The 72,089-nt window shown below is 34.1% G+C and overlaps 3 protein-coding genes and 2 long non-coding RNA genes across 5 annotated transcripts in view; 2 read left to right on the forward strand and 3 right to left on the reverse strand.

The window, feature by feature from the left end:
- Positions 1–1,410: 1,410 nt before the first annotated feature.
- On the reverse strand, positions 1,411–14,095 carry LOC145798941 (uncharacterized). Its single transcript, XR_014340854.1, has 3 exons — positions 13,931–14,095; positions 13,660–13,850; positions 1,411–1,558 (listed from the first exon to the last, which is right to left on the reverse strand). It is a non-coding gene; the product is annotated as an uncharacterized LOC145798941 (long non-coding RNA).
- Positions 14,096–18,532: 4,437 nt separating this feature from the next.
- LOC114308728 (ER membrane protein complex subunit-like protein (Protein of unknown function DUF106, transmembrane)) lies at positions 18,533–24,402 on the forward strand. The gene is made up of 8 exons (XM_028254392.2): positions 18,533–18,817; positions 18,911–19,004; positions 21,398–21,517; positions 21,635–21,683; positions 21,782–21,881; positions 22,014–22,075; positions 22,231–22,289; positions 23,952–24,402. Exons 1-8 carry the CDS (start codon positions 18,666–18,668, stop codon positions 24,054–24,056), a joined length of 741 nt encoding a protein of 246 aa, XP_028110193.1. The 5' UTR covers positions 18,533–18,665; the 3' UTR covers positions 24,057–24,402.
- On the reverse strand, positions 23,950–28,426 carry LOC145798942 (uncharacterized). The gene is made up of 2 exons (XR_014340855.1): positions 27,773–28,426; positions 23,950–24,477 (listed from the first exon to the last, which is right to left on the reverse strand). It is a non-coding gene; the product is annotated as an uncharacterized LOC145798942 (long non-coding RNA).
- Positions 28,427–60,477: 32,051 nt separating this feature from the next.
- Positions 60,478–62,707, forward strand: LOC114308726 (uncharacterized). The gene is made up of 2 exons (XM_028254391.2): positions 60,478–60,610; positions 61,877–62,707. Exons 1-2 carry the CDS (start codon positions 60,596–60,598, stop codon positions 62,402–62,404), a joined length of 543 nt encoding a protein of 180 aa, XP_028110192.1. The 5' UTR covers positions 60,478–60,595; the 3' UTR covers positions 62,405–62,707.
- Positions 62,708–63,736: 1,029 nt separating this feature from the next.
- The window catches only part of UPL5 (ubiquitin protein ligase 5), a 12,506-nt gene continuing 4,153 nt past the window's right edge, over positions 63,737–72,089 (reverse strand). Inside the window, exons 2-3 of the mRNA XM_028254390.2 lie at positions 71,098–71,687; positions 63,737–64,318 (exon numbers count right to left, since the gene is read on the reverse strand). Coding sequence (XP_028110191.2) covers positions 64,055–64,318; positions 71,098–71,687 — 854 coding nt within the window. The 3' untranslated portion in view covers positions 63,737–64,054. The remainder of the gene's footprint in view (positions 64,319–71,097; positions 71,688–72,089) is intronic.

The following is a 72,089-nucleotide window of genomic DNA, read 5'->3' on the forward strand; positions in this document are numbered from 1 at the left end:
TACACTAAACCAACCATGAATAATGACTAAAAGATTAGCAATTGATAGATGGTCAACACTGGTACATTCACATAAATCACATATTTATGTCATACGACTTATAAGTCCAAGTTACTTCTCATCTTCCCTTTTTCAACAGATAAGCATGTTAGCTCTATCATCATTTCAACAGATATGTATAAAAACTATATCCCACATTCACAGATAAGCATATAAGCTATATCCACATTCTCAACAGATATGTATAACAACAACATCCCACATTCACAGATAAGCATATAAGCTGTATCCACATTCTTAACAGATATGTATAACAACAACATTCCACATTCACAGATAAGCATATAAGCTATATCCACACTTCACAAAGATAAGCATATGAGCTCTATCTTCGCTTCTCTAGACAAGCATATGAGCTGTATCTACGGAGTTCATCCCCTATCTTCTCCCAACACTATCCGGTTTAGAGGTACATCCCCTATCTTCCCCTAAACCGCGGAGTACATCCCCCATCTCCTCCTCTACACATAACGTATACAAACACATTGGTTCTATATACCATCATTCAATACATACAGTTAATGTATCCAATCATCCGTCAAATTCCATGACACATTCCATTGATTAGTTTTTGTTTGCCTAATCATCATGCATTGTCTACAACAATCACGGCTATCCTCCACCGATAGCCCAAAGCAGATATTTCTAAACAGAAAATAAATGCACAAATGGATAATTATCAACATTTCAATTCGGTGAGTGGTGAATAATTCAACTACACCCTTTAACCCTATACATTCCCAATCTCAACATTTCCATTTCATAACTCCCTTTCTCACGATTAATTAACTCAATTAATCGAACAATGTAATTAGGTTGTTTACCATAATTAACATTTCAACCCTTAAGGTCCCGTTTTCATCAATGATTCAATGTTTATACCATTCCTCTATACCAAACATGCATCTAGGTTTATTATGAATAAAACCCCAACTTTTGTAAAATTACACAAAAGCCCCAAATTCTCACAAAATTACCGAACCAACCCCAACATCTCAAAATACCAAAATTTAAAGACAAAATCCATAGAGAGGAGTAGGATATCCCTACCTCAAATTCCACCATATCAGGCTACTAATTATTGTTACCAGCAATATAGATAGAGATATAACATGTAGTCCAAAAATGTGAAAACATGATTGATTTAAAACAAAATATCTACACTATTAACATAAAACCCTTGCTATACGTGAACATGTGCACTATATATCTCATTAAAAGATCGAATCATTGCCGGCCCTAGGCTGAAACCACTAACGCCCGTGCCTAGGGCCTTCAAATTTTGGGTCAAAATAAGGCTCCAAATTTATTAGTTTTATATTATATTAAAAGTTCAAAACCCAATTTTTTTTTTATTGTTTGTAGGCACCAACAATCCTAGACTCCAAGAAAAAAAAGCTTATAAATCCATCAGTAAACATAGTCCGGTCCTTTTCACCCAAATATTGCTGCATTAAACCTTCCCTAAACATATTGCTCTCATGACATCTTCCATAACCTGCAAATAAGCACAAGAGAGTGTCAATTACATGCACAGACTGAATTCTACTATAATTACATCTCATTCATAAAAGCTGCTACAGTCATAAGATTTTCCAGCCTTTCAATTTCATATATTATCCATCTTTTATGCAATTCCAATTTTATTTAAGCTCTCTAATATTTAACTAAATGCAGTCATTGATTTACATATCGTTGCATATTATCCAATCTAAATTTATTCCCATCATGTGCTCAAATCAATAAAGGACACATCTTATTTGACATTTGTTAAGCAAATCACATCAAAACCATTTCTATCAGTAACTTATCATCAAACACAAGAACCCAACTACAAGAATGAAGATGCTTGTTTCTTAATCCCTTTCAATATAGCTTAATTTGATTGCTAATTTTTATTATCAAGAACTGGTAGAAACCATATAAACAACAGAATAATTGAATTCTCTTTTGTATCCATATAGCACATTTCATGGAGACAAAGGACAGGAAAACACAATTATAATCTCCAAGTGTGTCTAACCTTTGAATTCATGTAATCTCCAAATTCTAGGACAAGAAAACACAGTTATATATTCAAAACTTCACAAATATTCCTCAATTATTTCCTACTGCAAAATGGTGTTCCAAACTTAAAAAGCACAGACACTTCTAAGAAGGTGGGGCATGTCATGTCATGTCAGACGCCGAACCTACACAACTCGACAATCATCAAGAATATTTTAGGCAACAAATTTAAATTTCTGGATATGCTTGGTGAGGTGTATCTAATTGGACATGTCCAACGCGTACAATTACACAGATATGGAGTGTTTGCCATGGTTACATAATAGATACATAATACAATATGTAATTTGATTTTTGCATGCATCAATCCAAAAATCTGATTTTTGCATAAACAAGGGTTAAATTATACTAACCACCCTTAAAGTTTAGAGAAAATACATTAGGGTAATTCTATTTACACCACAAAACTAATTGCTTGCACCCTCGAAAAATTTCTTTTTATTTTTTTACAATTTCTATAATTCCATTCTTACCCTCATCCCTACCATCCACTCTTCCCAAACCTTTCAAACCCTAGTTTCTTCACCTCCAACTGACACGATTGTTGCCACCGTCTACAACCGCCGCCGCAACAAACACCCTAAAAGCTCTCACTGTCGCCGCAATCATCACCGGCAACAACCTCCACAGCCTCACTACGGCCATGACCACCTCTTCTGCAGCCCCCCAACCAACAACCCAACCTAACCGCCATTGTAACCCCGTCTCCCATCTCTATCGTCGCAACCCGATTTCGTCCCTCGTTGATCAGAATTTTGGCCATCAAATGACTATTTGATCTTTAAGACCTACTGTACTATTCTGCTATTGGATGTACCACGTATGACTGCTATGATTTCCAATGACTATAATATTATGAGATACCGATTGAGAAAGTGAACTACTGAATTGACTGTTTCAATTATTGTGTAAGGACATCGTTCATAACCCCTATACACATTTGTTATTCACTAGGCTCCAGTTCGCTATTTATTATATATATGTAGGTGAACAAGCACCGGATCGAGCTTAGCGGCGTCGACCCGAACCTTGTTTTGTCAAACCAACTACTGTGCCTCACTGCGGGGTTCCGAACCGTCATGTGTCACAACTTTTTGGGTGCTTCAAATTCACCCATTTGAAATTGTGATTATGATACTAAGAATGTTTTGTGACTTTTGTTAATACAGTTTCTTTTGGTATTGGGATTTAATTCCCTAACTTATGCTTTTGTTTTGTATAAAAGTGTGTTATGGACTTATATATATGAAAGTTTATTGTTCATCTAAGTCCTCATAGGTCGTTGGACATAATTGTTTATAAATTATTAGCTTCCGCCAGCTCCTTTTTACTGTCTTACTATATTACTGTTAAGCAGGCCTATGGTAATCTCAAATTATTGGCCGGTTACGACGCTAAATCTATAGGGGCGGGTTTGGGTCGTGACAGAGTGATATTAGAGCACGAGTTATACCACACACACGCGTCCAAATGAGGTATAGGATGTCCTAGAAAGGAAATAGGGACATTACATCAGCATGTGTGAATGTGTGTGGATTTGATATGTAATAACATGAATGAAGAACCATCTTTCCTATGTTAATTATTACAATGTTTTATATAGACCAATGGAGACTACAAGAAATGTAGACGAAACTGAATCATCAGAAGCAAGAATTGCATGGTTGGAAAGGATGGTTAAACTATTGACTGAATCTTAAAGACAACAACAACAGAATCAACAGCTATCACCTCCTCCTCCTCCGCCACCAGTGCAAGTTGAACCAAACAACAATGATGACATCATAGCCCTAATACAAAAGTTCAACAAAATAAAGCCACCAATGTTTCAAGGAGGTCTTGAGCCAATAAAAGCCGAAGCATGGATCTTACAGAGTGAAGAGTTGTTTGAAATTTTCCCGTGCTCAAAGGCACAAAAAGTGTTGTTAGCAACTTTCACTTTACAAGAAGAAGCAAGGCGATGGTGGATGCTTATTCACGATAACAATGGCACTAACTTGAGCTCAATTCAAAGAAGCATTCTATGAAAAGTATTTCCCTCAGTGTGTCCGTGACCGCAAAGCATTCGAGTTTGAACAGTTAGCAGGGTACTATGTCTGTGGCTGAATACGAGGCTAAATTCATGGAGTTCGCCCAATATGCACCACATGGTGGATACTGATTATAAGAAAGCCAGAAAATTTGAGGGTGGACTAAATGTTGAAGTGCTTGACCGGGTGAATGTTCTTAAATTGACAAAGTATGTTGATGTTCTTGATCGAGCTATCATGTCTAAGGCAAATATTGCATCCTTAAAGCAAGCCAAGACACCAATGACTGATTGGAGGGGTAAACGACAAGGATTTAATTTCAAGAAGGGCCGAAACAACTCACTAAATAAGAAACAGAATACGAGGTCGATGAGTAGTTCCAGTCAAGGGAATAATTCTACACCGCCTTGTCCAGAATGTGGCAGAAGACATCAAGGGGTTTGTTACAAAATTTCCGGGGGCATGTTATAGGAGTGACAAGGTGGGCCATATGGTCAAAGATTGTCCTCTCGCACCTTAAAGTACTAATAGACCCATAGCAAGTGCAGCTGCCCCAGCTTCCACACCAAAACCCAATTCTAAAGCTATAGGGAGAGAAACTTTGAGGCAAGGCCGAGTTTTCGCACTTGTACCAAGAGATGTGCAAAATACTGAGATAGTAGTGTCAGGTATAATCCCTATTTGTGCTCAAAATGCTTATATCTTGATTGACTCCGGGTCTACGCATTCATTTGAATCACATGTTTTTTCAACAAAATTAACTAGACCATTAGAACCCATGAATTATCTATTAGCTGTGTCTTCACCTACTGGGGGCTCCATGACTTGTGCATATATGTATCCTGCATGTGAAATTGTTGTTGGAGACATGATTTTATATGTTGATTTGTTACCTCTGCATATTGACCATTTTGACATAATTTTGGGAATGGATTGGTTATCGAAATATCATGCTACAATTGACTGTGTAACTAAACAAGTTGTTTTCCGTCCACCTGGATTGCCTAAATTTACATTTAACGGAGTTGGTGTTGTACCTCCCCCACATTTGATTTCATCCATGAAGTATGCAAATTGATTAGAAAGGGTTGTAGGAGATATTTGTGTTGTATACTGAATGTGCCTACTGATGATAAAGGTAATGTGGACAGTGTCCTTATAGTCAAAGAGTTCCCAGATGTTTTTCCAAATGATTTGCAAGGGGATTTGCTTGACAGGGAGATTGAGTTCACTATTGAGGTGATGCTGGGTACATAGCCGATTTCCAAAACTCCGTACTGAATGTCAACTACAGAATTGAAGGAACTGAAAATCCAATTACAAGAACAAGACCTGTTAGACAAAAAATTTATCAGACCTAGTACGTCACCGAGGGGGTGCTCTAGTCTTATTTGTGAAAAAGAAGGATGGTTCATTGAGGCTTTGTATTGACTACTGTGAATTGAACAAGGTGACAGTGAAGAACAAGCATCCGCTACCTCATATTGATGATCTATTTGACCAATTGCAAGGGGCGCAAGTCTTCTCCAAAATCAATCTTAGATCTGGATACCACCAATTGAAGGTCAAAGCTAAAGACATAGAAAAGACTGATTTCAAAACAAGGTATGGACATTACGAATTTTTTGATATATCTTTTGAGGTTACTAATGCACCTGCTGTGGTTATAGATCTAATAAACAAAATTTTCAAGCCATTCCTCGATGACTTTGTTGTTGTTTTTATAGATGATATTTTGATATATTCTAAAAGTAAAGAGGAACACGAACATCACTTGATAATTGTTTTGCAAACCTTGAGAGAGAAGAAGTTATATGCTAAATTGACTAAATGTGAGTTCTGACTTGATAGTGTTATGTTTTTTAGACATGTGATAAATAAAGATGGCATTTCAGTTGATCCACAGAAAATAGAGGCAATTGTGACTTGGCCTAGACCAACCAGTGTTACAGAAGTTCGAAGTTTCTTGGGTTTGGCCCGGTATTACCGTAGATTTGTGAAAGACTTCTCCAAAATTGTTTTGCCTTTAAGTTAATTGACTAAGAAAAGGGTACCATTCGAGTGGACTGATCAAAGAGAGTTAACTTTTCAAGAATTAAAGACTACACTTGTAATTGCACCGATTCTCACCTTACCCTCAGGTACGGATGGATTTACTATTTTTAGTGATGCTTCTTATAAGGGATTGGGGTGTGTATTGATGCAGAATGGCAAAGTGATAGCATATGCCTCCCGACAAATGAGACCACATGAAAAGAACTATCCAACACATGATTTGGAACTCGCAACAATGGTATTTGCATTAAAGAGTTGCCGTCATTACTTGTATGGGGCAACATGTGACGTCTACACCGACTATAAAAGCTTGAAATATTTGTTCACCCAGAAAGAGTTGAATATGAGGCAAAGAAGATGGTTGGAACTTATAAAAGATTATGACCTGCAGATCTTGTACAATCCAGGGAAAGCCAATACTATTGCTGATGCACTTAGCCGGAAATTGATTGGGAACTTGACATGTCCACTCACCGGGCAAAGAGAATTATTACAAGACTTGGAAAGGTTTGGAGTTGAAATTGTTTTGCGAGAGCAAGGTTTGGCTGCTATTTCTGCTCAACCAGCGATTCTTGAGGAGATCACAGAAAAACAAGAAGATGAATTTTTGAAAAAGATTATTGATGAACGGGAATCCAAACCGAGGCCGGACTTTGAATTTGACAATGGTGTGTTAAAATTCCATAGAAGAGTGTGTGTACCGAATAATGTTAAGTTGAAAAGGCAAGTTTTGCAAGAAGCCCATGGTTCAAAATTCTCTATCCACCAAGGGAATACAAAAATGTATCAAGACTTGAAGCTGAATTTTTGGTGGCCGAGAATGAAAAAGGAAATTGTTAAATTTGTGTCTAAGTGCTTACAATGCCAACAAGTCAAAGCCGAGCATCAACGACCCGCAGGATTGCTCTAACAACTGCCAATACCAGAGTGGAAATTGGAGGATATTACTATGGATTTCATTGTTGGACTACCTCGCTCCAATTGAGGTATGGGTTCAATTTAGGTTATTATTGACCGTTTGACTAAATCTGCTCATTTCCTACCTGTGAAAACATTCTATAATGTTGATAAGTTGGCTACAATTTATATTAATGAGATTGTGAGATTGCATGGAATTCCTGTGTCAATTGTTTCTAATAGGGATTCAAAATTCACATCGAGATTTTGGCAAAGTTTACAAAAGGCATTGGGAACTGAATTGAGATTGAGCAGTGCATATCATCCACAGACTGCTGGGCAGTTAGAAAGAACAATACAGACTCTGGTGGATATGTTACGTATGTGTGTTCTAGATTTTTAAAGAAATTGGGAAACCCATTTACCTCTAGCCGAATTTGCTTACAATAACAATTTTCATTCCACCATTAGCATGGCACCTTTCGAGGCTTTATATGGCCAAAAATGTCGACCACCGATTTGTTGGGCTGAAGTCGGAAATAGACCTTTACTTGGACCTGAAATTGTGCAAGAAACGACAGAAAAAGTGAAATTGATCCAGCAACGATTGAAAATCACACAAAGCCAACAGAAAAGTTATGCGGATGTTTAAAGGCGAGATAGAGAAGATGAAGTGGGCGACCATGTTTTTATTAAAGTAACACTAATGAAAAGGGTAGACTCGTTTTGGAACCAAGGACAAGTTGGCACTGAGGTACATGAGGCCGTATGAAATTATTGAGAGGATTAATCCAGTGGCATATGCAGTAGCTCACCCTCCCGATATGGAGCATAAGCACAATGTGTTTCATATTTCTATGTTGCGGGATTATCTCCGGGATCCTTTCCATGTCATTGAACCTACCCACGTGCTTTTGTAGGATGATTATACGAATGAAGAACGGCCTATTCAGATTGTTAATCGTCGAATCAAGAGGTTGCGCAACAAAGAAATACCATTAGTGAAAGTGAACTGGCAAAATCACGGTGGCATTTATGCGACTTGGGAAAGGGACGATGATATGAAGAAACGATATCCGAACCTCTTTCCACTAGATCCTATTTTCATCTCGGAGGAAAGTAATTAAGTTTGGAGGACCAAACGTCCTAAGGGGGAGAGAATGTGGCAACCACCTCCTTGATTAACTAAATTAATTATGTGATTTGCACAAATTATGTGATTATGTGTTATTAAGTGCCATGTGATTATTTGAATTGAGTTATTGTGCCATGTGTGATATGCATAGTATTGTTATCGTGAACAGATAAGAACAAGAGATAATTGAACCTGTCAGAATCAGTAATTTAAACAAGTTAGAATCAAATAATTAGATAGGTAATTAGAACCTAACCCACATTGGTATAATTAAGTGTAGTCTAGTGTAGATTTGGATAAATTTGTCTTAATTTAGTTTGACCTCATACTAATTAATTAAGGCAAGATTAGAGCTTAATTACACTTCCTAAGCTAGTCATCAACATAAAAAGAGGAGAGAGAAAGAGAGATAATGGAGGATGTAGAGAAAACATTTGAGAGAGTCTAGAGACAAAAGAGTTTGAGCTCAAAGAAGAAGAGAAGGGCTTAGGAGGAAGATAGAAGATTTGTCTTGAATTCTCTCAAATCATCAAGCAAGGTAGGCATTTCTCTCTACATTCTTGAAATTGAGACTCATACATTCATCATCTTCAAAGATTAAAGCTTAAATTAGGATGAATTGATGCTTAATTAGAAGTTTTGCTCATGTTCTTAGGAGCTTAGGACATGCATGTCTTAGTATGGAAGAATTGTCTAAGTTAGCTCCTAAATTCACCATGCATGGCATAATTTCTTGAACTTCATGATCATACATTCATTTTCTTGCATGGACTTTCAAAATTGAAGGGAAATTTCATGGGATTTGAAGCTCGAGATTTCAAGTGTTATGAATTGACATATTAATTCAATAATTGAAACTCTTGCATGGAAATTAAAGTTTAATTCAAAGTTGTGGGTTACATTTGATATTGTAAATTCAAGTTTTGGTTGCTTTTCAAGCTAATTTTGGGAGTGAAATGCATGAAATTGAAGTTGGAATTTGCAAAATTGGAGCTTCAAACTTAGACTGATTTTTGGACTGGATGAACCCCAGTTCCGCACACGCGGCTTGGGGTCCCTCACGTGCGGAAAACAGGACAAACTTGAGTGTGTATATTGTTGGTGACCTTTCCGCACGTGCGGCCGATGACCCCGCCGCACATGCAGAAATCAGGTTGGTCCCAGCTCTGTTTTCACTCCACTTTTCTACCTTTCGGGCCTCCGTTTACATGATTTTCACATTTATTTGCATTCATATGCATATTATAGGCATGAAAGAAGTAAAGAATGAAAATTAGAACCGAACGAGCAGACAACGAATAGAACCGAATAAGTAAATAACGAACCGACTGACTGAATGAACTGTGTATTGAGTTGTTGTGTTTGAATTTGTTTGTTTAGGTCAAACGCCACATCTTTAACGTGTATTTCACGGAGCCCACTGTGAGTAACAATGTTGTAAAGATATGTTCAATTATAATTATTTTCTGATCGATAAACTGTACTGTTTTCTGAAATGATACTTTTTACTGAATTAATGACTGTTCTATTTTATGAAATGTATTTATGGCATCCATAGCATACTGTTACCACCTACTACTACTGTCTACTGCTACTATTACTGAGATCTTTGTCAGTTTCAATTGTAAGAATTACTGTTTATTGTATTGATGGCCATCCAAATGACTGTTTGGTCATTTTACAATTTTACTGTTCTACTATTGGATGTACCATGTATGACTGCTATGATTTCCAATGACTATAATATTATGAGATATTGATTGAGAAAGTGAACTATTGAATTGACTATTTCAATTACTGTGTAAGGACATCATTCATAACCTCTATACACATTTGTTATTCACTAGGCTCCAGCTCGCTGTTTATTATATATATGTAGGTGAACAAGCATCGGATCAGACTTGGCGGCGTCGATCCGAACCCTGTTTTATCAAGCCAACTACTGTACCTCACTGCGGGGTTTCGAACTGTCATGTGTCAAGGCTTTTTGGGTGCTTCAAATTCACCGGTTTGAAATTGTGATTATGATACTAAGAATGTTTTGTGACTTTTGTTAATACAGTTTCTTTTGGTATTGAGATTTAATTCCCTAACTTATGTTTTTGTTTTGTATAAAAGTGTGTTATGGACTTATATATTTATTGTTCATCTAAGTCCTCATAGCTCATTGGGCGTAATTGTTTATAAATTATTGGCTTCCACCAGCCCCCTTTTACTGTCTTACTATATTACAGTTAAACATGCCTTTGGTAATCTCAAATTATCGGCCGGTTACGACGCTAAACCTATAGGGGCGGGTTTAGGTCGTAATAGATAGTCAGGCCTCGTTTGGCAAGTGGCTTTTCTAGCCAAAAAGTTACTAAAAAAGCCAAAAAGCCAATAACCTATACCAAAAAGTCAAAGATTCTCTTTTCTCTCTACTTTTTGCACATCTTTTCGTAAAAAGCCAAAAAGTCATCCCAAACATACTAGTTTTTTTTACATCATATTTTAGCCAAAAAACCAAAAAGTTACTAAAAAAGCAAGGAACCCTATATGAATCCAAAAAAACAACTATATGGATCCAAAAGAATAACTATATGGAACCCTATTGAATGACCTACAATATAGTTTACCACACTGCCCAAGAAGTGTAGTAGACTAAATTGCTCGCGAAGGTGAGTACACGAAGAATCCAAAAATAAAAAGTCATTGTGCAAAATAGTTGCCATTCAAAAATTCAATCGACAACCTATTACTCTTGGGACTATTTTTACTTATGGACAAATACAAGATAACTGATATTCGGAGGATTGCTGAGCGCCTCCTAATCAAAATTTACCCCTCTTCAATAGAAAGCTGATTGAATCATTTTTCACTTTCATCCATGCTCCTTATGTGGTTCATCCTAAGCGATAACATCTAATCGGTCCCCTTACCTAACATGAAAACCCTAAGGGTATATTTTCCAAAAACAAAAAATTGAACAATTTCTGGAAGGCTACTTTTGAGGAATTTTTCTGATAGGTCTTCTACTTTATGTAACGTGTTCATATCTAGAAGTTGTTAACCACATGAAGCAATCACTCACCTTTCTTTTGATATATCATGTCAATTCCTTTCAAACTAAAAAAACTTGTCCCCGGGTCACATTTACAATATCATTTTACTAAAATATTGTGCAGGCAGCAGGGCTAAATGAAAGAACTGCAGAATCACAATGTTCTGCCCCATTCATCCTCCTAAGCAAAACAAAAAAAGGTACAAATCTAGTTTCATTCTATGGACCACCACTAAAATATCTAAAACACCCGTACAAATGGAAAAGCGATCACATGACATGAAATAATCATCAGTGGACAGATGTATTGGAGACCTACATTCGACAAGACGTGGTATTACTTCTTCCAAATGGTGGCCATAGCCTCAAGCAGGTACACTCGAGAACCCTCACATGTAATAGTATTGAGTGATAAGAAAAGACTGACTTCAGCATTGGGTACATTCCAATGAGATTTAAATGGGCTCATGATCCAATGGGCTATAAGCGCGTTGAATAAAATCCAAACTACTGTCCTTCCAAGGTAGCTTAACCTACTCAAAATATATAGAGCTACATGGATTGGTGGCTAGAACTAGAGACTTCGCTAAATGCTCTACTAGTATGCTCACACTAATGTAATTATGATCACCTTTATTCCACTAGAGAAAAAGATAGCGCGTACAATTTGGGCATCTTCTGATATAGCCAAGTCAATGATGTGTTCAACAATGATGTGTGGGAATTCTAGACTTCTACGCTAAGGGGAAAATAGTGTTGAGCAACTGTCTCGTGCACAGGCAAATGCCCCAGACTGCAAAGTCACCTTGCATATAAACAGTGGTAGAACCCAAACAGCAAAATTCTCATACACAAAGCTACTATTTTACTTCTTTGAAACTCTTACTGCTACTAAATTGTCCCTATATCACTCACTTGCTCTAAGTTCTCACCAATCCACCCTTTCTTCCAACCCCTTGGCGTTACTATGGTGTTAGTTTCTCCTAAAGTCCTTTAGTTTGTTAGCTACCCATTTGATGTCAAATTTTAATGCATAAAAAAATCCCGAAAGCATAGTGTTATCTACTGTATAATATGAAGTCGATCTATGTTACTTACAAGGACTCTGTAATGCATAATGTATTCGTACCAGACACTCGACACTTCGGTGGGTAAGAATATGGGATATGAGTCAGACATGTTTAGTCGGACATTCACCTAGAAAACTATTTAGTAATTTGAGTTTACCATAGAAATATGCATAATCTCATATTATTATACATAAAATCCTCAATGGCACCTTGTCCAGACCATTACCATAACAATTAAAAAAACAAACATATTAAATATATCCTATCAAGTGTCAGTCAACCAAAACACCCATTAAAACCCCAAACAATGCCCATCTCAATGGTTGCATACCAGCAGCTTCAAACACCAACATCAAATATAAAAATTAAGCAACTCGTTTCCAATCACCTTCCCAATATCATCTCCAGCTTCATCTTTGCAATAAGTAGGGGTGTAAAAACGGCTCAGGACAGCCCACTCGTGCAAAATCTCCTTGAGCGGGCCGGTCTTCCGGGCCGGGTCAAAAAAACACACAGGCCAGCCATATGCCCGGGGTTCGGGTTGGGTTCGGCCTCGGACAGGCTTCAGGCCAGCAGGCCATTTTACACCCCTAGCATTAGGCCTATTTTTTTTTATTAACTTCAAAACCATCAACATTGATAATTACTATCATTGCAGAACTTATTGTCATCTTGGCCACAACCCTAACTTAACACATCTGCCCCACCCAGTTCTCTTTATTCTCTAAAACTCAACATCCAATGAACCTTCAAATTCAACTAAGCTAACACATTCATGTCCCAAAAAAAGATTCATCCGCACAGAATTAGAGGTAGCTCAAACATTGGAATTTTCATTACTATTGCGCTACATATATATAGCAAAAGAACTTAAACAAATCAAAACTTACATGACGAACAAAGAAAGCTCAACTACTCAACCAAACAAACAACCACCATAGTGTTGCATGCAAGTACCATCAAACACAACAAATATATATAAGAAAAAAAATCTTCCTAGATGACCAATGATATAAAGTTCTTATGATTTCTTCGAGAGTTGAAATATCTTACAAGCACAATATTATCAAAAAAAGAAGATAAACAACAAATCTTATCCCATACAGCTCCTAAAGTTCATATTTATCATCGAAAATTCTTGAATCTCTATCCAACCAAATAAACCACATCATGCAATTCCAAAGATCAAAGACATTCTTAGAACAAAAATAAATAGTAGTGCAAAACAACAATACAGAACTATCCGATAACAATCTATAACTAAGCGTTAAAACTACAAGGCAATGAAGAAACAAATTATCAAACCTCTAAGCCTTTGGTTTAATCTGACAAAGGTGGATCTTTATGTCTGCACCTATAGGAGCATGCAAAGAAACTTGGAAGATCTCAAATTCAGTAGCAGCAAGATCCTTAGCAGCAAACGTAATATAATACACCAGGCCATTGACCACCCGTGCATTTGCCTTGTGGACCTTCACAAACTGGAAATTTGTACTCTGCATTTTAAGAAGAAAAGTTCAATAGGAGTAAATAAGAGTGATAACAATTAAAAAAACACAAACACAACTCCACATACATTTTTCAAGTTGAATTCGGCAATTGCCCTCTTTGAATAGCGTTCAAGCTTCTTACGAAGTCTCTTGTTTAATTTCTTCAAAGGTCGTATAATACAATAGGAACAAGGGTGGAAAGCTTCAAGATCAAACCCCTGTACAAATATACAAGATATAGCAGAAAATTGAAATATGATACAGGAGATGAGAGAGACAGTAAATTAAGACAAAATAAAATAAAATAAAATGATAATTATATATATAACATATAATATAATGTATATACAGAATACTATCATATATGAAAACCTGATGACTCATGCCAAGATGACTTATTCTTACATTTGTTTTCTTTACCATAAAGGGATAAAAATGTAATATCAAATCAAAACCCACTTTTAAAGAAAACTGTCTTGCCTCAGATTTTAAGAAGTTATTTAGGCGGAAACTAATACCTTAGTGTAATTGTTTTATCAAAAAAAAGGTCCAATGTCCATCATTAGTGCCAAAATGTATTCATTTCCTAACTTAGACAAAAAAAATTCCAATTTGTCTCACAAAACGACCCATTTAAATAACTCGATTGAAAGAACTAAAATCATGAATTAAGGAACCACATTCAAGGAACCACATTCACAAATAACAAAATCAAATTTAGCAGCAAAATATCAAATGATCAAAATCAAGGAACCACATTCACAAATAACAAAATACTATTTGACAAATCAAATCCTATCATATTATAGAAAGTTTGTTTTGAGAGTAAATTAGAACAAAAATCAAAAGTTAAAGTTCAAAGTTCAAAATAAATAAATAAATAAATAAATAAATTAACAATCAAAGCAAAAGAATCATAAAATTTAAAGAGAAGTGTAATCTAACAAAATAAAAAAGAACAATTTATTAACACCTTTAATAAGCTTCCTCAAAATTTGATTTTCATTACGGAAAATGTGTGGTAGCTCGAAAATACAGTGGCTCGAACGGCTCAACAGCCCAAAACGACGTCGTTTTGGGCTGTTTTTTTTTTTTTTTCTTCTTCTTCTTCTTCTTCGTCGTGCTGGTCTGAAACCAGAGGGAGAGGGAGAGAGAGAAAGAGAGAGAGAGAGAGAGAGGAGGAGGCAGGTCGTCCGTCACAGCCCTCCGCCGTCGCAGCCCCGCATCGGCCGATCGTCGTCGCAGCCTCCGCACCTCCGCCCCTCCTCCGCCTTCGGCCCCCGCCTCCGCCTCCACCCCGATATGTTGGCCCCCTCTAGTCCCTCCTCCTCCTCTTCCTCCACCATCCTCCAGCCTCTCCCTCTCCCTCCTCCTCCTTCTCTCACTTTTTCGAGCCAATTTCGAGCCGAAACTCTCGAGCTACCAATCGCTACCGTTTCATCACCAAGTGATATGATTTGTTTGGGTCTAGTCCAAGTCAGATTTATTAAAATTGGGTTGGCCCAAATGTTGACCCATTAGAATAGACGACATCATTATTAAGATTATACAAAATATTGTATAATCTACTAAAATCGCATCGATCAGTATCAATTTGTATCTTTCAATCCGCTAACTGCGGATTAAACTTTAAATTTTATAATCCGTCTTCAAAACTACTCCGCTCCGCTGTAGTTAATATATACATATTTTAATGTCTAATGAAATACCAAAACAAAAATAAGTATGAAAGAGATTTAAGATGTGAAATTTGCTAGCAATTAGTAGTTATATATATATAGGGAAAATATTATGTAAAATTAGTTTGCGTTATATTTATGAAAAATATTACGCAAATTAGTATTATTTATTATGTAAATACTTGATAATTGGTTAAAATATTTTTCAATTTGTCAATCTGCCCAAACCCGCCCAAACCGCAAATTTTCAATCCGCCAATCTCCCATTTAATTTATAATTTTACTCTCAAATCACTTGAATTGCACCGCGCACACCCCTAATCATTATACAACCCTCCCCCGTTGGAATTAAGGCCCGTTTGGCAAGTTGAATTGGAATTAAAATAGTCAATAAATCAAAAGATCTAATCATATCACTTTTTTTTACTTTTTCATACCTCTTTTAATAAAAAAATAAAAAAATAAACTAAAATAACTTATTCCTAAACACTGCCTAAATTTTCAAGGGTAAATTACAATTCATAATCCTATTGAAGCTTACATCAAACATAGATTTTCTCCGCAAATTATAAATAATTTTTATTAAATAAAATTCATAACTACTAACTTATGCAATAATAAAATTATTTGAATTATTAATTAAAATTATCATTAAAAATTATTAGTTGACTTGATAATTTATTAATAAAATGTGTTACTTAATATAAAATTAACAATTTTAAAAAGTGAAATAATTTGTATTTTAAACAAAAATATTTGTAATATATCCAATTCATAAAGACCTTAATAGGTATAGTTTTTCTAGTCTATTTTTGGATTGGGGCCTTGGTGGGCCTTCAAACCCATCTCGATGATTTAAACTATTTAATATGTAGAGTCCGTTGAATGTATTATGTTTGTAAAAAATCATGTTTAATTGAATAACTATAATCACTTAATCAAATTATTTTTGAATTTGTGATTTATTTTTAAAATCATAACTACTATTGAAATAAATGCATACTAATCAAATGACTGTCAATATGCCATCAATATAAATTTTTTCAATAATAATATACTCAACAATATATACATATTTAACAATTTTAATCATCAAAATAAATTCGTCTGCAATCAAGGCATACGATTTCAGACTAGAGAAAACCGTAGCCAACATTAATACTAGGGGTGTTCGCGGTTTGGATTTGGACGGTTTGCGGATTGGTTTGGACCCGCCCGCATCTATGCGGTTTGGGGAAAAGACAATTTGCAAGCGCCCGCAGTGCGGTTTGCGGTTTGTGCGGATAGGGTTTGCGAATGTGTAGCAGGTTTGTGGATTAGACTTTTTTCTTCAATTTTTTTTTTCTTATTTTCTTCCTATTTTGTAAATATTTATTTTGGGCTATTTTTCCCCATTTTCTAAAATGCTCCAACATTAATAATTAATGAATTAAAACTTATAAAATTAAAAATACAACAAAATCAATTTGTAACACAAACAAATCATTCAAAATCTTAAATCAAATCATAAACTAACATAAGCACATATTTTAAAATCCTAAACTAGAACTCCATATTGATTAAGGAATTTAAAATTCCAAATCACACTTCATCCGGGATAAGTTCAATTATGTAACAATAATAATATGATCAGTATTTATTCAATTTCAGTTGATATAATACTATTAGTAAATGTAATGCTAGAGTAAGTTCAAAGAATAAATAATGTTTTGTTTTGAGCAAAAATATCTAGGTGGAATATAAGAATGAAATCGACAGTTAAGATAAACAAAAATTTTAATTTCTTCTTTTTAAAAAAAGAAGTACGGGCGGGTTTTTTGCGGGTGCGGGTTAAACCTGCAACCCGCAAACATGTTATATTTCAAACCGCATCTGCCTGTATTGTGTTTGCAAAACCGCCTATTTGTATGCGGGTTGGGCGGTTTTTATGGATCGAATAAACCGTTGCCCACCCCTAATTAATACACCTCTCACTCAGAGTTTGAGGACACGTAAGCCCCGTTTGTTTGAAGACTTAGAGGGGGGATTGAGATTGGTAGTGGGGTGAGACCTATTAACATTATTTTTGTTTTGAGAGATAGGGAGAGGATTGATAGTGAGTTCCACATTATGAATCCCCTTAGGGAGGGAATTCGGATGGGTCTTCAAGACTTTGTATTAGAAAAATAGTCTGTCGGACTGAAAATCTTTTATTTTTATTTTTTTATGTTGGGTATTTTTTTTGAACATTAATATATAATTTTTTTACATTTTTTGTTAAGTAAAAATCTTTATTTTATTTTATTTTATTTTTTCTAGGAATTTTTTATTTATTTTAATTTTTTTACATATAAGACAATTTTTTTTTAAAACATTAATGTTTAATATTTTTATTTTATTATGGAAAATTTACCCATAAGTCCTAGCTTCTGAAAAGTTGAACCATTTAGTCCTAAAAGTTTTCTTATGCTCCATTTAGTTCCATTTGCACATCAATCTAATGTTTGAAACATTAATCTGATGTTCAAAATCTAATGTTCGAAACATTAATTTGATGTTCGAAATCTAATGTTCGAAACATTAATCTGATGTTTGAAACATTGTAATGGGACCTTTCAGTCTATAAGAAAACTTTTAGGACTAAACAGTATATAAATTATTAATTTGGGATTTATTGGTGCATTGTTTTATATAAAAATAATTTAACAATCCTTACATTAACCAGCACTATTATAAAAAACAAATATAATTTCACAAGTCATCTCACTATTAGGTTAAGTTTGTCAAGTTGAAAAAAAGTTAAAAAGTTATTCAAAAAGTTAAAAAATTATCACTATTTACCAAAAGTCAAAAATTACGGCTGCACAATTTCCAATCCTAATTTTCTCCTACACACTAATTTATATAATTTTTTAATACACATTTTTTTTATTAAAAGTCAAAAATTTAACCCAAACAATCATATTTTTTTCCTCGACTTTTTAATCCAAAAAATCAAAAAATACAATTATTTAATACATTCCAAACAACCCCTTTTCTTTTCTTTCATTCTATCTCTTAAACAAACGGCGCCATAGGTCATTCTCTTTCGTTCAACCCAACAACAAGTGAGAGAGAGAGAGAGAGAGAGAGAGAGAGAGGGGGGTTTTGGAGGTGTGATTCAATGGCGGCAGATTTGGTATTGGATACAGCGATCAGAGATTGGGTGCTGATCCCATTATCGGTGGTGATGGTTCTCATCGGAGTCCTTCGTTACTTCGTCTCCAAGCTCATGCGTTCTTCTCAGTTGCCCGATGCCAAAATCGTCAAAGAAGGGTCTTTCTCTCTCTCTCTATTAATATTCATGTATAGCTTTATATGTTCAAGTTGTTGAATTTGATCTGTAATTTATGTTGATGAATTGTTCAGGCAGGTTATTATTAGGGCTAGAAATCTACGGGCCAGCGCGAATTTCATTCCATCTAAGTCGTTTCGAGCTCGAAAGGCTTACTTCGGCAATGAGGTTTTTTTTTATCTATTTTGTGTTCTTTAATTTTGTTGAGGAATTTGAATTCATCACTGAACAAGGATTGATTTTGATTTTGCCTGAAGTGAAAATTAATTGAATTTGTGTTTATAACATGTGCTTTGATGGAAATTTTTCGATTTTAGTTGTGGGTAGATCACGATTGCATAAATTTTGTATATGGGTAGCTGAAACAAAAATTGATCACTTTCTTACTGATTGTGGTGTCAGATAGGCTAGTATTGGGTTTTTATTTCAAATTGGATGTATTTATGTTGAAACTGGGCTCGGTTTTGTTGTTAGAGAAAGTATTGCAAGGGATATAAAATGATATATGAAACTAACCACTGAATCTAAATTGCGTTAAAAGTGATGTTACTGCATCAATGGCTAGTTTTTGAAATCATCATGTGTGATCTGTAAAACTCAAGTTTGAGGTTGTAAGTTATGAAACTGAGAAAGAGAGAGGAGGGGCTGGCTTTTATTTATGTATATATATACATATGTATATCTGCTTGTGGTAATTATGTGCTCTTTTAGTATTAATCGGAATTCACAATGAGTCTCTCAATCAAGTCTTTGAGAATAAGAGGTGTTATGATGCCCAAAGTTTCATTTACGTAACCCATTAAAACTATTACTCTACTTTTTGGGCGAAGGCTATGTAGTCTATAGAATCCTCTGTGGAGTACTGGACACTGCATATAGGTTGTATGCACGTGTTTCGTGATGTCTACTTAATCATTATTTATGAAGCTAATTCAACGGGGTTGTAGATTGATCGACTGATTGCAAATAGTGTAGAAGGCTAAATTTGATGCATGGTGGGATGCATCAAATATTTTTTTTATATGTATATTTTTATTTTCTGTTTATATAAATATTACATTCATAAACAATCAAAATTAATGAAAACTAACTCTAATTTACTTTTTAAAAAAAAGTAAATTTAAGTCATCCAGAGATTATGTTTGTGTTGTGTTAGGGTCCAAGGATCATTAAAAGTCAATCTATCAACTTTACATTTGTGGTTAGATATCGATGGTTTGATATGAGTTCTATACTTCTTTTTCTTTTAAATTCAACCCCTATGTTTTCAAATATTATAATATGACCCTCAAAATCAGCTTTAAAAAATTAAAATAAGACACTGCCATGTCCGTGTGTTCCCTGAAAAAAAATGATACCCAAAAAAATAATCACGCCACATAGCATGTCACATACATGTCCCCCATTGTTTGTGTCCTATACACGTGTCTGACATGGCTACAACACCTAGTTTGATGTGTCGGTGCTTCTTAGTAAAAAATGAACCAAATGTTACCCTGTTGCTTTATTTACTAGCCTTAGCAATAGGGAATTATCTTATCTACTTTTTCTGCACTGAAAATTTTGCTGTGTGGGGAGATAAAGAGGTGAAGGGAACTATGCTGTGGCATCCAGCAACATTCTGATTCTGTCAAATTGTGCTTGACCTCATTTTCTCCCTCACAATGTTTTTCATGTCAGTCTACATGTGTCACTATTCCCTGTAGGAAGGTATATGAGTTATGGAACTTTTTATTCTTAGTTATTAGTATTAGTTTGATAGTGCATGTTACAAGGGATGCATCTGGATGTCCCTAGAAATTTAATTGCCACAGTTTTTGTGAAGAATATCAGCTACTGATGCAAAGATTAGTGAGAAAGTGAGCACTGCAACTTTGTGAATTCGTAAAATCAATTTTTCGCCATCCATTCTTGCTGACTTCATTCTAGTTGATGGATTTGTAACACCAAAGGCCATTTAAAATTCAGCTGATGAAAAAAAAAAGGCCATGTAAAATTCAGTTGAGCCACTCAATCCTGGGATGACAAAACATGCCATAAGTTTAGAGTTTGAAAATCCTAGCAAAGTCGAAATGCTTAATGTTTGAAGTGGTATATGTAAGTAGGGTCAGGGAGTTCATTTAGTGACTAGCTTGTAGCCTAAAAAGCACAGACATGTGACACGATAAAAACACAACACAGACATGCAAAACACGCAAATTTTTAGAAAATGTGGGACACAACGCATGGGGGGCACTGCAAAACATATGATTTTATATATTTATTATGTCATATTTTTTAATAGCATATGTTTATTCTAGGTCAAATAATTATTCTCATCAAATTTATCAACCTGGGGTATGCTACTCCGTTGAAAAAAAATAAAATAAAATAAAGGATATAATGTGTCCCTGGTGTGTCCCAACATGTTCTCGATTCCTCTAGCGTGACCCACACATGTCACACACCGGTACATGATCTCCAAAGTGGTGTCTGTGCTTCATAGCTTGTAGTACAAAACATTTGTAGCTTACTGCTGTTATTCTAATATCATCGAAATATGTATTGATGTTACATTGCAGGAAAATGGGTTACTTTTTGTCCCCAAGGGCCAGGCTCAGAATGCACAGGCACAAATGTTTTCTGATCCAAACATGGCCATGGATATGATGAAGAAAAATCTTTCAATGATCATACCCCAGGTATTGCATTTTTTGTGTAGTTTATCACCCTTTTTTCAATTTTTGTTGTTTTCTGATTCAATTTTTGGCATTGGGATCTGACCGTTTTATTTATTTTTTATTGCTTTTGTTTGTCAGACTCTTACTTTTGCCTGGGTTAACTTTTTCTTTTCCGGATTTGTAGCAGGTCAGTTTTTTATTTCTGCCATTGAACTTTGATCTCAGACATGTTAGGAAGAAACATAAATTTTAACAATATGGATGACTCACTTTTTTTCTCTCCAGCCAAGATACCTTTTCCACTGACTCAGAGGTTTAGGTCAATGTTGCAAAATGGTATTGACTATAGCACCATCGATGTTAGCTATGTCAGTAGTCGCTCATGGTACTTGTCCAGCCTTGTCAATAAGCAGCTTTCTTCTTCCAGCTATTCAACTGCTAAATATTTTGCATCTAATATAAAATATCAATTGTATTGGCTGAATGTCACTGATGATTGACTGTGACTTTTTATCAGGTATTTTCTCAATATGTTTGGACTAAGGGGTTTATTTAGTCTCATTTTGGGGGAAGAAAATGGTTAGTATCCTTGTGACTTCTTTTTTTTTTTTTAAATATATATTGCGAACAATTCATGTTTGCATGTCAATCATCTTCTCAGAAGAAGGGTGTGTGATTGATAGTTGCTATTTCTGTGGATATTATAAAGAAACTGACATGATGTTCTGATGTAGCCACGGATGATACACAGCGTATGATGCAAATGAGTGGATTTGGCTTCGATCCTTCCAAGGTTTGTTTTTCTCCAAGGTTTTTTTTATTATTATTATTTAAAATTGATTTCAAAGGCTTAAGCAGTAACTTATATTCTAAGTGTCAAACATTCTAATTTTTCACTTTTCCTTCCAAACTTCTTTCTTTACTTTACATTTAGTCTATCTTAAAAAAACCTCGCAATTATGTGCTGTTGTATCTGTCTAAATTCTAGTTTCTTTGAACATCCTCTAATAGGGGATGTTTCCAAAGGTCATGGATTTGTAGGGTGAGCCACATGAGTGGGTGTGGTGGAAGTTGCCTAGCCTGTGGGCATGTTATACATTCTGGGAAGAGAAATAGAGGGAGGCTTATATGGTCAATTTGGCTTGGACAGGAACTTGTAGGTCATTTGGGTTCTACTTTAAACAATCTGTTGATATATGCGATGAGGGTTGCATGATATAGGTGCCCGCTATGTATGGCTGATTTGTGGTGTGCTGCCAAACTGAGACCCTTAAGTCATTCTATGAGTTAGTCATGTCTGCTGAGACCCACCATCGATAAGCGTGGACAAGCGTGAGCTTTATAGAGCTCACTTAATTTTGCTTCCTACTATAGGTATCATTTAATGCTTGCTAATGCGTATATCCTGTTGTGCAATTTTGATCAAGAATCTCAAAGGCATGCGAGCTGCCTCTTGTGGATCAAGAGAAGCATACGATGCTTGTCTTGTGTCAGATTCTGGTGGTGCAATGTGCTCTACTAGGCTTCAGTATCTTTGCTTTGTTGCAAATTAATGGATGTAGTTTTGAATAGATATGTGGATGAGGGCCCTGTTGGTTAAGGGTAGTTTCATATCCTTCAGCATAAAGGTGGTTATGATGTCACTGTTGTGCTTGGCACAGCTGGCCAGAGTAGCAAGAAAAATCATTTTACCATAGTCTATATGATATGTAAAAATATCTTTTCTTATCTTAGTTCTTAATGAAGGGATCGATGGGGTCTAGAATAAATTTGTAGAAGAGCCCTTGTTGATCAAGGATGGCTTTCATATCCTTTATAATAAGGTAGGTAGCTATGGGTTCATGCTCTATTTGGTTTTAACAGGCAGCAATGGTGTCATGTTGAGTTCAAATTAAAAAATAAAAGTAATCATTTTTACTCGTCTATCCTCTATGTGAAGAGTAACATAATTTTAATTATGTAAACAAGCTCGCTGTTAAAAAAAAAAAAAAGAAAAGAAAAGAAAAGAAAATATTATCAGTTGATAAATTTGCATGAGGTAAGGGTCCGGGATGGGAGCTAAAGTAGCTTGTGTTGTTAACTTGCTACGAATGGATTTTTTGTCCAGATCTGTTAGGTTAGCATGGGCTAGGCAGAATAGTTATATGGATTCTGGGCATCTGAAAAACACTTGGATGATTGGGGTGGAAATGCAACAGAGAGAGTAGCCATAGCCTGATCGACTAATTGATGGGGCGCAGGCAAATTAACAATTGATATTTTTCTATGGAATGTGGGGAGAGTAGTTTATTTTGTGTACAATTTATTATCTAGACACAGAATATGGTTCAATAGTATTTTGTTAACCTCAGCTTTGTGTCACCTTTTGGATAATTAAATGGGATATAGGTTGGTTCGTTACAAGACTTTGAATCATGAATGGATCCTTACTTACCTTTTGTGTTATTCATTTCAGAGTTTGGGTGCTGAGAAAGACGGTCTTGACATAATTCAGCATGAATGGGCCCTACCAAAATTTGAGCAGCGAGCTGAAGCAACGTTGAGAAAACTCATAAGCTGATTACTGATATGCAGCACGTAATTTCCTACCCGAAATGATTTTGCACCAGTTTTCATGCTTTCTTCCATCTTGGTGAAACTGTTAGACCAGCAATGAAGGTACTGACAACTTGGACTCTACCATGTATTGTATACTACCAGCATTGTGGAACTCGGCTTTGATTAGTAGCATTCCATCTTGAATTTATTCTGATCAGAAATACTTTTTTTCTAGCATTCTGATTGTAGTAACTTTATTCAATGGCGCCCTAATTTTCAGACTTTAAAAGGGGATGTTTGATTTACAGTTCCCCATGTTAAACTGCAATGGTATGCCATCTGAATTCTCTAGCAAATTTGAAACTAGAGTGCCATATTGGATTGATGTTAGTTGACTAGCATGACATTTTCTTTTTTGAGGATTCCAAATGCAGTTTATATATCTAGTCTGTTAGAATTGATGTATTATTGGTTGATTTATGTTATATATTACAAATGGTGAGGGGTTCCTTATATAGGAGATGTAGTGGAGTAGGTGGAGTAGGTGGTAGTGGTAGGTGTGTGGTAGGTGTGTAGTAGGTGGTAGTAGGTGGTGGTAGGTGGAGTAGGTGATGGTAGATTTTAACAGCTCCCCGCAAACTCAAGGGGAATAGGAACTAACCAACTTGAGTTTGGAGAGAGTAACAAAACAAGAAAATAATCTGAAAAAAATAAAAAATGGATAGGAGACACTGTATGGTTGTGTCAGACCGTTGTAGAAGACTGTATGGTTATGGTAGACCGATGTAGAAGACACTGGCTCGTGTCGGACCGATGTAGAAGACAGTTTATGGGGTCATGTCGGACCGTTGTAGCAGACAATGTTGTGACAGTTTACGGAGTCTTGCTGGACCCTTGTAGAAACTAACCGGAATCAATGTCGGGACAGTTTACAGAGTCTTGTCGGACCCATGAAGGAGCTAACCGGAATCAATGTCGGGACAGTTTACAGAGTCTTGTCGGACCCATAAAAAGTCGCACCCTCAAAAGGTGTGCCCAATCTGTCAAAAGGCGTGCCATCAAAAGGAGTGCCCAATCCATAAAAAGGTGTGCCGGACATGATGGCGAGGCGCGTGACTACCTTGGCTTGCGCGCCCGTTTTGTCGTCTGGCGTCAAGTGGCGCGCGATGCGCGTGTCTGCCTCGGCTATTTAACCAAGACGGAGGCTGAGGCTGAGGCAGAGACAAAAACCTGCTAAAAAACCTCTGAAAAATTCTTTGTGTTCTGAGAGAGATACTCTGTAACACTCTGTTGCCCAGAAAATGGCTTCTTCTTCCCGCCCTCTGCTCACTATCTTTCCTGACCTCAACGAGTCAACAAGAGAGATAACGGGTGCGGTGGCCAGTGAACCTCAACCAAACACCTCCGGTTTTGCTCCGTTGAACTTTCCGATGCGGTCGGTGGAGCAAAAAATGGCGGTGCAAACTGATATTGAGGCCAATCAGTATACTTTGAAGTCATGTGTGGAGACCATGACGGCGGTCACAAACTTGTCGCACCGGCTTCAGAGTATGACAAATGAGGTGCAACAGTTAAACGCCCAACTGGCTCTGCTCCAACGCATGTATAAGGATGCGCGAGCAGAGATAAGTGTGCTAAAGGTGGAAAATAAGGAGCTGAAGCGGAAGGCCACCGTTATGTTCCAATTTGGAGGTCCGCCATATGCTGCAGTGGAGGAGCAGGGAGTAGTGATCGTTCCCAGTGGAGTGGGAAACACAGAGGTTGCACTGTCAAGGGCCGCTCAGGACGGAGGCAAAAAGAAGAGACCTGCAGTAGAGTAGAGAAGGGAAAAGAAAAATCCCGCCGGTGGATGTGGGTGTTTTGTTTGTTGTGTGGTTTGTTTGTTTGTTTGTTTGTTTGTTTTTTTTTTTTTTTTGGTGTAAAATTGTGATCAAGGCGAAGTCCCGATAGAAATAAAATGAGTGTATTGTGAAAATCCGAATGGCTTGAAGGTACAAGACTGAGCAGAAAAATTAGATGGAATGAATTTTTTTTTTTTTTTTTTAAAACGAAAAGATAAAAAATTGAGGTTCAAGAAAAAGTTGGGCGGTGGAAAATGTGAGCAGGGTTGATCCCTGATATAAATAAAAATTGTGTATTAATTAATTTGAATGATGAAAGTTGATGGTGATGCATGCCTCTAATGCACTCTCTGTCATGATGTGAATAGTGAGGGCTCCATGTTTGGATAGGCAGAGATCTGACTGTCTGGCTTGGTTAATGATGAAAGTTGGGATAATATATATTATTTGGAGTCGGTTGTCCATGTGGTGGATATAAAAAGATGGGTCAGAAAGAGAACAAAATAAAGGTGATGAAAAGTTTGAAAGAAATGATGGTGAAAATAAAGGAGGGACAAGGAAAGTGGCCGTAGTGGTGGTACTGGGAGAGTGGGTGCAAAGTGAGAGAGGGAGAGATAATTGGTAGCCAGAAATAATTGAAAGAGGACCAGCTAGACAATAATCTGTCGAACAACCACTAGGCGACTTAAATGCGGCTTCAAAACCCAGATTTTGCTGCAGAGAAAAAGGCAGTGCCGAAACCCCCAAAGGCGGCGAGAGAGACCTCAAAAGCAGAGAAAACCCAGAACTGGTTTTCTACAGAGAGTATAGCAAAGCAAAGAAAGCACCACTTTTTGATCCCATTCAAGTACACACGCAGTATATATATTATAATATTTTGCTTTTTTTTGGTTTGAGATTCCTCACGCTCTCTCTCTCTAAATAAGAGGGAACTCCAGTCCCAGTATGTATTCCACTTCTGATTCGATTCTTTGGTGTTTGTTTGAGAGGGAGAGAATCGAGTGGTTTATGCGACAAAGACTTGGTTTAGATGGTTTTACCAGTCAAGGTCTTGACGAAGATCTGCATACCACCCCTCAGACGGAGCACCAAGTGGAGGGTCGACTCCTTCTGGATGTTGTAATCGGCGAGGGTACGGCCGTCCTCGAGTTGCTTTCCGACAAAGATGAGCCTTTGCTGGTCCGGTGGGATGCCCTCCTTATCTTGAATCTTCGCCTTCACTGTGATGGAAGTCATGCAGAAATAGTTGGAAGATGAGAGGTCCGGCGGCTCGATTATTCAACTTTCTGATAACTTCGGTGAAGCCCTACAGTTGAAGTTGGAAGATGGTAAACAAGTGCCGCCAAGAACTGAATAGAGAGAGAGAGTAGTGGGGGCTTTTTCAACAGATGACAAGAACTGTTAGCATTGACCACCCAAGTGTAGGAAGGTGGTTCGGGTCCAGTTCTGGAGGTTGTTGTTTGGAAGGGCAAGACTGCAGAGGAGCTGACGGACTCCGTCGACTTTTTCAGGGATATTGTCTCCGGTCCCTTGGAGAAGTTCACACAGGTGACTAAGATGGAATTTGTTAGAAACTACGCTGGCTCACGGCAAAGCACCACTGATGGGAAGGTATGTGTAGAAAATAAACGGAATAGGTTGAGGTCCGGCGGACGGCTAAGGTGAGGTTGTCGCCCGCCGGTGAAGTGAAAAATACTAGGTTCTAAACCTGCTCTGATATCATGTTAGAATTGATGTATTATTGGTTGATTTATGTTATATATTACAAATGGTGAGGGGTTCCTTATATAGGAGATGTAGTGGAGTAGGTGGAGTAGGTGGTAGTGGTAGGTGTGTAGTAGGTGGTAGTAGGTGGTGGTAGGTGTAGTAGGTGGAGTAGGTGATGATAGATTTTAACATAGTCCACTCAGCAGCTAATGGGTGGTAGGTTGTACAAATATAAGCTAAATGAGCACTGTCAGTGCCACCAAATCTCGTCTCTAATGCGTCGAATCCTCGACCTCCCTTGCATAAGAGGTGGGGGGATGCCACTGGCCTAGAAGCCCATTGACATGACATTTTCTATATGTTGGATTAAGATGGCATTAAAACACAATGAACATTCATTGGATCTATGCACTAGGGGTAGGCCTCCAAGGCAAGATTGTGGTTAGGGTTAACAAATGTAATAATTAGGCCTCAATTTGTGTTCTCATGATTCGAAGCTGAAAATTTTGTTTAGGGCATGAGGTAGGTGTAATAATTATAAATATATGTACAATCTTTTGAAAAATATTAATTAATTACATAAGAATTATGAAAAAATTAATAAATCTATACCAATCATTTTTAAATATTTATATCAATTTTTCTGGTTATAAAAGTAGACTTTGATTTTGAGTCAGTGTATATTGGTTAATATTTTCTATAAATAAAAATTCTACCTCTACGATTTTGTTAAAAACCATACTAAGGGTATTTGAAATTTCTCAAACGTAACTTGTATTTTTTATAAATTGTATGGGCTTGTATGTAATTTTCTCGTTTACATTTTTTATTTTTATTTTTATTTTTATTTTTATGTTTTTGATTAGGGACAATGGTATGACAAATCAAATCAGGTTAAAGCCTTGAGTGCTGCTATTTGTTCCATCATAATACTACTTTAGATCCTTCACTTTTTTAGACTCGCACTCATCAAAATTGATCTCTTCCTTTAAATATCCATCATAATCCCAATCATACACATTCTTCTTTGATCTCCACACCAGCCTCCCTCTTTCTTTGGTAGCATTGCCTCTCTCGTGTAGCTTCCTTTCTTAGTCACCCTCCACCTCCGATGACCCTCCTCTTGCGTCCTCAAAGAGAGAGAGAGAGAGAGAGATTGACAAAGGAAGGGGCAAAGGGTGGCAAGAGTAGCTAGAAAGGGGTGAACGAGCGTAAAGAAAGGCTAAGGATAAGTGATGAGGGTGGTCGAAGATGATAATGGATAAGGGAGGGATCGAAAATAGGGGCAGAGGTAGATGCGGGGATGAGTTAAGGTTAAAATTAAGGTTTTTGGAGGTTAGAAATAAAGATAAAAAATAATATTTTATAAGTAAAATTATAAACAAAAAATATGAAAAGATAGAAGTGAAAAAAAATTTTAAAAAAAATAAAAAAAGAGTTGCTATTAGTACCTACCTTAATTTTTTAGACCTCCTATTTCTTTGAACACTCACTCTAAACCTTAAATTTCAATAAGATTTTTTTACACATCTCATTTAAAATCAAATTTATCCTTATTCATAATATCATCACACTCAAGTGCACATATACCTAATTTTGCACACCCCTCTCTATCGTGGTTGAAGACGGTCCCTCTCCTTCCCTCTCCTGTTGAAGAATAATGATGACGATAGTCCCTCTATTTGATTTATTCGAAATCAGTGAACAGCGGTGCAGGGTCGGCTCTGAGTTCGTCGGGGCCTAAGGCGAATTTCAGAAATGGGAGCCTTTTTATATTGAAAAAAAATTCATGAATAAAACAATAAGTTACAATTTTTTTATTTGTTTGTAACCATAAAAAAATTTACTTACAAATATAATCATTAAAATTATAAATAAAACAATTTAATAAAACAAAATTAGAACAAAAAAATTAGGAAAAAATTATTCAATTAAAATTGATAAAGACCTAGGTAAAAAAATTTGAGCAAAATTATTTATTCCACTAAAATCTAATAGATAAAGAAGGTAAAAATAAAAAATAAAAAAAATAGGGCCCATATATTGTATGTATTATTTTTCTTGAGCCCAAACACTTTTTTTTTAATATATATTTTCATTTTAATAAATATGGACCAAATTACACTTATAAATAAATATGGAATAAATCATACATGGACCCAAAAAATATTTTGGGGCCCTTTAAATTGATCCTAAAACTAAAAAAAAAAAACATTGAGCCTATAATATTTTACCAAATTTAGGGGCCCTATTTTTGGGCCAAATTTAGGAGCCCTATGTTATATATGTTTATATGTTTTACCAAATTTAGGGGCCCTATTGTTTTTTATTTATTTATTTATATATTTTCATTTTAATAAATATGGGCCAAATACATTTATAAATAAATATGGGCTAAATAATACATGGGCCCAATAAAACATTTGGGACCCTTTAAATTGATCTTAAAACCCAAAAAAAAAAAAAAAAAAAAAAAGTTGAACCTATAACAATTTTTTAAATTTGGGGCCCTATTTTTTGGCCAAAATATGGGGCCTAAGGCACAAGCCTTACCTGCCTTAGGGCAGGGCCAGCCCTGCAGCGGTGTCCTTTTATCAACACCATTGCATCATTGTTGTAAAATTGAGCCAAAATCAAATCACCGGTCGACCATCCGGTCGTCCAATTGGTCGACAGCCCAAAGGTTGGTTCAACATTGTGTTGCCAAACGTAAACAATTTTGTTAGCATTGTGTTGCCGAACAGAAATTATTTGTTCAGCACTATGTTACCGAAAAACATTTATTCAACACTATGTTGCCAAACATAAATAATTTTTTTAGCACTGTGTTGTTGATCAGCATTTGTTCAGCATTGTGTAACTTAACCCTCAATTCACTCTTTTCTATTCCGATTCAATATAACAAACAAAATAACAGACATCCTTTCTAATTTAACCATTGATTTATAGTTTAGGGTTTAGGATTGCAATAAAAAGGAATATATGTAGGGTTTAGGATAGTAATGAAGAGGAATGTTGATGCAGAGAAACACGTTGGGTTTAGGTGGGTGAGGAATATGTTTAGGTGGGGAGGTGGGTATATAATATTGTAGAGTTATCTTTATTTCGTGGGTGTATGTTCCATTAAAAATTGTCATTTAATGTAATTTTACTTCAGCGTATAATTGTAATAAAAAAAGTGAGAATTGGGGGTCTAAAGAAATTAGGTATGTACTAATAGTAGCCCTCTAAAAAAAATCTAGTAGAAATTATAAAAACAAAAAAAAAAAATCCCAGAGTTTGACCCGTATAACAAAATAACCTTGAGTTTTTAATTTTGTCAATTTAAATTCTAAAGTTTTGATTTATTTTCAATCCAAACCATTTGCAATTTTTCGTTAAGTAAAATCAATAAAAAAAAACAAATGAGTACTTTAATCATTAACTTAATGAAAAATAGTATTTTAAATATTTTATTTTATTTTATCAGTTTTACTTGACAAAAATAGTTTAATGGCTTAAATTGAAAATAAATCAAAAGATTAAGATTTAAAATGACAAAATTAAAATTCAGAATTTATTTTATTTGAAGATTCAAAATCCAGTGTTTGTTTTGTAATTGTTCCAAAAATCTATTAAGAATTTTACATTCCCAATCCCATGCTCATAAATATTATGTAAATTTTTTTTTATAATTTTCTTTGATGATGCTCAACATTGGTCCAAACTAAAAGCCTTTACGTAGCCTTTGTTAACCTAAATTGCAAGTCACCGCCATAAGTCCAGTGTGCTACTAGCGTAGGGCATCGTACCCTACTCGAAAATCACCGTTGGCGTTTGGGTCCCACAAACCCGCTCACACTAGGGGTGAGCATGGTCCGGATTGGACCGGATTGGGGTAAAATCAGGACCAATCCGTTATCTACGGTTCCTGAAAAATTGGAACCAATCCAATCCATTTAAATCATGGAACCAATCCGAACCAATCCATTTAAATACGGATTGGATCGGTTTAGGACCACGGATTCACATAATTAAATAACAAATATATATATATATATATATATAACACTTTAATTTCATAAAAATACAAACATAGCGCTATATCAGTTCCATAATAGCAACATGTTTTTCTATAATAGTGACATGCTATTCTTGAATTTAAACAACCATAAGAAAATACAAACAAAAGTAATAAAATAAGATATTATACGGTTTTAGGTTTGAGTTTAGATTTTATATAGAATAAGAGAAGATACTATGGGGGAGGATGTATAATAAAAGTATAGACTATTTGTATACGGTCCGGATCGGTTCCAATCCGGAACCGTGGGGTTCAATCCGGAACCAATCCGTAGACTACGGATTTTTAATTCTTCAATCCGGAACCAAACCGCTGATTCAAAAAACCAATCCAAACCTATCGGATTGGACTGGACTGGATCGGATTACGGATTTCACGAATTCCTTGCTCAGCCCTAGCTCACACCAACTGGGCCACCTACTTGGACCTAATAGAGCAAACATCATAATGGGCCCAAGTGGAAGGCCGAAAAAAAAAAAAAATACAAATCCATGAAAAAATATATAAATTTAATTATTAATATTTATATAATTTTTTAACTGATTTGTAATTACTTTTTCAAATACTTGCGATATTTTCCCTACATTTTATAATGTTATAAATTTATTCAAATTATTAATTGATTTATGTAGATTTCATAACTTAAATAAATTAATTTTGTCACATTATTATATTACTAATATGAAGTTGAATAATTATTCAAAAATATTAAATATTTTAAAAAAAATTATTACCCAATCTTTAATGGGTGTGTGGTTCCATATTAATAAATAAGTATTATATAAAGTTTTTAAGATTAATTACATTTTTCACCTTTATATTATGAATCAAATTTTACTTTAATTCTTATAGTTTTAAATAGAACAATTTAGTCGTTATACTTTAAGTGTAATTTTAATTTGGTCATTCCGTCCGAATTAGATGTTAAAATTAATATTTTCTGAACACTTGTCAATTTTTTAAGGTGTGTATGTAGATAAAATTTACAAAAATTTAGACGAAAAGATCAAATTAAAATTGAACTTAAAATATATAGACCAAATTATTCAAATTAAAATAATGTAAACTAAAATAAATTTTGAGTCAAACTATAACAATAATTAATACAAATTTTTAATAATTTTTTGGGTAAATCACAAATACACCTTCTGAAATTTACTTAAAATACAAATTACTCCCTATGATTTTAAGAATTACAAATACCTCATTATCAAAAAAAATTATTTAACATAATTGACAAAAATAAAATAAAATTCATAATTACTCTTCTATATGATAAGAAAATTACCTCAATTAATTAAAATATATTTCTGGCATCATTAACAATAGTTAATTGATTTGATAATTTATTAATAAAATAAATAATTTATTATGCAATTAGAAACTTGAATGGGCCGTATGTAATTTCCAAATCATATAAAGTAATTCTTATTTTGAGCAAATCTATGTAGTATATTTGTAATCAGCGGTGCTAAGGACCCCAGTGGGGGGCACCCCAGCACCCCCAAGTAGGCAAAAAACAATTTTTTTTTTCTTTCCTTTCAATCACACAGTGCCACGTGGCACTGGGGGGCACTAGGGGTGGGGGTCTCAAGCTTTATTCATTTGTAATTTAATCTAACGAGTATAATACCCGTGCTATGTACTTGTTTAAATAAATAATTAAAATTATTTTAAAAATTAAATAATAATAAAAGAAGATTAATTTAAAATTAAATAAATTATAACTATATTCATCACGACTCCAGTAAGTTTTGTTATTATTATTTTTTCATTGTTATGTTAGTAACAATTTATTCTATATTTTCAACAACAAATACATACGTCATAACTTAATTGATAAAAATAGAATAAATTACAAAACTACATTTACGATAAATTATAAATACATTTTATCATTTATGATAAATTATAAATACATTTTATCCATGCTTTTTATAATTTTGGTTAGCTTATGTCAAAATTCGTCTGATAATATTAAATATTTTTGTCAATTTACCAATTACTCCACTATTCATTTGGTAAAATTCAATAACCTTATCTATTTGTGAAATTCAATCAATCAAAATTAATTTAAATAAAAAATTAAATTAGATATTAAAAAAAAAATTTGAGTAGCAATGACCCTAATCTTCAACCTACCCCTCAAATAATAATCGGTTTTGGTTGGTAGCTCGAAATTTAGGGGCCCGAATGCCCCTAAATTTCCATATAAGGCAACAAAAAAAAAACAAGGCAAAAAAAAAAGAAAAAAAAAAAACAAACTTATCCAGAAAAGGAAATTAGGCCATTAGGGCCACTGTTTTTAGGGCCACAATTCATTTTCCAATAATAATTGATGTCTCAAGGCAACTGCTAGATCTTTCCACACACCCTTGGGTTTGGTTGATCACATTCATGCATTTTCCCTTTTATTTATTATAATAAATTTACGTAAAATCCACACTTTAAATAATAATTTAAAATCTTTGAGAGTTATTCATAAACAAATTTTAAAAATTGACATGATATATTCTTAAAGTTCGTTTAATATTGGCTAATATAGTCAATTTTTTTATGTCGAGACTTTTTTAGCCTAACTTTTTTAGCCTCGTTTGGCTTGAATTTTTTTGACTTTTTTGACTTTTGTGAGAGAAAAAAATGTAATGATTATAGATTAGATGTGATATTTTGTCTTATTAAATTATTTAACCTATTTTGCCATTTTGTGCTTTTTTAGCCCCAGAATAATAAAAATATTTTTATTTCAAAATTTACACATAATCGAGTAGTTATGATATGCAAATTATGCCATACATCATAAAATTTAAAATTCATATATTTTTTATTTAAATAGTTGAATCTCAATTGTAGGAGTGTGCAAAAAATTACATAACGTTATTAAAATTTTATTAAATATTTTGAACGTTCATCTAAACATTTTAGAATTTTAAATTAGATATGATTTAGATCACCTAAGATATGAATAAATTTAATTTAATAAATTTTAAAATGTGTAATAATAGATAGTTTTGAATTAAATATGAACAAAAGTTAAACTTACATTTTCGAAAAATTTAAATTTCATATGATATAGGTGTGATTACAATTTTATTTCAAACTTTTCATATAAATATTTTCAAAATTTTAAATTATATGAGATAGATGAATTAGTAATTTTATTATATGTGTATTTCTTAATTTTTAAAATCATGAAATTGACAATTTTAAATTAATTTTGAAGCTCCTTTAATTTAATTTTATTTTTAAATACTTTATGAGAGAGAATAGATTTTCACAAATAAAAAAGGTGATTGTTTTATTTTTTTTTCAAGAAGCATAACTTATGGGATAATTAATATTTTTATAATTATTGATTTAATGGATTAGTCAATAATATTTTTTAAAATTATATTTTAATTCAAAATTTAAAAAATTTAATTAGAAATATTAAAACTCCTACAAAACTTTTCATAAAAAGTCACTTGGTTATAATATACAATAAAGATTTTTTTTTTTAGGAAGCAGCGTACCTCCAGTCTTTAATCAAATTAGACGGTATTGTTCAGCCTATGAGGGCCCATCAAAGGTCTCATTTTGATAATTCGAACCATTCAATATATAGAACTCGTGGAGTACTATATGCCTGTAAAAAATTACGTTGATCGGATATCGATAACTATCTCATCTTATCATTTTTTTGTCAACCATTAATTTGTTCACCGTCTATTTTTTTTTTATACAAAACTGATTTGATCACAAAACTATTGATATCCGATCAACGTGATTACAGACATATAGTACTCGATGAATTTTACACATTAACGGTTCGGATTATCAAAACAGAACTTTTAATAGGTTTTCACGACCCGAACAGTACTATTTAATCCGCTTAAAGATTTGAGGCAAGCTGCTCCCTTTTTTTTAATCCCCTAGGCCTCGTTTGGGAACAGGCTAATTTAGTAACTTTTTGGCTATTTGGCTAAAAAGGCAGATAAAAAAAACTTGTATGTTTGGGATGACTTTTTGACTAATTACAAAAAGATGTGCAAAAAGTAGAGACAAAAGAGAATTTTTGACTTTTTTGTATGGGTTGTTGACTTTTTGGCTAATTTAATAACTTTTTGACTAATTAGTTAAAATAGTCTCTTGCCAAACGAGGCCTAATAATTACTCATTTCAACCATATACTTGATCAATGATGTGAAACGAAACACTAAGATCCTTTCTTTAGTGTTATTACTAGTCTCCTTTTTGTAATGATTAAAATTTAAAAAGAAATTAATTTTTAATAAAGTGACTTGAATTATTAAATTTTTTTAAAATGAATCTCGACTATTACAACCAAAAAAAAAAAATCAAATAGTAAAAGCACGTAGAGGATTCTTACTCAACCCAAAGAGCCACTAACGTGATGTGGCATGCCCCCCATTAATCCAATCAACACCGCTCAAATTCTTGTGGACCCCATTATAGTGGGGACCTCCACCGTCCAACTTTCAAATCAAACTTTTTTTTCATTTTACAAAGTCCCCACACATTACTCATCCAAAAAAATAAATACCAAATTATGAGAAATATTTTGGAACTCAAAAGAAAATTCTAAAAAAGTTTTAATGGATGAAACTCATTTATGTTGTGATGGTTGATTGTATAATTTGTATAAGTCAATTACAATTCAACACGTGGCATGAAAAAAATAATTTGGGGAGGTAATATAAATTCCAACTATAATCAGACACGCATCAACCCATACTGACAATAATGGGCCCGCGTAGCACTAGAATGATCAAGAGATATAAGGTGATGTGGCCTAACGATTATTCACAAGGTTCAAATTCAAAATCAGGAGGGAAGCCTAACTGCAAACATGACGTAGTGGGACTGACTGTGAGGAACATGCTTAGCGATCATGGAGGGACATTTCGACGATTAAGAGCCCACTTCGACGGTTATCATTGATAAGTATGAATAGCAGAGAAGGCCACAGAAAGGAAGATCCAGACTCAGATCAAAAAATCAATTTTATCTACTTTATTTTCGCATTCCAGTTTTTACAGTTCTTTACATTTCTATACTTCAATTTCTTGTATTGCACTTCATTCATGGGAGTAGTTTCTAATAGCTTGTTACTGTAAACCTCTACGAGACTGGATCAGCTCATTGTGAGTTTTTCATTTTTACTTAATGAATTCCTACGATTTTCTTCACTTAATTGTTGTTTACTAAATTCTCCTAAACAAGCCACCAGTAAAAGTCCTATTCATTAAGACTGAAAGAACTAAAATACAATCGTCTAATAATTGGTTGACAATTAATCTTCTATAATGACTGATTGATCCTTGTTGGCATGCTTAAAATTGCAATACTAACATTCGAAAGCTAAAAAAGCCAATAATAATGTTTTAACTTTTTTTTTTATATATTTTTTTTTCAATGTCACATGTATAATGCTTTATTTAGAACTCTACACTAGAGCTCTCAATCCCTACTCCTAAATTATATTTTCATATTTAAAATAATTATACTTTCTTCATGTCACAATAATAGTTTTTGTTTTTTGTTTTTTGAGATTTTAATTTTTTAGTGTAATATGTAATTATTATTTTAAAATCAAATCAAAATATATTAATTTAGGATTGCGCTTCCATCTAGTCCGTGATCAGACTTGAGGGTATTATTGGGTCCGTGGAGGCTCACCACGGGTCCCATTTCGATAATCAGAACCATTAATGTGTAAAACTCGTCAAGTACTATATGTTTATAAAAAATCACGTTGATCGGATATTGATAACTATCTCATCAGATCAGATTTTTGTCAACCGTTTATTTTTTCACAGTCTATTTTTTTATACAAAACTGATTTGATCACGTAGCTATCGATATCTGATCAACATAATTGTTTACAAGCATATAGTACTTGACGAGTTCTACACATTGAACGATTCAAATTATCGAAACGGGACCGGTGGGTTTCCACGGGCCCAACAGTACTCTCTAATTCGATCGTAGGCCGGAGGGGCGCCAGTCCCTTAATTTATTATATTGTCCATTTTATTCACATTATTAAACATATTTATAATTACTCTAAAAGGATAGTTTTAGAATTCTCTAAGCATTTATGTTTTGACTTTTTAAGATGGGCAAATATTTTGAGACGTTTTAAAAAAAAAAAAAAAAGATAAACAAATAATATGAGATGGAGGGAATATTAAATTGTTTTAAAATGTTAACTCACATGATATTAAATTTAGTTTTGCTTAATAATTTAATTATATAAATAAAAAAATAATATTCTCATATTTTTATATTAAAATATATATTTTTTCCTTTATATTTTTGCCTTCACACTATCTATATTAGTTTTGGTTTGTTCAACATTATCAAAAGAAAAGTTAGTATAATTATATCAAAATAGTAAGACTTAATATATTATTTTTTTTCAAATCTCAAGAAATCTCAAGAAAAGTCAGTTTAATTTATCCAAAAAAAAGTATATATACAAGAAAATTATTATAAAAAATCTCAAATATTATGTAACATTATTTATAAAATATAGGATTACATGAGTCATTTCATATTTTTGCAATTACTTAACAAAGATAAATCAATATTTTTTTATTTATAATTTTTTTTTTACTATGTTATATATTAACAATGACACACGATAAATAATGACACATGATATTCTAAATTCTTTTAATAATGCGTACGTGTATATATAGTGAAAAAACATTTTTATTAATTCTTCATAAAGATGATGTAATAGTTCATTTTATAAGTAAACATTGTTTTAGAATGACAAGTCAAACTACAATCATACTATTTTAAATTTTGATTTTTTTTTTACGTGTTATTATTTATTTTGTTAAGGTGAAGCAATGTAGTGAATCATTCACTAAGCGACACACATATAAAAAAAAATGGAGAAACTTATATGCAGATAGGAGATAAAAAAAATTACAGACACATAGAGTGTAAGTATGTCTGTAATAGAGTGTAAATAAAAAGCAAGCTGTAAGGGTGCAAGTGTTACTTGCACCACTTATGTGTTGATTTTTTTTTCTTTTACTACCTACATGTAATTTTTCAAAAAAATGCATTGAAACGTACAAATAAGTATACTGTATTCATGACTCATAACACTTGCACCACTTTTGGTATTTTTTTTTTTCTCGTACTTACATGTAATTTTTCAAAAAAATGCATTGAGATGTACAAATAAGTATACTGCATTCAACCAACTAGGCCTAGTCTAGTTGGCCACTATACCTTCCTTAAGACTTAGACCTAAGGAGGTCATGAGTTCAATTCCCCTCAAGGGGGTTGAATTAAGGGAGTGCAAGCACTTAGGTGCTTTACTAAAGGTAAGAAAATTTTCTCTCATAGATACTAATCTAACAACTAACATTTGTCAAAATTTTCTTCCATAGATGCTAATCTAACAACTAACATTTACCGATTAAAAAAAAAATGCTAATCTAACAACTAATATTTGCCGAAATTTTCTCCCATAGGTGCTAATCTAACAACTAACATTTACCGATAAAAAAAAAAAAAGTTTACTGCATTCATGACTCATGACAAACCAACATCATCTTTGGATGTCCAAATGTTTTTTTTTTTTTGAGGGAATTAAAAATCCAGAAATTTTTATTCAAAATTTAACCAAAACTAATACTTAATGGTTGCAAGTCATTTCATTCCTGGACACATTTTAACAATTTGATCTCTATCATATAAATTAATTCTTGACAAATTCTGAGACTGTAAATGTGATTCTTAACTATTTCCTTTTCTTTTAGATGATGAAAAGAAAATGATGTTTATGTATTGAATAATTTTACTGAAAAAAAAATTTAGACCTTCAAAATGATGCTTATGTATTGAATAATTTTACGTATCTATTCTTATTTATTCTGAATTGTTGTATGGTTATGATTGAATTTGTATGGTATGAGATTTATGTACAGAATAAATTTGACCTGCATGATATTATTTTGAGGTTTTTTTGGGAAGTAATTTTTTTTGGCTTATTAGCTTATTATGGAAATACGTGTAAAAAAAGTAAGGAATTGATGTGATTTAAATAATTAATAAAGAGGTGTTTGATGACATGATTCAGTATTTAAAACTAAATGTATTAAATGATAATCAATTAAACTCGTTTGATAATTATAATTGATATGACTTAAAATTTTAAATGCTTATTAAAATATAGGTTAAAATTTAAGAAAATTTTAAGTCAGATCGAATTTACTTAATTCTGACTAAATTTATAAAACACTATTATAAACTCACCATCACTACCTGTACCACCACCATTGTACTGCTACCACCACCAAAATCATTACTATTGCTGTTGCCGCCGCCGCCACCACCACTGCTACTGCTACCACCACCACCATGCCACCCCCACCACCACCACCATTGCTATTGTTACAACCACTGCCATCGCCACCATTATGCCACCACCACCACTGGGGGGTGTAAATTTGACCCATCGGCTCGCGGCCCACTCAAAGCCCACTCGTGGCCAGTGTGGCTAAGCTTAGGCTTGGCCTCGAGCCTAGCTTAAGACCCTGGGCCTAGGCCGTGTGTTTTGGGGCCCAACCCACTCTAGGCCTACTCTAAGGCCCGATTCAAGGCCTGACTCACCCAAGACCTACTATCATTTTTGAGCTGTTCTGATGGGAAAAAATAAAATTTTGGTGAAAAAAAATTTAGAAAAATAAAACATGGTCAAATCCGGCTCAAGCCTAGGCCCAAGCCCAAGCCCAGCCCACTAGCTAGCCCGAGGCTTGAGTACCCCCTTGGTCTAGGCTTAGGCTTAGGTTACAATTTTTCACGAGTGGGTCAGCCCCGCCCAATTTTTGGCGAGAGCCCGCTAGGCTGGCCTGAGTGGGCTTGGCTGGACCGGGCTATTTTTACACCCTAACCACCACTACCATCACCATCATTACAATTATCATTGTTGCTATAAGGACATTCATCATTTTATTATCACTACCATCGTTACTGTTATTACCACCACCATGTCGCTGCCGCTGTCGCCACTACTGCCACCATCATACCACCATCACTACCATCGCTACGAACACCACAACGACCACCATCACAATATGAAAATTAAAATATATAATTTGAAAATAGTAAATTTTAAATTTGATTATTATATATATCAAATAATTTATTTTTAATTCAACACTTAAATTTTTATCAAACAACTTTTTAACTTAAAAAATTTAATATTTAATTTTTAATACGTAATTTTTAATTTTTAATTTTATCAAACACCACCTAAATCAATAAATTATTTTTTTTTTATTTACCCAAAAAAAAGGTCTGAATGATTTCTGAATTTATATATAGGATAAAGCTTGGGAGCTCGAATGAGCTCCCCCCCGAATCCCCCGAAAATGGAAACAGAGAGAGAGAGGGAGGGAGAAAAGCCGTCGCAGCAGCTCAGCTGATCGTCGCAGCAGCTCAACCTCCGCCTCACCTCCGCCCCTAGTTTATGCCCCCTCCTGTCCAGTTCTCCATTCTCCTTTCTCCCTTCTCTTCTTCTTCTTCTTCTTCTTCTTCTTCTTCTTCTTCTTCTTCGTTTCTGATTCAAAAAAAAAAAAAGGCAAAAACGATGTCGTTTTTGCCTTTAAAGAGATTCGGGGAGCCATTTTCGAACGACGTAGCATTACTCTTTATATATATTAGTAAATTTTTTTTGAGATTGATGGACCATGAGTGTGATTGTGATCCAACGTGGCAAATCAGACGGCTGCAATGTGGGTCCCATGTCACGAGCCCACTACGTGAAAAGAAGGGATTTTTTATATTTTTTATTAAGCGTTTCATAGGAAAAATTATTGATTAATTCTAAAATACGTGATCATATCTCAAGTCAGTTATAAATCTTCATACATTTTATTCTATATTTTTTAATTATCTAATATAAAATTTGGAGCCTCACTTCTTCTACTAATCAAAACATACTTGGAATACCCCATGGTTGTGCCAAAAAACAACAAATAAAGGCACTCACGTGTTCTTAATATCCCTCAATCATCAATTGTCATGTTTTTTATTATTTTTTTATGATTCAATACAAAATTATGAGTCTTTATCTCTTTTTACCAATTACAACTTTCTTAAAACACCAATGGACCATGTCTCAAAATCACTAAATGATCTCTAAAAAAAATAATTTTTTATTCGATGTCTTGGATACTTTACTCGAGTAGTAATTGGTATCACTAATTTTGGAGTACTAACAACTCTAATTAGCTAGAAAGTAAAAAAAATTAAAAAAAAAAAGAAGATACAAGGCCAAAACATCCTATCATGTGAGACCCACACCAATATTAAAGCTCTTGGATTAGTGGTCTAAAACATTTTCCTACTTTGCTCTATTCATCGTGAGAAATTATTCAATGGCTTGTTTGGCATTTAAAGTTGGGGCTAAATTAATTATAAAAAGATAAAATAAATTAAAAAATTAGGGCAAATTACATATACACCCCTCCAGGTTTGGTTAAATTACAGATACCCCCCTGAGGTTTCGGAAATTACATCCCGCCCCCTGAGGTTTGTATTTTCATAACAATTTACCCCCTGAGGTTTATATTTCATAACAAATTACCCCCTAATTTCTTATGCAAATATAGCATTCAGGGGGGAATTCGTAATTTCTCAAACCTCAGGGGGGTATCTGTAATTTTGTCAAACCTGGAGGGGTGTATATGTAATTTGCCCAAAAAATTAATAAGACAAAGTATCACATTCAAATCATAATTATTTTATTTTATTTTTTCACAAAAGTTAAAAAAACCAATAAAAATCAATTCAACCAAACTTTAACCGAAATTAAAATAGTTAAATTTTTTAAAAATTAACTTAAAAAAATCATATGCCAAACGACAACTAAAATTTAAAAATTAAATGAAAATATTTTAACTGAAATTAAAATATTTTATTTTATAATTGAATGTTTCTTTGGAATATTGATTTATTCCATTTACATGTTGACATCAATCACTTTATGTTCTAAAATTTTAACACAAAAATGATTTTATGATTTAAACAAATAATTATTACTTTAAAATAGTATTTAAATTTGTTTCACAAATATTAAATAAATACTCATTCATCAAATGACTTGTGATGTCGTTTCTCAAAAATTGACATAAAATGAGAGTTTCTATTATTTTAATTAATAAAAATTAACTTGATACACCAGATAAACTTATCAGAAAATTACTATATATATATATATATATATATTTTCTAAATTGGCTGACTTAAAAAAGGAAAGGAAAGTTGGCAGCCATCAGCAACTTTGATAGTTTTGGTTTTGTGTGGAAATTGGACGGTCATGATTGCAGTTGGTGATGTTGGGTCCCACTCTTGCCACCGCCCTAGTCCCCATTATTCCTTGCCTTTTTGGGTTAATTTTTTTTTTTTATAATCTAAAAAAAAATAATGTTAAGAGATGTTATCACTACATTCAGGATAATCAGTTGTCAGTTTGAGTAAACCCAATTTATAAGAGAGCCCGGAGTAATTGGGGTTACATTGATTTGTGATTACGAATAAAGAATTACCCTTCGGTCTCAAAATATTAATTTTTTATTTTATTTTTTATTATTTTAAATATTAGTCTTTTTTTAAAAATTAAGAATTAAAATAATATAAATTTCTTATTTTTATATTTCTTTTAAATTTATTAATAACACAAAAAGTACAATAATAACAATTAATATTTTTAAAAAAATCTATTATCAAAAGGTAATTTTGAAATTTTAATATTTTTAAAATGTAATAATTGTAATACTAAAAAAAGTTGAATTTCTAAAAGGAATTATTATTTTAAGACGAATGGAATATCATATTTTAAGATTTTATATTTTAAATTAAAATATTTATTACAGTCCCTTATAAATTATAATTTTAAAAAAGAGATAATACTAATAAAGGACTATCATATTTTAAGATTTTATATTTTAAGGAGGAGGGTTGTGTGTTAGGTAGCCGACAGCCAACACGTAAAAAAACCGCTCGGATCTCTTATGAAAATAAATCTTACTTTGAATCGTTTAAATGCTAGGTCGTTTCCCTCAAGTGGCGCGTTGCGCCTGCCTCCGGGTATTTCGAAAAGTGAGCAAGGGGCGCCGCATCGATGCCTGGGTGCGGTGAAAAATGGGCAAAGGTTTCCGCACTTTTCTGGACGAGCGCAGGTAAAGAAACTAGTCCAAGACTATAGGTTTAGGGTAGCCACTTGGAACATAGGAACCTTAACTGGTAAGACGATGGAATTGGTAGATATTATGATTAGGAGGAGAGTTAGTATAGCTTGCAAAGAAACTAAGTGGACAGAAGAGAAAGCTAGAGAAATTGAGAATACCGGTTTTAAACTATATTATAGTGGTAAGGATAGACGCAGGAATGATGTATGAATCATAATTGCCAAGGGTCTTATGGAAAGTGTAGTGGCGGTCACTAGGAAATGAGATAGAATTATGCTAGTTAAACTAGTTATTGGAGGGAATATAGTGAACATTATTAGTGCATATGCCCCTCAAGTAGGGTTAGATGATCAGACTAAGAAGGATTTTTTGGAACAAATGGATGAGATCTTACAGGAGATACCCGTAGGAGAGAACCTGGTTATAGATGGAGATTTTAATGGCCATGTTGGTATAGATAAACTAGGTTATGAAATGGTGCATGGTGGATACGGTTTTGGTGACAGAAATGAGGCTGGAGAGAGTATCTTAAATTTTGCGTTGGCTTCTGACCTGGTGGTGGCCAATACCATGTATAAGAAGAGGGAGGAGCATTTGATAACCTTTAAGAGTGGATTAGTTAAGAGTCAAATAGATTACTTCTTACTGAGAAAAGTGAACCGCCTAAAATGCAATGATTTTAAGGTGATTCCTGGAGAGAGTCTGATCTCTCAACATAGGATTTTGGTACTAGATTTATGTTTTAGAAGGCAATACCAAGCTAAGAAGGATGGTGGGCGTCGTAGGACGAGATGGTGGGACCTAAAAGATGATAAACTAGAAATATTTAAGAATCAAATGGATAAAGAAGGTACTTGGGACTTAGAAGGTGTTGCTAACACTATGTGGAACTCGATGACCAATTGTATGAGGAGAATCTCAAGGGAAGTGCTTGGAGAGTCGAAAGGAACGTGACCCAGCTCTAGGGAAACTTGGTGGTGGAGGAAAGAGGTTCAAGCGGTAGTTAAGGCAAAAAAAGAGTGCTTTAAAAAGTGGCAGAATGATAGAACTGAGGAAAACCTTAAGAGCTATAGATTTGCTAATAAGGAGGTCAAGAAAGTAGTGAGAGAGACCAAGTTAAAAGTATATGATGACCCATACACTAGACTAGATAGTAAGGAGGGAGAGAAGAGGGAATACAAACTTGCTAAGATACGGGAGAGGAAAACAAGAGATTTTAATCAAGTAAAGTGCATCAAGAGTGAGGATTCTAAGGTGTTGGTGAAGGATGATGAGATTAAGGAAAGATGGAAGAATTATTTTGAGAAACTATTAAATGAGAAACATGGAGGTACGACAATAAAGGAAGAAATAGCCAGTAATACGATAAACCAAGACTATAGGTTCTATCGTAGGATTATGAACTTTGAAGTGGAAATTACACTTAAGAAGATGAAATCAAATAAGGCTTTAGGACCCGATGATATCCCTATTGAAGCTTGGAAGTGTTTTGGGTAAAAAAGGAGTTGGTTGGTTGACTAGGTTGTTTAACAAAATTTTGTTAACTAGGAACATGCCAGATGAGTGGAGGAAGAGTATTTTAGTGCCAATCTATAAGAATAAAGGTGATGTCCAGAATTGTAACAACTATAAAGGAATCAAGCTAATGTGTCATATAATGAAAGTGTGGGAGAAGGTGATGGAACGCCGATTGCGAGATATAACAGAGGTGTCAGAGAATCAATTTGGGTTTATGCCTAGTAGGTCAACAATGGAAGCGATCTGTCTTTTGAGGAGAGTAATAGAAAAGTATAAAGAAAAGAAAAGAGACATTCATATGGTATTTATCGACCTTAAGAAAGCATATGACAGAGTGCCCCAGGATATAATATGGCGGGTGTTAGAGAAGAAATGGGTGACAAAAGGTTACATTGACGTGATTAGGGACATGTATGAAGAGGTGGTGACCACTATTAGATTGCCAGCTGGAGAGACAAATGAATTTCCTATCACTGTAGGGTTACACCAAGGATCTACCTTAAGTCCTTATCTTTTTGCTTTAGTTATGGACAAGTTGACGATAAACATTCAGAATGACGTGCCATGGTGCATGCTTTTTGCAGACGATATTGTGCTAGTGAATGAGAATAGAGAAGGAGTTAACACAAAGTTAGAGATTTGGAGAAAAGCTTTTGAATCTAAAAGATTCCGGATAAGTAGAACTAAGACAGAATACATGGAGTGTAAATTTAGTAACAGTAACAATGGAAGCAGATGAGAAGTGAAGATTGAGAACCAAGAATTGCCTAAGAGTGAACATTTTCGTTATTTAGGGTCGATTATCACAACAGCGGGAGAGATTGATGTAGATGTGGCCCATAGGATTAAGGCGGGATGGTGTAAGTGGAGAAGTGCGTCTGGGGTATTGTGCGATAAACGAATACCCACTAGACTAAAAGGTAAGTTTTATAGAACGGTTATTAGACCAGTTATGTTGTATGGGACGGAGTGTTGGGCAACCAAGAAACAACATGTAGATAAGATGAGTGTGACTGAGATGAGGATGCTAAGGTGGATGTATGGTAAGACTAGACAAGACAGGATTAGGAATGAGTGTATTCGGGAATAGGTAGGAGTAGCACCGATAGAAGATAAGTTGAGAGAGAATCGTTTGAGATGGTTTGGTCATATTTAACGGAGACCAACAGAGGCATTAATGAAGAGATGCGATGCTGTAACGATAGATGGAAGTGTTAACGAACGAGGTAAGCCTAGATTAACGTTGACCAGCGTTTTAAATAGAGATATGAATCTACTTAATTTGACTAATAAAATGACCTTTGATAGGGCTACGTGGAGAAGAAATATTCATGTAGCCGACCCCATTTGATGGGACTTAAGGCTTGGTTTGGTTTGGTTTGGTTTATTTATTACTGTCCCTTATAATTTAAAAAAGAAAAGAAAAAGAGATAATACTAATAACAGCTCAATAGACCATCAATTAAAAAAAAAAAAAAAATTGAAATTGAAATTGGGGTGGAAGGAGATTAAAGTTAGGGTTTGGATGGCAAAGATAAGCATAAAAATGAAATTTTATAAGAGATTATAATTGAGAGGGTAATTTATATGCGAAATTGGGCCGAGCTGGGCCTTTATGGGTCTTAGTACGAAGGGCTGAGTAAAGAGACCATAAAGTTACTCCGGTCTTGAAGAGGCGTAAAGTTAGCCCAATCTCAAGCCCAGAAGGTAGACCGGTCCGAGTTACTCTTGATGTTTGTCCGGTTGAAGGACGCTTTGTGGTTAGACCGGTTTACGGATGCGTTGAACTTATATCGGTTAAGGCACGGTATGGTTAGTTCGGTCTAAAAGCCTTGCTAAAAGTTAGATCGGTTTAGACTTAACACTGTTGACAATGGAGGAATTAGAGTAAGAACACTGAAGGTAGAACCGAACTAACGATAGTTCGGTCTACTCTGTGGCTCGGCGTGATCATGATTACTTCGGTCATATTGGAGTTCGGCCATGGTAAAAACCATCTCACTTGGTTTAAGCAGTGAAGGGGGTGTTGAAGGATAAGCATTATCTTTCAGAAGTATGAATCCTAGGAGGACTCTGCAAGGAGGAGTAGAAGTCCTACTAGGATTGTGCCACGCAAAACCTATAAAAGCTTACAAGCATCACCTTCGGAGAGATAACACAACTTTGTTTTCTGAATACACAGAGCTTTTGTCTATTTGTCAAGCTTACTGACTTAGACATCAGAGAGGTTTCCGACACACACCCGCCGGCTAGCTCACGTTTGTGTTTTCTGGTAATAAAGCGACGTCGTACGGAGAAGCGCAGACTTGATCAACAGGATTATACGAGAAGGTTAATTTCTTTCCCGTACAATAATTATAATAAAAAGATTATGGAAGAATAGAAATTCAAAGAAGCTATACAGGTGTTATTAATAGCACCCTTCAAAATTGCAAACATTATGATTTTAACTAATAGTAAACTTGTGTTTTTTTCTAATTTAAAATTATATAAAGCATCAATTAACGACTATTTATTGGACATTCGTTGAAATTCAAAGAAACTATACAGGTGTTATTAGTAGCACCCTTCAAAATTGCAAACGTTATGATTTTAGCTAATAGTAAACTTGTGTTTTTTTCTAATTTAAAATTATATAAAAGCATCAATTAACGACTATTTATTGGACATTCGTTAATAATTAAATAATTTTAATTTTTTTTAATTTTGATATGTAAGATTTAATAATACATGTAACCATAATAATAATGCGGAATTAAACTTTATAGGATCTTGAATTCAATACAACTCAAGAATAAAACGAATATACCTTTTACAGCCATTGAATTAGAGAAGTTGAGAAAATACCCCTTAGAGTTGAACCTTTAATTCTTGGCTCACCTTCTTCTCTCTGTCTCTCTTAATTAGGATGACTATAAAACTTAAAGTGATGGAAAAATACTCATGATATGAAAAGGGAGTCACCCATCCTTATATAGAGGAGAGAAGAGGGCCAGATAAACTCTATCAGAAGAATTCCTAATCCATCAAGGTTTCCTTCTTATCTTAGAAGAGTGATTATATTAAAATTCTATTTATTGAACTTGATCTCAAATATTGGCTTTATCTATTTGTGGAGTCTAAATAAATTAAAACATGTAGAAAATATGTAGGCTATTGGGCCATACTAGAAAATAAATCCAACATTCTCCCACTTGGCCCATTAAGCCGATTATGATGTAATTATGAGTTTTTCCAAAAATATGCAACTTATAAAAATTTGGACTCATTGGATTCCACACTAAAAACTTTGACACATGATCACGAATTTTTAAAAAATAGCCAATAAGTTCAGATATATTAGAAACTATAATACTGTGATTACTTCAGATCACCAATGTGAGTCATAGCGGTTATATAACATTTATGTCATATTTCCTTCTATGCACTACACCATCGATAACCTTCACCAACCCAGTCCATTATCAGGATATATAATTATTTTCCTGAAAGGCCCCTGTAATTTGTCTTGTTAAGACATTCCCTGTTTATCAATATTCAATTTAATATGTACACACATTTTTAGAACAGGAAAAACAGAAACAAAATTATTATTGCGCAAATAGTGTCAAATAAAAATAAGCACTCACGATTAACCATACACATCAAGGGTTGCTTAAAAGACACATCCTGATAACATGCTCTTTGTATGTCTTTGGTGGCAATCCCTTTGTGAATGGATCAACAATCATAAAAGATGTGCTTAAGTTTTTCAATTAACACTTGTTGTTTCTGGACTCTTTCTCTAACGACTAAGTACTTTACTTCCATGTGTTTGGAACCACTGGAATACTTTCCATTCTTAGAGAAGAAAACTGCTACGGTATTGTCACAATATATCTTCAGCGGCCTGGCAATTGAGTCAACAACACCAAGTCCTAAGATGAAATTTCGCAACCATAAAGCATGATTTGTAGCCTCAAAGCATATGGAATGTCCTTCATTTGTTTTCTTTCCAAGTCATTCCTTGGACACTGTTTTTCACTTAATTTATCACCCTTCATGATGGGTGCATCACCGGCTGAACAAAACTGCATATTGAATCTCTCCAAAACACGATCAATATATCCTTTTTGAGATAGTCCTAGCAATCCTCGAGATCGATCCCTAAAGATCTCTATGCCAAAAATATAGTTTGCCTCACCCATATCGACCATTTTAAAGTTCTTGGAGAGATATTCCTTTGTTTCATGCAATAAGCCAAGGTCATTACTAGCTAACAAAATGTCATCCACATATAGCACCAACATAATGAACTTGCTCCCACTAACCTTCAGATATATGCACTGATCAACTGCATTTTCCTTAAATCCGAAAGAGGTAATGGTATCATTTAAACCTTAAATACCATTGCCTAGAAGCTTGTTTAAGGCCATATATGGATTTTTTTTTTTTTAATTTGCAAGCTAAATGTTCTTTACCTTTCTTTGCAAATCCTTCGGGCTGCTCCATATAAATTTCTTCATCCAAATTCCCATTTAAAAAAGCAGTTTTCACATCCATTTGATGCAACTCTAAGTCATAATGAGCTACCAATGCTAGGATGATTCTAAGCGAGTCCTTCTTAGATACTGGAGAGAAGGTCTCTATATAGTCTATGCATTCTTTTTGAGTAAAACCTTTGGCAACAAGTCTGGCTGTAAATCGTTCGATATTGCCTTTTGCGTCACGCTTGGTCTTGAAGACCCATTTACACCTGACCTTTTTGCAGTTATTAGGCAATTCGACGAGATCCCAAACACTATTCTGTTCCATGGATTTTAACTCTTCATTTATAGCATTGACCCATTTAGAAGAATCATCACTATTCATGGCTTGTGAAAATGAGACTGGATCTTTGTTAATCCCAATATCAAAATCAGATTCCTGTAGATACACCATGTAATCATCTGGAATGGCAGGCTTTCTTTCCCTCTGAGATCTTCTCAGAACTGCCGGTTGTGGTGGTTCTACAATATTTTCAATGGTGGTATCTTCATGAAGTGGTGAAACATGAGGTGGTGAAGGATTTTCATCATGTTGTTCGTTTTCCTCAACCTGTGGAATAGTCTGAGGAACAACAACTTTTCGATAAGGGTCAAATGTTGGCACATCTACCCTAATTTCCTCGAAATTCACCACTCGTGTTTTCTCACTCCCACTGATTTCACCATTCTCTAGGAATCTAGCATTACCAGTCTCCACCATCCTCGTACTGTGATTAGGACAATAAAATTTGTACCCTTTAGACTTGTCTGGATAACCAATGAAATATCCAGATATTGTTCTTGAGTCCAACTTTTTCTCTTGTGGGTTGAAGATTCTTGCCTCTGCTGGACAACCCCAAATATGTAAGTGTCTCAAACTAGGTTTCCTACCAGTCCACAACTCAAAAGGAGTTGTTGGGACCGCCTCACTAGGAACCCTATTTAAGATATACATTGCAGTTTTTAAAGCTTCACCCCACATTGAAATAGGTACAATTGAGTAACTTAACATACTCCTAACCATATCTTTAAGTGTACGATTACACCTTTCAGCAACTACATTCTGCTGTGGCGTACCAGGCATTGTATATTGAGCACAAATGCCTTTCTTTTCTAAGAATTTGGCAAATGGGCCAGGATTTTGGCCTGACTCATCATATTTACCATAATATTCACCACCCCTGTCTGATCTCACTATTTTAACCTTTCTATCTAATTGTCTCTCGACTTCAGTTATGTACACCTCAAGGATGTCAACAGCCTGAGACTTTTCATGAATTAGATACACATATCCATAACGTGGGAAGTCATCTATAAATGTGATAAAATATTTTTCACCACTAAGACATGGGATGTTGAGTGGCCCGCAAATATCTGTATGAATTATCTCAAGAAGCTCACTACTTCTTGTGGCACCTTTCTTGGTGTGTTTGGTTTGCTTTCCTTTAATGCAATCCACACATATCTGAAAATCAATGAAGTCTAGGTTTTCCAAAATCCCATTCTTCACCAATTTTTCAATTCTATTTTTGGAGATATGCCCCAACCGTCTATGCCACAAGATCGATGATTTTTCATTAATTAGACCACGTTTTAAACCAATATTCGAATGCAGAGTTACTAATGATTGTGCAAACTCATGATTTAAGGTAATTTTATATAAACCATCACATAAATTACCAGAACCAATCACTTTTGAATTAAACATTAAATTGAGTTTTCCACAATTAAATAAAACTGAATATCCAACACGATCCAATTTGGATAACGAAACTAAATTCCTAGAAATTGAAGGAACATAAAAAGTGTCTTCTAGATCCATCTGATGACCCGTCTCTAAGATCAGTCGATAGGTTCCTGCAGCTATGACTTCAGCTTTGAGACGGTTCCCCATATAGACAAATCTTTCACTTTCCTTCGGTTTCCTGGTTGAGAGGTATCCCCGCATGTCATTTGTAATGTTGGTCGTGGCCCCAGAGTCAATCCACCACGTATTAGAAGGTACTTCAGCAAGATTTGATTCATAACAAACAAAAGAAAATTTCTTACCTTTCTTTTCGAACCAAGCCTTTCGCTTGCTGCAGTCTTTCTTCACATGTCCATTCTTGCCACAAAAGTAGCACTTGACAGTGAAACCATTCTTAGCCTGTTTTTCTTCCCCAGGTTCATTCTTTTTCTTTGGTGTATTTTTCTTTGATTTTACAAACTTACCCTTCTTTTTCTTTATAGCTCCATGAGTTACAGCCAATGCAGTTTGACGTCCTTCCTCCCTCAACCTCACTTCCTCCTGAACACACATATTAGTCAACTCATTCAAATTCCACTTATCTTTATTGGTGTTATAGTGAATTTTGAATGCGCTGTATTGTGATGGAAGTGAGTTGAGAATAAACTACACGAGGAAAGTTTCATCAACTTGCATTCCTAAAGTTTTAAGCTTTGCAGCTTTGTCAGCCATATTGAGGATGTGATCCTGAACTCCTCGGTTGCCATCATATTTCATTGTTGTCAATTCAGCCATAATAGTGCCAGCAAGTGACTTGTCAGCAGATCTAAATCGATCTTCAACAGCCTTTAACCAAATTTTACTTTAAGCGTTAGGGTAACGTCACTAAAGAGTCCTTTGGTTAATAACCAAGTAAGATCCCAGGAAGGTCGGAGGAGTCAATATAGCCTCCCTTCTAAGTCCAACCACCTTAGATAGCAAGTTATCTTTTTGACAGATCTTTAAAAGGTATTAACACAAGATCTCATAAGTAACATGGAAAAAGGCACAAACAATATACATATTAAAGTTTTGAGAATTACGATGAACTATTGATATCACATAAGTCTTTCCTTTGGGAAAAACTTAGGTATATCTATTGTCCACTCGTCAAGAATCACTTATGTAGGTCTAAAGTAATTTATGCAATTTTTCAGCTAGTCATGTTACCTTTGGGTATTCAATTCTAATCTGTCAAATTACATAAGTTATATTATCCTACCCAGTTTATAATTATTTGAAAGTGACTCTCCTTTGGGCTAGTCTCAATCTCCTAATTATAACTGCAATTGAGAATATTATCGACCTTAATGTTACCCTTTTTTAACAATTCTTTTATGTAGTTTTATATTCATAAGTTTTACAAATCTAGGCCACTTTGGCAGCTACTAAATTAGTAAACCCTATGAATACGGAACTAACCAACAATATTCTCTATTAATTAATTTTGAGTATTTAATTATCATTAATTCAATCACAATTTTAATGAGATCACTATTTTTATGATTTCTAAAATTTCTTTTATGTGATTGCTATTACCAATATAATAATAATAACTCTGGATGAACAGGAATATTTATATATGTATTATAACAATCATGAATATCTAAAATAATGGTTAATAAGAATTACACCTAATATGAATTAACCACTTTAATATTTAATATTCAATGTCATAAAATTATATCATGATATCAATTTTAAATCATGAAAATATATAAATATTTAACAATAATAGACAATAAGTGTGCATAATTAAACAAAGCAAAAACATAATCCTCTAATGTGATACAATCAAATAAATATATTTATTTAATAGTCCGAACGATTCAGCAAAATTCTAAAATTGCTTTTAATCTATGCATTTTATCATAACGGCAAGCAATACACTCAATTCAATAACATATTATGATGATTATAAAAATTATTATTACTAAAATTGATAATAAATCAAAACATGCATATGAACAGCATATAGAATTACATAAAAGTTTGCACCTAACATATCACAAAACAAAGTGAGTGAGGGAGTCCATGATGTGCATACTTAGTTACGATTTAGAAATCAGGAATGAAATCTTCTTTCACACAACCTCTGACTTTTAACAACACAAAAAGAGTTTTTTGATGCATAATAAATATGAAAGAGATTAGATGTACCATTCAGACACTGCCAAATAAATATGGCATGTAACTTATAAGGTTGAACATACAGCGTATATTCAAGATAACTAACACATGCCGAGAGTTCAAACCTTATGAACAAAAAATATATTGTTATGAATAATTATAATTATAATATAATAACAATATTTATAAATATATTATTATTCCAAGGTGTATTGATTCACAAACTAAAGCTCTGATACCACATGTAAGATTTAATAATACATGTTACCATAATAATAATGCGGAATTAAACTTTACAGGATCTTGAATTCAATACAACTCAAGAATAAAACGAATATACCTTTTACAGCCATTGAATTAGAGAAGTTGAGAAAATACCCCTTAGAGTTGAACCTTTAATTCTTGGCTCACCTTCTTCTCTCTGTCTCTCTTAATTAGGATGACTATAAAACTTAAAGTGATGGAAAAATACTCATAATATGAAAGAGGAGTCACCCATCCTTATATAGAGGAGAGAAGAGGGTCAGATAAACTCTATCAGAAGAATTCCTAATCCATCAAGGTTTCCTTCTTATCTTAGAAGAGTGATTATATTAGGTTTCCTTCTTATCTTAGAAGAGTGATTATATTAAAATTCTATTTACTGAACTTGATCTCAAATATTAGCTTTATCTATTTATGGAATCCAAATAAATTAAAACATATAAAAAATATGTAGGCTATTGAACCATACTAAAAAATAAATCCAACATGATACACATTATATATTTTAATATATTAACCATCGCCCCTGGCTAGCTTTTTCTTGTATAAATGCTTTCAGCTTTTTTACCTCAGCCCACTATTATATGTATTATATGTAATATATTTTTAGTGTTTTTTTTTCTCTTTATAATTTTAGGATAATTAAATTACTTTATTACAATAACAATGTATTTAAAATAAATATAAATAAAAATATATTTGATAGCTACGCCTAGTACCAAGATTCCATTATACAAAAATGCTTCATGCCTCCACTGGGGGTCGACCCCCAGTGAGGTGTCACTCCGGAATTGACCTAAAAAAACAGTTTTTTTTTTTTTTTTTTTTTGTGTTTTCAGCGAATAGGGGGTCGCCATCTCACTGGGGGTCGACCCCCACTGGGTGTATGAATCAGCGTTGTTTGCGATAATATAGATGTGATATTATATGTTTTTGATGTATAATATAATGTATTGCGTTAGAATAATTATTTATGGTTACATGTGATATTGACGTCGTCATGTTATAAATAGATATGGATAATTCATCCATGTCAATCCCATTCTATATATATGAAATTTATGTGAAACTTATATAAGTGGACATTTGAAATTTATTTGTGACATTAACACATGTGACACAAAATAATTTTTCATTATATGATATGTATGAATTGTGATTGTCAATAACATCTACCAATCTAATATAAATCAATTCAATTAAAAGCATTGTTAAAAATGGGCATTGAGGACATAGAAATTACCTTATGCTTCATTTTTACAAAATTGTACCAATTTTTTTTTTGAAAAAAGTAGGGCTGAGCAAGGAATTCGTAAAATCTATAATCCGATCCAGTCCAGTCCAATCCTGTAGGTTTGGATTGATTTTTTGAATCCGTAGTTTGGTTCCAGATTGAAAAATTAAAAATCCGTAGTTCACGGATTGGTTTCGGATTGAACCCCACGGTTCCGGATTGGAACCAATCCGGACCGTATACAAATAGTCTATACTTTTATTATACACCCTCCTGCATAGTATCTTCTCTTATTTCATATAAAACTTAAATCAAAACCTAAACTTGCATAGTATCTTCTTTTATTACTTTTGTTAGCTAGTTTTTTATGTTAATTTGTAATGGTCTAAATACTTATGGTGGAACTACTTTTCTTATGGTTGTTTAAATTCTAGAATAGTTTGTCGCTATTACGAAAAAACATGTTGCTATTGTGAAACTAATATGACGCTATATTTATATTTTTATGAAATTAAAGTGTTATATATATATATTGTTATTTAATTATATAAATATGTGGTCCTAAACCGATCTAATCTGTGTTTTAATGAATTGGTTCGGATTGGTTCCACGATTTAAACGGATTGGATTGGTTCTAATTTTTCAGAATCACTACAACATTTTCTTAGTTTAGTGACATTTGAAAGTGCCACAAAACTATTGGTTTAATGACATTTTTTAGTCTTGTGGCATTTTGAAGAAATACCATTTGTATCCGTGCCATGGTAGATACTAGTGCCACGGTAGATACTTGCAAGTGCCACTACACCATCATGGCTAAAAACTTTCAATGACATTTTGATGTCATGGTAGATATTATTTGTGGCACTATCAAGCGCCATTAAAAAAAGAGTTAGTGACACTTATAAGTGTCATTACACCATCAAGACTAAAACCTTTTAGTGACACTTTAATGTCATGGTAGGCATAATTCGTTACGCTATCAAGTGCCATTGGTGACGATAATTCATTTTAGAACAATTTGATCCGCTCTTGCAGAGACTTGAACCGCCAACCTCCAGCACCATAAACCTTATACACCACACTCTTCCCACTCTACCTCTATAGCACCACATGATTATATATGCAACATATATTATTTATATAGTACATTAATCCACATTAATATAAAAGTATATGTATAAACATAATTATTTTATTGAACATAATTTATGTAAAATAAACTATTTACTAGCAAAATAAAAAAAAAAAATCACTTTTGGCGATTAAAAATATTTTTTTGTCGCCAATTCTATACTTTTGGCTACTAATTATTTTTTAGTTGCTAAAAAACTTAACTTTTGCCGACCAAAATCGGATTTGGTAGCCGAAGATGCACTTTCAGCTACCAAAATTTTAGTCGCTAAAAAATTTAATTTCCGCCTTAGGATTTTAGTTCTCCCGCGCTAAAAATGACCACTTTTGGTGACTAAACTTATTTTTCAGTCGCCAATTGTAGACTTTTGGCTACTAAAATTTTTTTTGGCACCAAAAAACTTTACTTTTAGCTACTAAAATTTTTTTAGTCGGTAAAACCCATATAATCAGCGACCAAACTTATTTTTAGTCGCTAATTGTAGACTTTTGGCTACTAAATTTTTTTAGTTGCCAAAAAATTTTACTTTGGGCTACTAAAAATTTTTTAGTCACTAAAACCCATATAATCGGCGGCCAAACTTAGTTTTTGTCGCCAATTGTAGATTTTGGCTACTAAAATTGTTTAGTCGCCAAAAAGCTTTACTTTTGGCAACTAATGCTATTTTGGTCGCTGAAAGCTATACTTTCAAGGACCAATTTTTTTTTTGTCAGAAAATTTAGTCGCCGAATGTGCTTTTTCCTGTAGTGTATATTGATTTTAATTTATTTATTTTTAATCATTTACTGCATTTTAAAAATTTTAAAAATATATTGGCATTTTTTGTTTTTTCAAAAATGCCATTATAAGCTTGGAAAGTTTTTGGCTTAGTGGCATTTCTCAAAATACTATAAAATATTTGTTTATGACACTTTTTACCTAAGTGCCATAAAAAGTAATTTGCACCTACCTAGTATCCTGACATTTTTAAAAAAATGCCATTGCGACTAAAGTTTAGTGGCATCTGTTGGTAAATGTCACAAACATAATTTTTTGTGTCATTATTTTATAAAATGACATAAAATTGATGTGACATTTCTTTATTGAAATGCCACTAGAGCCTCATATGTTTGTGGTTCTGTGGCATTTTTCTAAAATATTTAATGCCAATTTTTATTTTTGTGGCATTTTCTAAAAATATGTCACTAGTGTAGTGTCACTAAAGTGTAAATTTGTTATAGTGACATTTTTGTTGTAGTGAAGCGACACTTTTTTTAATTGAAATGTCACTAGGCCTTGTATGTTTGTAGCTCTATGACATTTTTCTAAAAAGTGCCATCAAATATTCTTTTTATGATATTTTTTAAGAACGTGTCACTAGTATGGTGTCACTAAAATGTGTTTTTATTGTAGTGGATCCGTAAATAACGGATTGGTCCTGGTTTTACTCCAATCTAATCCAATCCGAACCATGCTCACCCCTAGAAAAAAGGTAAATTGATCCCTCATTATTATTTGCAACATTCATCATCTTACATTTTTAATCAACTTACAATATGATCTTTCCATCATCTATCATTTGAAGAATTGAGAAATTTGATTACATGACTATCACAAGAATAGAGCTTCTAAATAAACCTGTTAAATTTCTCAGTACACCCACCACATACATTGTAACTCTTGTCACATGTTCACAATTTTACAATCACAAGCAATCGAGTTGAGCCTTACATAAGTCTATGATAAATTAAAAATTAATATGTAACTTTTTATGTCATCGTGAATAAATTGGGAGAGTTTGTTTAAAAAATTTAATCTTCTTTCATTAAAAAAATTAGAGGTTAAACTGAAATTCAATGTAAAGTATAGAGATGTAATTTATTTATTTTTTTATGGAAAGCAAATTGTACTTTTACAAAAGGTGGGGATTATGTTATGGCTTAGTTAATTAAATAAATAAATAAATAAATAAATAAAAAAACTGATGCAAAAAAGAGGGGGAAATCAAATTGGAATCCTTGAACGGAATCCTTGAACATGAAAAGCATGATAATCCCAATCACCTACCTGGACTAACTGCACGAAACACGTAACCACACTCTCAAGAAAAGTGATGATAACTATGGACAAACTGGCTTTTCCATTTCCAGCTCATCAAGTTCAACTTGGGCCAATTTGGGGTGCGACTTGTGAGAAATTATTTAGGGGGTTATTTGGGGTGTCTTAAATATATATATTTTGAAAAATGTCTCGTAATTTAAATTTTGTGGTTTAAAAGTGGTTTAAATGGCCAAAACGACGTCGTTTTGGCCATTTTTATGTTGTTCTGTACTCAAAACGACGTCGTTTTGACCATTTGAGCCACTTTTGAGCCACAAAATTTGAGCTACGTAGCATTGTCGATATATTTTTTTTATTTTTTTGGATTAAAAATTTGAAAAAAAAATATAGATATTTGGGTTAACTTTTTGACTTTTTATAAAAAAATGTGTATTAAAAAATTGTATAAATTAGTGTGTAGGGAAAAATTAAGATTGTGAGTTGTGCAGTCGTAATTTTTGACTTTTGATGAATAGTGATAACTTTTTAACTTTTTGAGTAACTTTTTAACTTTTTGACTTTTTTTAGAGTTGCCAAACTTGGCCTTAATAATTCCAAAATATCAAGTGTGTATATTTTAAGTCAATTATCAATTACTTAATTTTTATATTGTTTCCTTATCCCCAATATAAATTATGGGCTTCTACCCCTCTTTACCAATCAAAACCTTATGAAGCAGCACATGTCTATATTTCGGGAATACTGAATAATCACCCACAACTTAGAAGCAAGAGTGTACTCCTTTTAGGTCTCATATTTAACTCTCATTATGAGTAATTTGTTTCTTGGGATCACACCCTCCAGTTATGTCTGAGGTTTTTCTGATTCATATAGAGGACGTGCTTTGCATGAGTTCAAGAATTAGTCGAAGTGTACGTAAACTGGTCTGAACATCCGATCATATAATAAAAAAATAAAAAACTCACAACACAACACACTATCTCATTAAAGCTAAAATACCCAAAAAAAAAAAAAAGGGAGAAATTATTCAATAATCCCAGAACACCACGTGGCCATACTCCAAGCCAGTTACCAATTACTTAGCTCCATGTTGTTCCCCCATCCTTAACATAAATCGTGGGCTCCTACCCTCTTTACCAATCAAAACCTTATGAAACACTAGGCGTGCATATTCCGAGAATACTGAATAATCACTTCAAAAAAAAATTGTTAAATATTACTGAGAAAATGAACTAACATATTTGTATATAGAATGTTTGGACTACATAATGATATTTGAGTAAATTATAGTGACCACTTCTGATATTTAGAAAAATTATGACAATCCTACAATTTTAACTTAATTACATTTATTTCTCTTTTAATAAAGTTAAAGAGAAGAAAATTGATGCAGATGGTGTTAGTATACGTCGTCATTTTTCTTTCTAGCCTACTAATGAATTATTGATGCAAAGAGTGTTAAGCTGTGTTTAGTTGGAGATTTGAGAAGGGATTTGAAAAGGAAAATAAAAAAAATAGGTGAAATATAAATAAAATATACTTACATTTCACCTAATTTCACATAATTTTTCTCTTTTTTTTTTAAATTCTTTTCCAAATCCCCCAACCAAAGACAACGTTAAAAGTCATATAAATTAAAATTTTAAAAAAAACTCAATGTAATTTTTACAAACTTGTGAGACTTAATTTTTTTTCAAATCTTAAGAGGGATTTGTATAATTTACCCTTAAAGTTTCTAGATAAAATTTATGAACAAAAATTATGGTTATGTAGTATTGCACTTCAAGACTATCTCTGTGTGTGTGTGTGTGTGTGTGTGTGTGTGTGTGTGTAACACCTCATCTCAAAATACTTTATCTTTGTTTTTGTAAAGTAAAAACATTTACAACTAGACAAGGCCAATGTGTATCCTATATGTCAGAGTTATGAGGTGTCAATTTGCTGATGCAAAAGATTCTTTTTCAAGTGCTCACACTCCTCTCACCCATTAATTTTATTTTATTAATTCTAGGCAATTACACACTCTATATATAGCTCTCACATCGGATCAAAGCTCACTCACAGCCTGTACTCTTCCATTCTTGCTTTCAGATTCTCTCTCTCTCTCTCTCTCTCTCTCTCTGCTTTCATTTGCATTTCCAATGGCCACTGTTGAGGTAACTCAACTACCACTTTTGCTTATATCTCTAACTTGCAAAGCATAACCCATCTTTGATCATCATTTCCATCATTCAATTTGATTGTAATCACAATGTTTTTAGATTGTCAAACTCATTCTCTCTCTCTCTCTCTCTCTCAAGATAAAGGATCTTCTGTCATCGTTTTTCTGCAATGATGTTACTGTGCTTTTTATCACAGTAAAACAATAATCCAACGCCAAAAATGCTATCTACCCCAAAAATTGCCTCAAATTTGAAATCTACAGTATAAATTTGAAGTTGTGGGGGCAGAAACAAATGGATCTTGTTTTTAGATTGTAAATTCTGAGTATTTTTCTAGGTAAATTTTATAGGTACGTAACATTGCTGTATCCAACGGCTCGAGTTTAAAACTCTAGTAAAAAATGACATCAAAATACTACATTCTTTTATTAAAAATCACACATTCTAAAATGACTTTATTATTTAGATTCATTGCAAGAGATCCATGACACAGGATTATAATCAGTAGCTTGTTTTAATACATAACAAGAGCATGTTGATCTATCATGTTGCTAACTAGTTTGGTACGTTGAAAAACTATACACACAAAAAGAACATAATGGCTATCCATCAGTTGAGAGCTAGACAGGAGATAGGTCACAAATTCAAGTTTGTTATTTGATTCATTAGCATCAGTGAGCATGCTCTGGCTTCAGTGATAAACCAGCCCATTAATTAACCTAGTTTGGTGTGATCAGCAAGATTTTAATTAGCAGTATAGGGAGATGAGAATTGGTATAGGTGGCAGTGTAGTGATATGGGAAGTATGGAAAATCAATTGACAGTTTTGAATTTTTTTAAATGTCAGTTGTAAAAAAATAGATTTTTTGTATATCGTTGCTGAACTGTGATTTTCAATCTTAACGATATATCAGAATGTATCAATATCAGAAGAGCAAAAACATGACGACTGATCTCCTGTTTTTGATACATGGTGACAATGTTGGAGTAATGACTGCTATAGTTTTTGGTATGAGTTAACACCGTAAATTTATGTTTTAATCTCTTCCAAAGCATCAAAACTTACTAGGCTTGTTATAGTAGAGGTATGATCTATGTTTTCCCAATTTCTTAAAACATTTTCCAATCATTTCCTTTTCAGTAATGATATTCAAAGTGGATTATAATTTCAAAAATGTCATTGTCACATCATTTTAATTGAGTATATATATATATATATTCTGTTTGTAAATCATTTTCTTTTCATTCTGGGTTTTGGAGGTTACACTGGCAGCAACAGCATTGCCAGAAATTGAAACAACTGAGTTGAGCAAGACCCAGCCAGAAGAGGCAGTGGCAGCACCACCTGCCCCAGAGCTAGTGACTGAAAAACCAACTGAGGTGGCAGCAACAACAGAGGAGCCAGCAGCTGCCCCGGAAGCTGAAGCCCCGGCAGTTGAAGCCAAGATTAAGGAAGTTGTTGAGGAACCTGAAGTTGCTGCTGAAGAGGCTCCAGAGGTGAAGGCAGAACTTCTTGTTGAGGAGACAAAAGAAGAAACTACCGAAGTTACTGATGCTGCACCGGTCCCTGCAGAAGAGGCTCCAGAGGTGAAGGCAGAGCCTGTTGTTGAGGAGGTGAAAGATGAAACTACTGAAGCTACCAATGCACCGGCTGATCCTGCCCCAGCAGAACAGGCTCCAGAGGTGAAGACAGAGGCAGCTGAAGCAACGGATGCTGTACCGGCTGAGGAACCGGTGTCTGAAGAAAAGAAACCAAGTGAAGTTGCAGTTGAGAAGAGTGAGGATTAGAGGATATATTGTCTATGAAGACAGACAAAAGAGTGTGGGTTTTCTAGGGTTGCATTGCATTTCAGGAGTTGTTTTTTAAGTTTTTAATCTCATTTTTAGTTGATATTTGATTGTCATCAATTATTATTATGATTTAAGCTAAGGTTTTTGGAACCTAAAATTATGGTAATGTTGATCACTTGGGTCCACATCAGCTTACTTGCCAAATAAATGGCAAATATGGGTTTGGTGGTGTGAAAGGGTGAGATTTGTGAAATATTTGTAGTTCTCATTTCTAATAATAAATATTTTTGGTTTTTCTCATGCTTGATAATGTATTCGAAGAATGCTTCCTTCTGCTATAAAATTAGTTTAAGACTCCTACTATGTGACTATCTTTTCTATTCTTTTCTTTTCCTCTATCAAATCAACGATAATGCTATATAGTCTATGGGACAGTTTAGAATCCTCCTATAACACAAAAATGGTGAAATCCAAGTAAGGGTAGCAAGAGGGCGCTTATGACTCGACAGTGGGGCCTTATGGGGAAGGGCCTCCAGGAAGCCTGTTGGGAATGGAGAAGGAAGGCTAGAGACAGCTTGAGCCTGAGACAAGGAACGATTATAGCTAAAACCGAGACTAGGAGACTCAAGTCAACAAATCTCAAATAGACCAAGATCAAATTTCCGGTCATCTCTTGGTGAACATGGTCTGCCATAATCTCTTCAATCCCTTCATTTATGTGCCAGAATACAGAGATTTGGTAGGAAAGTGGAAAAGATTTTTTTGTAAAATCGCCAACTTTACTATGATTTATGTCTTCATTTTTCTTGAAAGGAAGGGAAATCCTGAGACCCGAAATGTGTCAAAAACCTAAAGAGACCAAAACAGGCTCCTTTCATCCGAGTTATTTATGGTCATATGAATCCTAAACTTTGATACGAGAAACCAAGGGATTGAAATGTAGGCCTAGTAGTGTAGGTTTGAGACTTGAGAATTTGCTTCTCTCAAGGTCTCCAGTTCGAAACCTCTTACATGCTATTAATTCCTGTGTTAAAGCCAATTCATATATAGCTCTGCTCTGACTTTAATTAAACCTCCCGTTAGTGGATTGTAAAATTAATCCTCCAAGAATTAGTCAAAGTGTACACAAACTGATCCAGACATCCCAATAATAATAAAAAAAAAAAAAAACCTAATCCCTTCCCGGTGTAATATCTGGGTTTAAAAACAAAAACAAAAACAAAAACGAGTAGAGACCAAAATAGACTACTCATATGATCCACATAAACTTCGTTTGGTCAAACACAATTTAGTTAGTGAATTATATCAACACAGCATGTCAAGGGATAATTTCAACAAACTTCATGCATAGAAAGGAAGCATAGATGTTACAATAGAAGTTGAGGGAATTATCTTCCTTGTTTCCTTATTTAAATTGTACCTATATAAACAGTTTGAGAAGAAGGTAAAAAAGAAAAAAGAAAAAGAAATTACAAACTTTCATTGTAGAAACACAATAGAGAGACAGCAGCTTCTTACATAGTTATAAATAGCAAAACAGCTAACATTACCCTATATATAATATGTACAAAGCTGGATACAAATCTTTTTATGTGCAATCATAAGAAAGTTCCTTTTCTGTCCAAAATTGTTGATGCTGTCGATATTTCACCATGTGCCAAAGCTGCAGCCGACATGTTCCTGGGTTATAATGCGAAGACGATCTTGCATAATATCCTTAGATGGGTAAGGTGGGAAACACAGTCGGTAGAAGCATGTGTGGGACGAAGGAAGGCGATCATGGGACTCCGAAGACTTGTAGATGTGTAGCCGAGAAGCCAAACCGCCAAAACCCTCCACAGGTAGATATTTTAATGAAGTCCAAAAAAAGAGGAGAACCTTTTTCTGCTCTGCTGACATTTCCTCAACAATCTGCAACAATTTTAAGATTCAGGCAATCATATTATCAATACATTACAATCAACAACTGAGTAGCATCTCATAATTTGTTGTTGATAGTACAAGGGTAGTTGAACCCTACACATGCAAATTGAGAAAAAGGCATCCACCTCCACACAAGGAGACAGACATGCAGAGGTCAAGCTTGGATCTCTATGCCACTCTCTGTCTAAGACAGCCTCAGCTCCCACCTACCACCTTTGGTGGTCTCATGTAAACTAAATGCCATCCCAACGAGCCCATGGTCAGCCCGCTTACCAATGACCACCCAAATGTCTCCCAAACCAATTTTTCATCATGTATTTCTAAATTAGTGCTGCCTTTCAACTAAACTATTTCTATGAACCAGCTCTTAAAGCAATAAAAGAAAAACATATTGTGAGAAAATCAAGGGAAAAAGACCTATATAATAGGTACAAAATGGGTGACAAAACAAGGAGTCTTAAGTCCAGTCATTGGCTTAATCTCGGAGGGGATCCATTCAAATGCCTTTAACATAGAGGGATCAATAGACAAGAAGGTAAGAGAGCCTCCTTAATAACCGTTTCAATGGAGAACTTTTGATTCTCAAAAATCAAAAAAATTGCCCTTTCTTTACTGATGCAATGGGAAGAAAATTAGCTTATACCATTCCTCAAATCAGTCCTCCCTTTTACCACAACCTCTCTGAAAGATGGATACGGAAAAACTAGTGACACAAGCAACCGTTAGCTCATGGGAAGCTGAGTCTCAACCTGACTGCACCAGGAAAGTCTCACCATGGCAATGCTGTGCACAGTTTGTACCCTTAAATCTGTCTGCAGAACTTCTTGGTCTATCTGCTGTGAGTGCTGACGTACCAATTAACAGAATGCCATTGTCAAATCGAATAACCAGACGACTTTGAATAGAACAATTTAAAAGAAATCTACTCGATATTTTAAGCAGACAAAGCATAAGATTCTTAGATTTGAAAACCACAAAACAATCAACAGAAAATGACCTTAGTGAAGGAAAGATTCCTTTCATCACAAGGACATGTTGCTTCCACATATAAAACTAATTGTAATCAAATTAATAGTATGGATTTTCTAGTTTATGGGTACAGTGAATAATCATAGCTTATGCATTTGAAGCACTAAAAAGCAAGCTCAGGCATGCATTTGAAGTCGTTTGAGTGCAAAGTGAACTCAAGGTAATACAGGGAAGCCTCTAATGAAAAGGATTTGAAACAACGATTTTCAGTCCATTGACTTGTGCATAAATTCAGGAAACAAAAGGCATAAACAAATCTCCTATAAACTGCACAAAAGAGTCAATGAAAAGAGACACTTCTCTCTCAGCCAAAAAAAACAAAGAAAGGAACAAAGAAACTTTTAGCAAGAAAATCCTTTCAGGCTATTAATAGGGAGCTCAACACCATCAAAAGATCTTCCATTGCGCTCTATCCAACACTATCTATAAAATACATAATGTAGATGCCTATTAGGTTCCTCTCCCAAAATTTTAGGACAATTGACACTCCATACCTCAACAAGTTCCTACACTGAATCAAACATAACCCATACTAAACCAAAAATCGAACAAATCAGATTCCACAAAACACTGGCCTAGCCACTGGACAATGAAAAGAAGGTACACAGATTCCTCCAATAATTTGACATCCTTTAATAATTTGACATCCTTTCAAATCTTCAGAAAAACCTAGGAAAGAAATTTGGTTTTCTTTTGGTTTAGAAAACTTTTTTCATATTTTGATCAACATTTTTTTACTTTTTAGAAGCATCTAGATTAGGTGCATCTAAAAAATAAATAAATATATAAAAATTGCCTAAAATATGAAAATAGTTCACTTAAAAAAATCGTCCAAAAAAATTAAAGCAAACGGAGTAAAGGCTCTTCATCTTGTGAGAGGAAGATTTGGGTGCAGATTCTAGGGTTTTGAGGGTGTCAAAATTTCTGGTGTACTCTGTTGTTGGTAGTGGTCGTTGAAGGATGTAGATTTGATCTGCAAATCTTGAGAACGACGAGAACAAACTGGGAGAACCATTAGAGATAAATGTAAACCAACTGTGATAAGGTGGTCCGGTGGTATGATATCTCAAACAAACTATAGGGTAAACACATAAGTGGATGAGATGTTTTAATTCAACTATTCAGTCAAGTTGGTTTCACAATTTTCAAATGACCACATCCACATCACCCGGACTTATAAATAGTGAAAGGCCCACTGCCAACCGCAAGTTCTAACAAAGCCATCTGTAGCTTTCAATTTCAGGTCGGGTCGGTCAAATATTTCAAGTGGTTTGGTCCCAATGAACAGCTCTAATCCATGCAATCTTTTCTTCTTCTTCTTCTTTTTTTTTTTTTTTTTGGTTACAAGTAAAGAGTCTTTATTAACTGAGCACCATGTTGAAGAGGGCTAACCCTTTAGAAAAGACAAAAAGCTGTAAGCTATATATCAAAAGGCATAAACAAATCCCCTATAAACCGCACAAAATAGTTGAAGAAAAAAAAGACACTCGGCTCTTAGCCAAAAAAACAAACAAAGGAGCCAAGAACATTTTAGGAAGAAAAGAGCAACGATCCTTTCAGGCTAATAATAGGGAGTTTAAGAGTATCAAAAGATCTTATATTCTGCTCTGTCCACACTATCCATAGAATACATAAAGCAAATGCCTACCAAGTTCCTCACCCATGTTTTAGGACAATTGGCACTCCATGCCTCAATAAGATCCTACGCTGAAACAAAAACAACTCCTACCCTACGGGTACGAGTACTAGTACTTGTACTAGTACAATACAAGTATCTCGATACGGTAAAATTAAAAAAAAAAAAAGGATACGGATACTTGTAAAAAAATATTTATTTTTAATTTAGAATAATGCAAAAATTAATTAAATGGTTTAATTTGTCAAAATTCAACCTACAATTAACATTTAATGTCAAAAGTAAAAGTATAAATCAAAATTAAATTTCAATATATTAAATAACTTACAAACCATAGTTTAATTTTAAAATCATGCCAAGTATAAAACAAAAACTAAAAAAGAAGCCTAATAAAAGGAGTTTTATCTTTGTAGTACAAGAAAATATTGTTTCAACTAAGGTACGGTACGATTTGGGTATGTACTAGGTACGTTTGGGTACACCAAAAATTAAGAAGAAAAAATTTGGTTACGTATTTCATGTACCCGGTACGTATGCAAAAGTACCATACAAAATACCATATACCGGTAAATACCTGGTACGGGTACGACATGTTTTTCGAAGCACCCATGTTTCATAAACAAACTAAAAATTGAACAATCGGATTCAACAAATCACTAGCCACCGGACAACGTAGAAGAAGGCACACGGATTCTTCTAATACTTTGACACCCCATACTTCACATTTAAAAAAAAAAAAAACTCTTCCTCAAGTTTCTATAACTTGCAATAGAACAATTGGCAAGTGCCTCAATAAGATGCTACACTGAAACAAAAATAATTCCAACCAAACCAAAAATTGAACAAATAAATCACTAGCCACGGAACAATGAAGAAGAAGGTACACAACTTCTACTAATACTTTGACATCCTTCCCACACTTCACATTTTGAGATAAACTCTTCCTCAAGTTTCTATTAGTTGAATTAATCTAACAGGTCTGCACCTTCCGAATCTGCTTTATATCTAAAACTAACCTCTTCTGATATTCATTTACACAAATTTACTTAAATTGTAATCCATGCAATCTTTTCTTTTTTCCTTTTTGTTCTTTTGGATAAGAAAAAAAGTATTATTAACCAATCACCACGTTGAATGAGGTGAACCCTATAAAAAAGGAAAAAATTAAAGACTACATTAGAAGGCATAAACAGATCTCCTATAAACTGCACAATAGAGATGACTAACAAAAGACTCCTTTCTCATCCAAAACAAACAATGAAAAGAACAAATACTAATTCCACAATAATAAAAGGGTAAATTACACTAGCCTCCCCCGAAGTTTGGAGAAAATATTATAAGCCCCACTATTTTGACATAGTAACATAGGGTTTTCTGAAGGTTTTAATTCACATAACACATAACACCGAACTCCCTTTTCATCAATAATTTGTTAATCGTATGAATGGAAAAATGATGTCATATTTTTTGTGTTGAAATGTATATTTTTCTTTGTTTATCCTTGTCTTTTCACATCATATGTATTCGTTCTGATTTCTTTTGTCTTACCAAAATGGAGGTCAGTGTAATCATGCCAAAACTGTGAAGCTTGCTATATTTTTTTCAAATCTCAAGGGGCGTCTGTATGTTTTACCCATAGGCTTTGTTTGGTTACAATTCTCATAAACTATTTTTAAACAGGTGTTCATTTGTCTTTACTAAACTTTTTTCATTTTGCAAATACATCAAGACTAGATACATCTAAAAAGTAAAAAGTTTAACTAAAATATGAAGGAAAAAAAATTCACTAAAAACAAATAGAAACCCGAACAAAAATGCAAAGATTGATTTTCATCAATTTTTACTGATTTTGTTTAATATTTTAGTCAATTTGTTTTACTTTTTAGATGCATTTGATTAGGTGCAACTAAAAAATACAAAGAATTGATTAAAATATATAGAAAAAAATCACTAAAAATAAACGAAAACTCATATAAAAAAAGTTTTTTGAAAAATCAAACCAAACAAACATAGAATTCTACAGATCTAATCCATATTGAGGCATATAATAGAAGCACTGAATTCCCCGTCTCAAAAAGTATTAATGCACATAACTGTTGCCCCTACTAAAGAATGATAGCATGTTGTAAACTAGACAAAAATAAAGTGCAGGCATGCTAGTCCATATCTCATTTTACATACAAATGTCAAATCTACGTAAAATGATCTTACTTCAAACATTAGCTTCACACTACTTCAAACATACAAGATTTATAACACACTCACAGAGGTTTCATGGTGTCAGAGAGATGCAAAATATCTTCTTCTTACTAATGAATTTGTTTCTAAGTTCTGTTTTCTCTTCTTTTGCCATGGATGTCTCAACATTTTCCATCTTAATACACCAATTCCCTCAACAAGTCTTTTAATTAGTGTTACATGGACTTCTCTATTCCCTTTAATGAATCAGATATGATTAGGATAAGTGTATGGGATGTGTCCAACCCCTGTACCAAATTAGAGCCGTCAATCTTCTAATTTTTTATGATGTTTGAAGAAGAAGAAACTTACATTTGACGTGGATGGAACATAGAAATCTCACTTGCCCCCTAAATAAGCCATAGTATTATACACTATACAATACATTAATGTTCACATATTTGTACCTAACTTTTGGATATATATCCTCGTATCGTAAGACTTAGGACATCTGCCACTCATATCCAATTCCATGAAAAATAGCTTTTAACCGCTGAAAATTCTATCCCACAAAGCAGACCAGCCACACATCTGTCTAATATGACTTGTACCTAATAAGCACATTCCAAGCAGCACTTGATTTGCTTCATCTATCTCGCTAATATGATTTGGCCAATATCCACCTGTGTACTACATATTACACAAAGAAAAATGGGCACTCTTCAGAGATCTGTTGGCTATCGTCCAATTTTTATTTATCTCTTAATTCTAAAGCTTCTCTAAACAATGATAACCTAGCATTTAACCTAACCTTGATTTCACAATTAAAAACTAATATTATCAGGCACCATAACTAAGGCAAGAAGATAAGAGAGCTTAATGTTGGACATTGATGTAAGCCACTGTTAAAAGAAATTAACTCACTCTCATCAGGTTGTTTACATGTCTTAATTATGTCAGTATCACTGTTTGCAGCTGTTTCCTATGCTGAAAGTCCAATGTGATATCAATCTTTTATATCTATGGACATCTCACATGCCTTGTCTAAAAATTAACATAAAGCTCTTCAAATTCCTCAATAAACCTCTCGTTCCCTAGGTAAGTTTCCACAGTCCACCTCCCCTAGCTTTCAGTTTGTTTATTTGTACACATTGTATTAATTCACTCCTAACCTCACTAGACACTGCAAAGAACACATTAGTCCAAAACTGGCATCCTGTATTCTAATTTCAAGATATAGTGATGACTCAGTTACATCCTCCAAAAGCGAGGGCATGATTTATCAATTTGATGCCACAACAGCAGCTTTCAATGTGTCATGTGTTCTTTCATATAGGTGCATACAAACACTCGTTCATCACTCAGAGGGTTTATACAATCTGTATGAGCACTTACTCAGAACATCAGGTGCCCATGTTGTAAACCTTATTAGTTATTGGTTGTAGTAAGAAATACAATTATAATATTTTGGGTAATGAATATAAAAAGGATTAGAAGAGATTATATAAGGAATACAAAAGCAAAAAGATGTTTCGGACAATCTCAACTTGACAAATGAAATTGCAAATTAAAGAATTACTCCCATCACTGCTACGTTTTCCTTTGGTCTTAAATTGTAGCTCTGTCATTTCTTTCTCTCCTTATTTCCCTCATATCATGCATATTTCCGTCATGTCACTGACACAATATTTCATCTGTTAATAAAGAATTATTCATAAAGTAACCCCACCCCCCACCTCCCACCCCCCCTTCCAGCATAGAGAAAAAGCAACCAATATATGTATAAATGAAGAAACCAATGTAATATGTTTTGATTACTTCAGGGAAAATGAAAAACAAAAAAGAAGGGAAAAAAAAAGGTTGAACGTGCTTCATAAGTAAAACATTAAAGATTTAGTAAAACGAGAATTATGTGGGCACATACCTTCCAGAACCAGAGTACCTGTGGATCAGTTTCTCTGTACCCATTATATTCAGTATGTGCCTTCCAGTCCTCCACTGAAATAGCACTTTCACTCCCATGCAGCATCCAATCAAGATCTTCGAGCTCCAAACTTCGGAAAAAGAACTTATGGAGCAATGGTTGGCAAAGCATATCAGAAAACCCTTTAGCAAAATGGGTTACCTGCTCAGAGATAGATGTGACAAAATGATGCCGAATAAGAAGATCAACATACTCCTCCCTATTCCTACTATTCACAGAAATGCTTTTACCACCATCGCAAAGCTCCACAATTTTCCTGGATCCTAACTCTTCTACTTCTCGCACAAATGTTAGACCCAGTGCATCTGAATCCACCATCTCAGCATCCATTTCCAAGATTTTCTTGCAACTGTTGTACAAGCATGGATCTGCATCCTGAATATCTTCCAAAGAAACATCCTTTCCAGCCAATTGCAAGAAAAACACCCGATCAAAGACAATGCCAACTTGCACCTTATGCATCAAGGCTAGGGCAATTACCCTGCCAGAGAAGCTAAAATATTCAAGGTGCAAAGGATCTACCTTGGACACTGCAAATAAACACAATATATATAACTGCTGTTACTACTTTTGTACACAGACCAAACCCCTAAATTGATCAAATTGGTGTTGAATGTGCATAAAATGTGTTGTCTAAGACAGGATTTACAAGCAATCTTCAGCTTTGAATGTTGCAATGACAATGGTGGTGTATTATAAATTAAAGAGTGTGTGTGTTTGAGAGAGAGAGAGAGAGCAGGAAATATGAATAATGAATGAACAACATATGGTCAAACAATTCATGGTGACAGCAGAGAAGGTAAATAATGAATGTAATAAAACCCCAAACAATTCATAGTGTGTTCTCGTTACTTAATTGAAAGCAAGTTTTTAAGCCTATCAAGGGCTAACTTAAGACGGCGTATGCATTTGTGATGGAAGATATCAGCTAG

The sequence above is a fragment of the Camellia sinensis genome, chromosome 9, assembly GCF_055761805.1.
Source record: "Camellia sinensis isolate YWXY chromosome 9, ASM5576180v1, whole genome shotgun sequence".
Taxonomy (NCBI): Eukaryota; Viridiplantae; Streptophyta; class Magnoliopsida; order Ericales; family Theaceae; genus Camellia; species Camellia sinensis.

Bases quoted from the DNA above. Each gene is read 5' to 3' on its own strand.
- LOC114308728 (XM_028254392.2), top strand. From the start codon at position 18,666: ATGGCGGCAGATTTGGTATTGGATACAGCGATCAGAGATTGGGTGCTG. The intron at 21,684-21,781 runs GTCAGTTTTTTA...TTTTCTCTCCAG, and splicing joins CTTTTCCGGATTTGTAGCAG to CCAAGATACCTTTTCCACTG. The intron at 21,882-22,013 runs GTACTTGTCCAG...ACTTTTTATCAG, and splicing joins TATGTCAGTAGTCGCTCATG to GTATTTTCTCAATATGTTTG.